The sequence below is a fragment of the Micromys minutus genome, assembly GCF_963924665.1.
Source record: "Micromys minutus genome assembly, chromosome: 16".
Lineage (NCBI taxonomy): Eukaryota > Metazoa > Chordata > Mammalia > Rodentia > Muridae > Micromys > Micromys minutus.
In genome coordinates this window covers 43169723-43241811 of record NC_137985.1, presented here as the reverse complement: position 1 = coordinate 43241811, position 72089 = coordinate 43169723, and the positions used below count along the sequence as shown (strand labels likewise).

The following is a 72089-nucleotide window of genomic DNA, read 5'->3' as shown; positions in this document are numbered from 1 at the left end:
TTGCTATTTGCCAGCGTCCGGGTTCAGCTCCTGAGTTACTTCTACAAACTGGAACTCTAGACCTTCTAAACTGGATTTTCCCATTTTGTCCCTTGTCTCAGCCTCAGGCAACTGGTTTTCTATTTTCTGTTTCTGGAAGTCTGTCTGCTTGATTTGTGCAGAATTTTATGGTATTCTTTTTTCCTTAGTGACCGGCGTACTCCACACAGCACACAGCAACTGTGAGAACCTCATCCCTTTCAAAGACAGAATACTTTTCCATTTTGTACATCCACCCACGCTTTGTTCTTCTACTTCTCTATCCACTCACACTTGGTCGCTTCCACCTTTAGGCTATTACAGATAATTCTGTTAGTATTAGTGTGTAAATATCCATTATCCATTCAGATATGCTTTCATGTCTTGGTGTATATACCCTGAAGTATTACACAGCATGGAATTTAAAAATTCTTACTTTGATTTGTTGTTGGTGGTGGTGGTAGTGTTCTGTGATACCTCTGTTTGGAAGATTTACACACCAGCTATCAAGTTTGATTTGTCCTTAGTTTCACAGATAAACGTGCTGATATGTCTCTTCAAAAAGTAGAGACAGATCTCTTTTCTTAAGCCTAGCACGCAGCCAACCTGGCCTGTAGCACTGGCATGACCCAACAGGATCTGCTCAATTCTCCTAAGACCCTTCCAGGGACAAGGAAACTCTTCCATGGCCTTGTTTTTAGAGAAACCCTTTCTGTTAGCTACCTGGAGGAGCGCTGTGAGAACCTACCCTCCTTTACTCTGCCAATGAGAAAGCGAGAGACTCTAATTTCTAATACCATGCACTTCCGTTAATCAGGTCTGCAAGTGGTCTTTGAATGCTCCGAGGCCTGCCAGACATGGGCCAGGCAACAGGAGTCCAATTGCCCAGGGGTCCTGGTCCCCTGGGCCTAAAAAGGCTGAAGTGGCAGAGATTAGGACTAAGATAAACAAGTTTGGGGGAAGTACCTTTCACACTGTAGAACTTTTAGAAGAACCCAGAACAAAACAACTTGACTTGTTCCTTGGCCCACGATGCAAACATAAGCATTGCGAGTTTGGTAAATACACCCTTGGCTTTATAAGCATCTGGATTGCCAGCCTCTTGGTCTGCCGTGACTTTCTTTTGATGACAGTAGTGCTTGAGATAGTACAACAGCAATACATTCCTGAGCCACGTGTTTCATTAATGAATACTTAGCATTGCAAGGGTTTGTTTTCTTCTTTCTTTCTCTTGTGAGAGGGAAACAAAACAAAACACGATATGAAAACACTGCTGTTGATCTGTCTCTGAGGATTAGCATCTGGACTGCACAGAGAATACGGTTGCTGCCACCTAAAGGAAGTACACCGAAGGTAACAGAATTGCTTTAAAAAATAATTTTAAAATTTATTCTTTGCTCATCTCATACAGTTTGACCACACTCACCCCTCCCTCCTTCCCCTAACTCCTCTCACTCCTGTCAGATTCTTTTTTTTTTTTTTAAACAATCTGCTAATGTTCCCTGTCTAGGCATGGGGTATGGGACCAACCACAGAGCATGGTCAACTACCAGAGGCCACACCCCTAAGGGCATCTGACTCTTCAAGGCAGCCATGGGCTATCAGGGGCTCCTCATCCAGGGTTGGGGGCTTGTGTGCCCTTCCCCCATCTGTGCTGAAATGTTGGCTGGTTTGATGAGCAGGCAGCCACATCTGCCCTGAGTTCAGAGTGCCAAGGTCATGATCAGAAGACATTGTTTTGGTTTGAATTTTTTTTTTTCTTTTACCAAGGTTCTTTAAAAAAATAAATAAAAATAAAACTTCCTTTAAATTTTTTTATTTTAATGATCAGCTAGTATACTCACTGACATAGACTTTTAACTGACAAAATAGCATACGGTGACATACCAGGCCGTGCCTGTCCCGCCTTCCCCTTCACAACCTCCTTCTCAAGGCCAGTCTCTAGGAGCAGGTTCTTGGGTGTTTTTCCAGAATGTGACCAGCTACCAACTTCCACAGCCACAGACTGACTGCTCCTGCAGCCAAGCTTTCTCCATGATGGACTATGTCCCCTGAAACCAGGAGCAAACACCGGACTTTCCTCCCTTAAGTCGCTGCTGTCAGAGGAAAGCAGCCAACGAATTGAGTCTGTTGTCTGGGTTGTTTTCATCATCTGGGCGAACACCATGCCAGCATATTGGGATCATTTATTTAGAGAGTGTTTACATCATACGCTGTTTCACCAAGATGTGATGAACCAGCCGTTTTGGTTACTGCTGTCTGTGTGTTTGTGTTCAGGTAGTCTCACTCTGTAGACCAGGCTCACTTCAAACCTGTGATTCTCCCATCTTGGCCTCTTCTCGTGCTGGAAATACAAAGGAGTAGCACCATGCCTCACTCAGATATTCATGTTATCTCCATTTCCAACTTCTTCTCCAGTGATAAATATGATGACTTCCCTTGTACATGTTCTTTACACACTGGCTATGACTCTAGAATGGAAATTATTGAGACTTTTTATTTCTTCTCCGACTCCAGCTCTCCCTTACTTCTGTTCCTCCAGTTTTCCAGAACACTTACAAAATGTTCAGCCTAAAAACAGTGTTTGGGAGCTGGAGAGATGGCTCAGTCACTAAGAGTACTTGCTGCTATTCCAGAGGACCAGAGTGCAGTTCCCAGCACCCACATCAGGTGTCTCACAACTGTCTGTAATTCTAGCATCAGGGGTACTCACCCCTCTGGCCTGTAGAGACTCCTGCACACACACACACACACACACACACACACACACACACACACGATTAAAAATAATAAAAATAAGTCCTAAGAAAATCTAATGGTGTCTGTGTTGCAATCATAATCTTCTTTATACAGTCGGCTTAGTCTGACATTGGTAATTGTTAATCTAGGATAAAGAGAGATGGAGATGGGAGTCAGGGGCTCATAGCCGCAGCTAGACAGGCAGGATAAAGTTTACGTTTAAAACGCTGAGCTATTACAGAGCCTGATGAACATCAGGTGCTCTTACCACAGGGGATGAAGCATTTGAGATGCTAATTTTTGGAGATTTAATGGTTCCTCGTGGTGTTTTTGAGTCATAAGGTTACTTAAATTTGTTGTTTTTGTTTTTGTTGCCTATGTGCCTTGTGTGTGTGCCATGTGCGCTCAGGTGCCCATGAAGGCTGGAAGAGGGCACTGGATTCTCTAAAACTCGATAAATGGGGTTTTAAGCCTTACAGTTTGTGTGCTGGTAACTAAATGTGGAACTTCTGAAGAGCAGTAAGTGCTCTTAGGTGCTGAGCCATCTCTCCAGTCCCATATAACATCATCATGTACCCTACAAATTCCTGCAACTATAGCACCAATTTACAATGACAGTACAAACCTCGAAAAATTAAAATGAATGATGACTATTTCCTTCTCCACCTAATAGTTTGTTAGTTTTTATATATTATTTTACAATCACTTCTTTCCCCATGATATTCAGCATTTGGCAAACTCTTCATCATAGTTTTCCCTCAAATTTGGCAACATATGAAATAGATATCAATCCTACTTTTCGCCCTAAACATCTTCACTACACATTTCTACTGTCTTCTGGGGATGCTGCTTGCTAGATACAACAGGTATTTCAGCTGCAAAATACATTTCTCCCAGAATTTTGAGAATGTGTCATTCTGTACTGGTATTGAAGAGTTTGGTGCCAATGAGATTGCTTACACTCAAGCAGCATACGATCTGGTTCTTGTTGTTTGCTTGTCTTTCTGGAACTTTCCAGGATCTTCCGAGACCTGAACTCGTAGGATGGCATGCTGTAGAGCATGCAGCAGACAATGGTGTCAGAACTTTGTGAAGTACATCTCCCCTCCCCAGTACAGAGCAGCTGCACAACAGCCTCTGTTCTGTGTGGTGCTTCTTAGCTCTTGCTCAGGAGGAAGCGTGTGGCTAGTTCTTCCCAATAGAAAGAACACGTGTAGAACTGACGTGTGCGGCAGGAGTTCAAGCGGTAGGACTGTGCCCGGAGGGAAGCCCCACAGATGCCCCCAGCTCTGGACACAGCAGTGACGCAGGGGTGACAAGGCTGTGTCTGCACACTCACCCTGTCTTCTCTTTCAACCCCATGCCTCATTACTCACCTACTTGGTGGCTATATTTGGCCTGTGGTGACAACTGACCCATGTCTTCACATCCTCTGGTTGCTGTTATCTCTGCTAAATTGCTTCTCATCCATTAATTTTCCATCTTCTACATATTTATCAACATCCCTTTCTGTCATTCTCTCTGTATTTGTGAATCTGCCATCTTTTCACTGTTGCTAGGAGGAGCGTGGGTGACTGGGGGAGCACGTTCATTGTCCTGAGCTGCTGTGACACATAAGTACAGAAGCAGTGGCTTAAGGCAAATTAGACCTGGAAAGATGGGTCAATGGTTACGAAGACTGAGATGGTTTGAGAGCAAACACGTGGATACTTGGTCCCCAGCCAATGGAACTGTTTGAAAAGCACACGGAGCTGTAGTCTTGGAGGAGGTATGTCACCACTGGTGGGATTTGAGGTTTCAAACACACACACCCTTCCCAGTGACTTCTTAATCTGGTTCCTGCTTGTGGATCAGATGTAAGGTTCAGCTACAGTTCCATCACCAAGCCTGCCTGCCTGCTGCCGTACTCCCTGCCATGATGATCGTGGACTCACCCTCAGAAGCTGTAAGCAGCCATTGGATGGTCTCTTCTGCCAGTTAAGCAAAAGCTAAAACTTGGCGTTCCAGGAAGAGGAGTCGTGAATGAGTGCAGAGAGACTCTTGGGGTCTTTTCCTGATAGAAGAGAAAAACTTTATTTTACGCTTTGGTCTACTTAAAGGACAGAGCAGAGTTACTGGGTCACTGGGATTGTCAGGCCTCATTTAGAGCTTTAGATGTCATAGGTCTCAAAGATACCTCATGAACTCTCTTCTCCCGACAGGACAGCTACAGGCATTTCCCTTTGGCTATCAGATTGCCCTCAGGTATTCTATAAAGAAAGGAAGGCCCAGGGGAGGCTCAACTGAGTCACAGGTTCTTGAATTCAAGCTTGCCCTTAAAAGGAGATCTTTTACAGGACATTTGTCTAGCAACATTTTCCCATATGTTACCTTTGGTTGTGGTGTTGTCGGCTCTGACCAAGACCCATGCACTCATGTCTGGAGGCTCACAGACACTGTTACTCTAGCTACAGGGGATCTGATGCCCTCTTCTGAGTTCCAGGGGCACCTGCATTCAGCCAAACACCTCCCACACACGGACACAGAAGTATACACCGATTTAAAAATAAAATCTCTCTCTCTCTCTCTCTCTCTCTCAAGTAACAGAAACTTGTTCTTGTATCCTTCTGAAAGTAGAAGTGAGAAATCAGTTTTATTTGTCCAAAAATCAAGGTGTTGACAGGGCCTCATGCCCTCTGAGTCAGCAACCACATGCCTGACAAGAAGCAATTTGTTAGGGCTTATTTTAACTCATGGTTTCACATTCTATCATGTCACAGAAGGCACAGTGGCAGGAGCACCTCAAGATGGTGACATCAGGATTTAGGAGCTGTGTGCTCCCTAGACCAGCAGCCAGAAGGAGCACTACAGTGTGGCTGTTAGCCTCCAGGCCTACTCTTTAGAGTCTCTTTACTTTGCATTTGTCTTTTTGTTTTTCTTTCCTTTAGAAATAGATGTTTTTATTGTTTTCCCCCCTTTGCTCCACACAGGGACCTTCACATTATCTGGCAGTGCAGGAGTCCCTGTGGGGCACTTTCAGAGGCCAAGGCCCTAGCACAGCTAATCGGGCTTGTTCAGGGACACAGGGAGAACTGAGACCTTCAAAAACCAGAGGAATGAGGGGGGCTGCAAGTGCGGGGGTGGGGGGGTGAGGGGGCAGCCCTGGGAGTGGGGAGTGGGAGGGCAGGTCTCTTTCTTGTCAGTTCTTTTTGAGGCAGCTGTGGGGGAAGAGCATCGGTGGAAGGCAAGACTTGGTCTTATGAGAGAATGGGGTAAGACTTTGTCTTATGAGATATTTAGGGATGCTGTATAATAAAAGGTTCACTATCTAAATCTAAGGTACTATGCGACCTTAGCTGACTTGCCTTCTGTGTTTCTCTGAGGCCAGAAACTGCAGTCTCTGGCACTTAGCATCTCTTCCTAGAACAGCAAAGGATGAAGTAAATAGCCTTTGTATTATTGCAGCAGGAATTGCTGGGCTCTAACTTTCAGCCTGCTAGAAGAAAAGGGAACACTTAGAAAAGTGATTATAATATTTATTACTAAGTTGTAAAAAGTTTTCTATGAAAGCTATCTAAGGAAAAAAGCAGAAAGATCTTAAGGTGTTTGTGTGTGGGAGAGTTCCTCTAAGTGGGAATAGGGAAAAAAATTCTAGTAAGGGAAAAATTCTTTCTAAGGGGAAAAAATTCTTCTTCTGTGCAAAAAAAAAAAAAAAAAAAAAAAAAAAAAAAAAAAAAAAAAAAATTTAAAAAATAGAAAAAAAAAAATCTCTTCTCCTTGTCCTCAGTACCTATACATCCTTTAGAGTACATGATCACATGTTACAAAGTTCATCACAAGTTCACACAAAAAGTCAAATCATAAATTGAAATAGAAGTTTACAGCAGAGAACGTTTACATACATATATACATTAGGAGTAATATTATCTCGCTAAACCTCCATCTCCTGTCTCAGCTCTACAGGTTCACTGAAGGTTTAAAATCATAACTAAGTTATTAGTGAAGTTTTGTATAGATAAACCCAGTCAATACGTTATCCTCTGTCCTGGCACCTATAATAAGTTATAAGTTCCTTTTTTATGACCTTTGGTTAATTGTTTTACAACTTCTTGGAATGTGTTATGAGTAGGAGAAAGTCTGGTTACTATCTGAGAGCAATTAACTGGTGACACTTGGGAGACTGGCAGAGTTCTCACTCCAGTTTTGACCATCAGAAATGACTTAATAGCAGTTCCACTATAAAAAAGTTTAATGACCACTGATATAATTTTAGGAATTCTTATAGAATCATCATTAAGACTTAAGAAGTCATCTATTTGTCTATATAGCATCACTACAGGACAGGACATCTTCGTGGATCTATAGAGATCTACTCCAAAGGAGTGTGTCATTGCTTAATGATGGTTACGTATGTTTAGTAACAACAGGAAAAGCATACTAATAACGAATCTTTCTTAAAATGAATTTCCTTACTGCCCTGTTTCATAAGGGCGAATCTGTAACAGATTATATAGTAATCCGAGGCGGCCATCTCAGGACGATCACTGCTGGTTATTAGCTTGTCCCATTATGGTTCCTCACATGCAGGTGTTGGGGGGGTCACATCAGGTTTGCCTCAGTTTCCACACTGGGCACAGCAGGGTGAAGTCTGAGGGTCTTGGGAAAGCAAACTTAATCCTTCAGAATGCCTGCAGTATTTTAAAGCCCGGTGCACCCAATACCTTTGAGGGCAAACAAAACATAAAACTCCTTGTTTTCTTTCATTGAAATTGCCAGCAATTTCTACGGGTTCACAAACCACAAACTGACATGAAAGTGATGAAGAAACCGGAAACTCTCTTTGGAGCCAGCCTCTCCCATGGCCCACGGGAAAAGCACAGCCTCCCTATCCCACCAAGGACACCCATGTTCCCTGCCTGGTGGGTCAATCCTGGGAAGTAAGCAAGGCATGATGGGTGAGGAGGGAGGTATCATCCCAGCCCTCAGGAAGCTGAAGCAGGAGAATTGCAGTGAGTTCCAGGCCAGAGAGAGATACAAAGAGAGGACCAGTTTCAAAACACAGAACAACACAATGAAAACTCCAAAACCCACACAGGGATACTAATGCAATTCGGGGAGCTGGCACCCCTGGGTGCTCAGTATCTGGCTTCCTCCTTGGAGTAGGCCAGGTACCCAGGGGCCTCGCCTTGGCCATCACCCTCTGTGGGAGCCCAGTCAGCTGCAGAGCTCTGTGGGCAAAACCTGGGGTGGTATATCTGCAGCCCCGCTACGAAGACCTGGCCGCTCTGGTTAGCGCCCTGCGTGTAGCCCATCTGCACTTGTCGGTGCCAAGCTTAGTGTCATAAATGTGCCTCTGGGTCCCCGGAGCCATCATTCCCACATGGCTGGCACACTTACTGGTGCCCATCTGGAGGCTGATGGCGCAATGGTCCATGGGAGGCAGGATGTGGTTCTCGGGGTCATAGAGATGTCTCTTGGAACCACCGGCTGTCGTGCCAGACTGGCTGGCATATTTGTTGGTGCCCATCTGCAGTCTGATGACACACTAGCCGGATTTCATGGTGGCGTCGTCCAAGTTCTTCTCCTGTTTCTCTGAATATTTGACCTCGATGTCCACACCACGCTGCAGCCAGCCCCTTGGTCTTGGCCTTTCCCACCAGCCCAAGTAGAGACACTTGCACTTGTGTCATATTCCCGCTCTCAAACAGGTCACTGGCTCCAAACAGATCCGCGGGGTTCGTGCCATAGCTGACCATGGCCTTGATGAATTTGGAGAGGTTTCTAGCTGGTGCTGGTTCTGCAGAGAGTGGCGGATTTGGGGGACGGAACCCGGCTTCAGCTTGTTCATGAGTGTGCATAGGATAATCCCATCTTTCAGACCCTTCTGGAAGTCAGGGCCAATGAAGAGGCCTTTGAGTCCCTCTATCCAGCTTCGGAGTTCAGCTTCCTTTTGGGGGTCATGTTTGCACAGGAGCTGGTTCTTGACCTCGGCTGAGAGCTGGTAGGACAGGCCCTTGTTGCATGGAAGGAGGCGCTGGACCCCAACGTGGGACACGTGGACCAGAGGGCTAGCTTCGTCTTATTAAAGGCTTTAGAACCTCTCCAAATGCTGCTAGGAAGTGGGATACATTTTACAGCTAACCAACAGCACCACTTGAGGCTTCAGGAGACAGCCCTGACTGTGCCTTCCAGTTTCCAGTAGTTGTCGTTCCTTGGTTTGTGACTACATCGCTCCAATTTCACCCCCATAGTTACATTGCTTCCTCTTCCAGATGAATTCCAGAAGAGGTTTTGCACTTCAGATACACCCAAATAATCTACAATCTCTAAATCTCGAAGCCCTCAAATTCATCTATAAAGGCTAGCAAGTTAGACAGCGCTCACAGGTTCTGTAGACTGAGAGGTACACAAATCTTTGGGCACTGGTTCACAGCTTACCACAAAAGATGAAAGCACATTTTACTGTTTTTTCTTTTATGAGACAGGATCTCTCCATGTAGCATATTAAGTGGACTTCAGGTCCAAGTTTGTTTCTAGTATCATTTGAATTCTTTTCTCTGTCTTTATACCTTTGGTTTTTTTTTTTTTTTTTTTTTTTTCTTTCTCATTTATAACTCTCATCCAGCTGGGTTTTATTTTAAAATTAAACTTCTTTTTTTTTTTTAAATCCCAAGCTCTGATTATTAAGTATTTCATTTTCTCCATCAAAATAAAGAGACTATCTAAAAAGCAAATCAACATCAAAACCACTGCATTTATTTTCCTATAACAAATACAAAAAAAATTAAAGTAAGGGTTTTTGTTGCTGTTGTTCTGTTTGTTTTTGTTTTTAATCAATACCACTTTAAGAAATTGCCCTTGCTCACTTTGTTTCTGCTTGAGGAATGGGAAGTCCCTTCCGCACGTCCTTCTCATCTGGTGGCAGCTCCCTGACAGCAGGCTGGCATCTTATGGGCACTTAGCATAACTCCTACCGACACACAACAGGGAAGGCTGTGTGGGTGAGGAATGGGCGCCCTTCCATCCGTTCGCCCTCCCCAGCCTTCCAGCAGCAGGCTCGCCAGGGCCTGGCAGTGCAGTTCATGTGTGGGTTGTTAAGACAAAGCCAGCCCAGACCCCAAGTTACACTCCCAGGGCTCAAAGTCCTGGCTGCTCTTCAAACAGATCCAGAAAGATGCAGATGGGTCGCCCTTTCCCCTGTTCTGGCACCCAAAACAAATAGCCAATTGCCTTCATGGGCGTTTGTTTGTGTGAAGGCTGTGAATAGGGAGTGTTCCCTTTCAGCCTTTCCCTCGCTCTGTGCGGGTTAATTTAGAGTACGCCGGGTGTCTGTTTTGTTTCGATGTCTGTAATTTATTTCTGTTTGGTACCTTCTGTTCATGAGTCATTTCGGTAGTGCTACTGAGAAACACAGAAGGTTTCTGAAAACTTGGGGTGTTGAGCTGGACAGTTCTTGTAAAAAATGTATCTATTTGGTGTGTGTCCCCACGTGTGCTGTAGGCACAGGACACGGCTCAGGAGTTGGTTCTCTCCTTCTGCTGTGTGTCCCTGCTGAGCTCAGGTCTTGGTAGGAAGCTCCACAGCCCACTGAGACATCTGGCCAGTTCTTGTGACGGACCCTTGATTTTTTTGCTAGTTTTGTCTTCCTCCCTTTGCCCTTCTTCTCTTCTCTTTCCTTCCATTTCAATTTTCCCCCCTTAAGACAAAGTCTGTTGGGCGATGGTGGCACACACCATTAGTCCCAGCACTTGGGAGACAGAGGCAGGTGGATCTCTGAGTGTCAGGTTAGTCTGCTCTTTGTCCAGGTTGGCTTCAAACTCAGTGGCTTCAGGGATCTTTCCGCCTCTGCTTCTTGAGTTCCTGGAAATACAGTCAGACACTTCTATGACTAGCCTAGCTTTAGTCTGAACTGTGACTTTCATTTTATTGAAAGGATGACATAATTTGAATCACTGCTTGCCAAGTACAGGTACCTCTCAGTTTTACCCCTCCCTTCTTCCCTCCCTCCCTCCCTCCCTCCCTCCCCCTCTCTCTCCCTCCCTCCCTCTCTCCCTCCCTCCCCCTCTCTCTCCCTCCTTCCCTCTCTCCCTCCCTCCCCCTCTCTCTCCCTCCCTCCCTCTCTCCCTCCCTCCCTCCCCCCCCCCCTCTCAGTTTGTCTGTCTATATATTGTTCATCTTTATTTAACAGGGTTCTACATAGGTCACTACGTCGTCCAGGCTGGCTTGATCTGGTAGCAGCCCTCCTCCCTCAGCATCCCAAGTACTGGCACAACAGGCGCCACATACACTTCTTTTACACATCAGCTACCATTGGCCAGTTTTGTCCTGAAGTCCCCATATGATCGGTGACACACATGCACACTCACGGCCATCCTGTCATGGATCTTTCTTTCATGAGTGATCTAGTTTTTTTTTTTTTTTTTTTTTTTTGGACAGATTCTATTCTGTTACTTTCAACATTTTTTTATTTCTAGTACCTTCTTGAAGTAGAACTCTCCCATGTCTGGCACCAATTCTTTCCCTTTATTTGTTGTTTCTGCTCTGACCTTTTTTTGATTTGGAGTGTTCCAAAGAGAAACAAGGAAGAACCGAGTCAAGGCGAAGCCGTGGAAGTGAGAAGACAGAGGGAGGAGGGGGACAGGCAGAGACTGTGGAGACATTCTTCTTTTCCTTCTGTAAATCTGGACCCTAATACAGACAAGCACATTCTACTCAGGCCTCTAGTCAACGCTTGCCGTGGAGAAACAGCAGAGCAGTAATAAAGGATGAGGTTCGAGGTGCCTCTCCTAGACCTCTCCCCCCCCCCCCGCCCCCAGATCTCTTGTAAATGCCTTGGTATATCACACTGATGTCTGCTTTATAAAATGTTTGTGTCTGGAGGTTCTAAGAGTGACGGGGAGCATTCAAAATTACAGAGAGGAATCCAGACTTAGTTCGGTGACCTTGGACAAAACACAAAGCTCTTGAAGTTTCAGCTTTGCTGTAGACAGTGTTTGCCTCATTAGTAGTTATTGAGAAAATGTATAGAGAGGTCTTAGGGTAGTGGCTGACTTGTAAAATAACCCAGTCATCAGCAGGGTGGAGCCAAGTGAGCCGTGAGGTCAGGGGAGGCTTCCCCATAGCCAGACGATTGGACACCAGCTGCAGATGCCAAGAGCTGTTTAAAGCAGAGGAAACTGGGTCACTGGCATAGAAAGAGATTGAGTTCTACTTGCTGTTGGAGGCCAGCAGTGCAAGGTTCCACCCTGTCTACTTATAACCTGTGTCCTTCTATAGCCTTAGCCACTGAGAAGATTCTAGAGGGTACCTGTGACTTTCCAATTCTCTCTAGCTCCATAAGTTCAACTGTTAGTCATTCTTCTCACCCCCTTGAGTGGTCCTCAGCTTCTCTATACATTTCATGGTCCTTTCTAGTCATCTGGACAAACTGGAACCTTGTTTGACTCTCCAACCTACTTCATATCATCGTCCATAGAAGGATGACCTGCAGTTTCCTTGACCAGTGCTAACACATTGGTGTGTCGCCCCTTCCTATGAAACTCAATCCTCGATGTGATAGTATTAAGAAATGGGGCTTGGGGGGATGGGCAACCAAGTCCTGAGGGTTCTGCCTTCCTGAATAGGATTAATGCCTCTATAAAAGGAGACTGAAGTGAGCCTGCCTTCCCACTTTTGTGCTGTCATGTGAGAACTCACCAAGAGGCACTATCTAGGACTTGGGGTAGAGTTCACTGGTAGAATACTTCCATGGCATTCACAAGGCCTGATTATGATTTCTATCACTGAGAAAAGAGAGAGGAAAACACCGATGTTTGGATGATCTATGAAACATCCAATCTACCGGCACATTCACCATGGCATCTCTAAGCCCTGGGACTGTAAGCAACACATTATTTGTAAATTATCCAGCCTTAGATACTGTGTTATAGTAGCCCAGATAGACTAAGACATCTACTCTCAACTTAAACTTATGGAGGTCCTTAGGCTGCTGAGCAATATTATCAAGTTCCCAAGGTCTTTATCATCTTCAATCTGTTTCCTCTGGGCTGCTGAAAAGAGGAGATGGGAGCTACCTTGGAACTTCAGTGTTTCCTCACCCAGCTGCCTATGCACTAGAAGCATCATAACCGGCCTTCTTTCTGTTGTTCTGTGAGTCAGGATCTCACTATGTAGCCTAGGCAGTCCTGAACCCAAGATTGTCCTGCTTCTTCAGTCCTACCTTCCAAGCACTGGACTGTAACGTCCACTCATCTCTCTCTAGAAAAGCATCTCTGTGCAGACAAGTCCAGAAGACCTGTTGGAAAAGTGACGGGGCAGATGATGCTTGGCTGCAATGGTAACTTATAGTAAAGAGGTGGGGGGGCACAGCCGTAAGTAGTTTTTACTCTTTCCTTGGCAAGTCATCTACCTCTGAGATGTTTCTGACAGTGAGATACATGGCATGTTTTAAAGTGGTCAAAAGGCATACCTGTGGAACATAATCCAGCACATTTAATCGTTCAGTTTTTAAGTATCTCAATGATCAAAGTATGCAGAACTATCCTCCCACATGTCAGTGGTCAGCTGCAGCTAGTTGGGGGATTACACACATCCTCCTCAATAACTTTTCTTTCCTTCCCACCTATGTGTCCTAAAGCTATAAGCCAAACACTTTTTGTGCATGCTTTGAGGTCAGAGCTCAACCTCAGGGAGTCTCTGTCTGTGTGTCCTGTGAATTGAACTCAGGACATCCAAGCTTGGTAGTACATGCCGTTACCCGCTGAGCCATCCTGTCAGGCAATGGGTTTAATTTTAATATAACTGTTAATCCTTTACTTCTAATCCAGAGAGTGTCCCAATTACACCTTTAACCGCCTCACTTCCTAAGGTTCAAAGTTTTGTGCTTTTGCAAAAGCATGTCTTTGAGCTCCAGGCTTAACTGGGTTTGTTATTCTTTGTGCCTGGAGTCCCTGTACTCTGCTGTTTGCTCGTTCGTTAACTTCTGGCTCTCTCCCTCCCCTTGCTCCACCCGAGTCAGGAGGCTGCTGCAGGTGCCCTTCTGGGCTGGCCTTGGAATCTCCAAGTTTGCAAACTACCAATGACTGTTTTCTGTTTCCTCGGGCTCCACCTAGCGGGCTGAAATGGCCAGCTCTGCCCTCACTTGGATCTGTTTACAATCTTCTGGCTGCTTGGGAGATTCCCTCCCAAGATACCGAGGCTGGCAAATCCAAGGTCAGGATAGCCACAGATGTGGTGTGATGTGAGGACCATCTGTCTCACAGATGACACTTTCTTGCGGTGTGTCATGTGGTGGAAGGACTTGTAGAGGTTTCAACCTGGGCATCTCTATCCCTAAGAGGTGAATGACCCTTTCACAAGGGTCACATAAGACCATTGGGAAATGCAGATATTTATATTATGATTCATAAAAGTGGGAAAATTACAGCTATGGAGCAGCAATGAAAATAATTTCATGGCTAGAAAGGTTAACTAGAGGATCTCCGGAGGGTCTTCACTGGACACTAATCCAATTCACAGACATCTGACCACTTAACTCAATAGTAATTGTATTCCAAAGACTCCCTCCTATCTTTGACTTGGGATTAGGTAGGATTTCAACATATTAATGGGGATGGAGATGATGTGATGAAATATAGTGTGTAGCACGTAGACTTAATGCTTCCTCTTTCAAACTGTCTGCTCATTCTTAGACAGAATTGCAAGACCTTACCATTGGACCACATGGACGCATGACTTCATTACCTGGGGTAGGAGGAGCCATCAAAAGATGCACCTTACTTCCCCGTCACCACCACTCAATTGCTTGTTCTTCTTAACATTATCATTATTACTTGGGGACACAACTGCTGTGGCACATGTAGCTGCCAGAGGACAACTCTGTGGGGTTGGTACTTTCCTGTGGGTTCTGGTGATCAGCCCAGCTTTTAGATGTTAAGGGCAAGTGCCACAGTCCCTTGGCCCCGATTGCTGTTTTTAGCATACAGACTTTATCTTTCTAAAAAATCCTTCTAGGTAAATACATCATTCATACAACAGGTACAGTGACACGATGCTGACTTAGACTTTGGGAGTGCAAAATTAGAATCGCTAACTTCTGAAGGTAGGAAGGGTTGCCATGGGAACAAGGCCAACATGTGTGAGAAGGCTAAGTGCCTTCTCATGGAGTGTGGGGAGCATAGAACGTGGAGCCAGGAGATGAGGACGGCAGGGGAGCAGGTGGTGGAGGCCCTGAAAGCACCTGACTCTACATCTGTCCTTAATGAGATGGGACATCATTGACTATATCGGGCAAGAATGATGTGATATGCCTTAGTAAGTTTTACTTCCTGGCAGCTGTTTGTTAAGAAACTAAAAAGAGGAGACATTGCAGAAGCAGGGAGATAAAATAAACGCCTGCTGTACCAGACAAGCAAGTGTGAATTGTGACTTTGACCAGGGTGGCAACGGACAGAGGGGTAGACAGAGGGCAGAACTGGCAAGATCTACTGATGTGTTAGGATGACCTACAAATGTTGTGTTTACAGCCTTATGAAAAACTGTGTCCCGTGTTTTCAATTATTAATCTCTGGGCCAGCAACTCCAGACTGGCAGCATATGTAAATGTTTGCGGTTTCTTCATCTGCCCAAAAAGAAAGGCAAGTTGAAGTGGATGGTCACGAAGCCCCCCAGTGCCAACTGGATGAGTAAGGAGTGTGGCTTTTGGCAAAATGAGAGCCGGTGACTGGATCTAGGGCAGAAGGACAAGATGGGGACAGACACCGAGAGACAGAAGCATGGACAAGAATGGAACAGGAAGAAGAGCAATGAAAGCCATGTGGAGGGACACAGGGGCAGAGAAGTCAGGTTAAGTCAGAAGCTAGCAGAGAGATTGCCCCCAGCAAAACGGCTGACAGCCTTAATATAGATGTCTCTATGTCGGTTATTAAACCACAAGCAGGAACCCGAAAGCCCTGCACTGCTGATGAGTTCATTACATGGGGTGTAGAAGATAGAATTCCTGGGCTGGAGAGATGGCTCAGAGCACTGGTTGCTCTCTTCCAGAGGTCCTGAGTTCAGTTCCCAACAACCACATGGTGGCTCACAACCATCTGTAATAGGATCCCATTTCCTCTTCTGGTGTGTCTGAAGACAGTGACAGTGTGCTCACATACGTAAAATAAATAAAATCTTGATAGTATTCCTACTGTGACCACTAAATTTGGCCTAAGAACAGCTGGAGCACTGGGGTAATGTTTGGCTCAGTGGCAGGGCGTGTGCATGTGGGAGACCCTGAGCTCTCTAGCAAAAACAATGTTTCAACAAGAAAGAAAGAAAGAAAGGAAGGAAGGAAGAACAAAAAACAAGCACCAAAATAGAAAAACAGCAAAATAAAAATAAGCAAACAAAACCAAGTTTGGATCTCCAACACACACATAAAAAGCTGAACACAGTGTAATTCCAGCACTCAGGAGCAGATATACTAGGGGTTGCTGAAAAGCCAATCAAGGCTAACCAGCAAGCCCCAGATTCAGTGGGAGACCCTGTTTCAGAAACTGAGGTTCAAAGGCACTTAGCAATTGATAAATGTACCTGACCTTGACCTTTGGGCTCCACACACGTTTGTACACTTACATGTACAAACAGATACACACATTGGAATCACTATACCACAGACAAACACAGACGTGTGTGTGTGTGTGTGTGTGTGTGTGTGTGTTTAGACTACTGGCCTTTCCTGGAGAGAAAAATGTGTGCTTTAGCAACATACAGATCTGTAGATGTATTTTCATCCAGCAGCTGGCCTGAGATACCTTTAAGAAAAACAGGGAGAAATAGAAGTTCGAGGATTCATGCATGGTGTACCCTCACACTCACTAGAGCTGGGGAGTGAAGGAAACCCAGGAGACAGAATAAGCAGTGACCAAGATGAGAGCAGAACTGAGTGACATCATTCACACCGTGGGAGGAAGTGGGACATTTGCTGGTGGCATGACAAGTGGAACTGGTGAAGGAAGGGAGACAAAAACTGAAAACTGACCATAACACTTAGCTGGGTGGAAGTTATTTCTGACTGCAACTGTTAGAAATCCACGATGTGATAGCATGAAAGTCGAAATGACCCGAGGAGGGACTGTGGGGAGCGGAGAGGAGGACAGAGTATTCAGAACCCTTCTGGTTTTCATTTACTTTGTTTTGTTCTTACAGAAAGACAGATGACCAAACATCATCCTCAGGGTTATGTGGCATCAAAGCAATGCGAATTTTTGATGTGAAGACCAAGGTCTACGTAGGGTTCAGGGATCTTGAACCCCATGAATCACACAGAAATGTGCCGAGACATACCTTTGATTTTGACCCTAAAAACATTGTAACTATCCAAACATCCAATGCTTTGCAGAAAAGGCCTATGGCCAGCAGTGGCAGTTAGTGAGAAACTATGCCACACAGTACTCCAGAAGAGCCTTTCTGTTGTTGGCTATAATATTTGGGATGGTGGCATATGGCCTGCTCTGCTCTTGAATATATGGTTGGGAGTGCAAGGTGTGTGGACACCATCAATGGACCCTACAGTTTAAAGATTCAGAGTCTGTCTTTGCATAACAAATCTTACCTGGCATTTTTATAGACCCTCAAAAGGTGACATCGCAACAACGTTCTTCCCACTAGTCGTCAGAGTTTTGTAAAAAGCCCTTGTTGTGTGTGAATGAGTCATGCAAGGTTCCAGGTTCCTACTCTACTCTGCCTATTACTAGGTATGTCTTTATGACTGAGCTTGGATGTCTGTTTCTGTGACATCACAAATGGCCACCGCTTTTTCTGATGACTGGTATATGTTTGTTCTTTTGATTTGATTATCATCTTCCCAAATGACTTTATTACTCTAGTTGAAATTTTGTGTTTACTAATGGACCATTTAGTACTCAAAAAATTTTAAAAAATTTTTTTTAGTTTTTTCTAACTTCTTGTGAGCATAGTTATTTACTCTACAGTCTTATTTACACACACACACACACACACAGAGAGAGAGAGAGACAGAGAGAGAGACACAGAGAGAGAGAGACACAGAGAGAGAGAGACACAGAGAGAGAGAGACACATACAGAGACAGAGACACACACACACACACACACACACACACACACACAGAGAGAGAGAGAGAGAGAGAGAGAGAGAGAGAGAGAGAGAGAGAGAACATAACATAGCAACCACTGCCTTTTGTTTTGTAGGAATGTACTCTGGCAGTCAGTACACACCTAACACATTCTGCTGTGCCGCATGACTGTGAACCAAACCAAAAGAGTTGGAAGCAGCTGTAGTGTGTGCTTGTTCATGTATGTACAGACTTGTCATGTGGGTGCTGGTATCCAAACTCTAATTTCCAAAATTAAGCAGCAAGTACTCCACCTGCTGAGTGGCTCTTCAGCCCCCCCACTTTTAGCCCTGGTAAGAGTTTATTTAACAATTATTCTTTTATGCTTTGTGCTCTGATGTTCTGTGTAGGAAATCTTTTCCCACTTCCTGGTAACAAGATAAGGTTTTTAATGTTTTATCCTAAGACTTGCATATTTTAGCTTTTGTATTAGGTATTTGATATTTTTGATCCAACATTATATAATTATATAATATAGAATAATTAATATTCCCCACCCTGAAAAGATAGGCAGTTATTCTAGCTTCGTTTGTAGGAAAGATATTAATTTTTTATTAAAGAAAGTTCGGATTGTTTTATCAAGTCACCTGACTATACACTCTTAAGTGTTCTTGACTTTTTCTTTTTTCTTCCTTCCATGAATTTATCTTTTTTTTTTTTTTTAAATTAGAGTCAATGTTATACCCTGATTTCATTAGTTTTTACTTACTGTTCTTCTCTGTCCCCAGATCTCATATTACAGTTAGTCAACATTTGTCACTAAGGTGCCTCTCAGCTTTGACAGCTCTTCTATTTGATTTTGAAAACTTATGGTCATGTGCAGAATGTTTCTCAGTCAAGTTTCTTTGGTGGTGTTCTCAGGATTGGTGCTGAGGTTTAGATACGGTTTTTACTATGCTTCCTGAGGTCATCAATGTGGTACTGTTGGAGATGGTAGAACCTCCGAAGATGACTAGGTCATAGGAATGCCAGTCAAAGCAAGGGACCAATCCTAGTCTCCCAGGGTGTGTTAATTCCCAAAAGGAAGTAGTTATGAAATGAGAAGGATTTAACCCCTCAACTCCTTCACCCCACTTCTCACCTTACCATGTGACCTGCTCTGCCTTGGTGACACCATCTACCATAGAGCCCTCAGCAGAGCTGAAATGGATGACATCACCTGATCTTCAGCTTGTGGTCTTCTTATACCACTCTATAGATACTCAGCTGTAGTCACTGTGTGTTCCAGATAGTTTTATGTCAACTTGACATAAGCTAAAGTTATTAGAGAGAAAGGAACCTCAATTAGGGAAATGTTTTCATAAGATTGGTTAGCAGGCAACCCTATAGGTCATTTTCTTAATTAGTGATTGATATGGGAGGGCCCAGATCCATAGTGAATGGTGCCATTCCTGGACTGGTGGTTTATAAGAAAGCAGATTGAACAGGCCAAGAGGAGCAAGCCAATAAGCAGCACCCCTCTATCATCAGCTCCTGCCCCCACGTTCCAGCCCTGCTTGAGTTCCTGTCCTGACTTCCTTCATGACAACTACAATGTGAAAATGTGAATGAAATAAGTCTTTTCCTCCCCAGGTTGCTTTAGCCACAGTGTTTCATCACAGCAGAAGTAGCCCTAACTAAGATTCCAAGGCAGCAGAACATGACTATCCTGTAGCTTCTGCACCTGGCTCTGTTTTGTTTTGTTTCTGTTACAGATTACCTAAAGTTTGAGGTGTCTGCCTTTGCAATAGCACATGCCTGGCAAATTCTACTAAGTCACTGGAAGCAAAGCATAGGAGTTGAAAGCAACTCTCTTGTGATTTTGTGGTTTAGGGTCAGAGGAAGACAATCCAAGGGCTGAGGGTTTCCTCTATCCTTTCTTTCCCGTATTGACTGTTCGTTCTCTGAAGCTGATGTGGCAAGAGCCTCATCTGGAACTTCTTGCTTTTCCCATTGGCTCCCCAACTTTAGGACCTTGCTCTTTGACTTAATAAATAATTTGTCTGGCTGCCAGCCACTGCTTTGGAGCTTTCTGATTACTTAATTTCACTGTTTCCTTTGCAGTTACATTGCAGGACAGTATGTATTATAACCTTTAGTTTCTAATCATTACACTGTGAACTCAAAACAATTCTTGAGAGCACATACCAGCCTCCCAGCTGTGTATTCAGAATAGACAATTTTTTTTACATTAATAGTGATCTGTATGTGATTTTTTAGTTTCCAATAAATTGTCCTTGCAAACTTGGAAAATGGGAAGCAGAACATTTCTCAGCCCACAAAAAAAAAAAAAAAAAAAAAAAAAAAAAAAAAAAAAAATTCAATAAGTTTTCTCTTATCAATTGCTTTCATACTTGAGGGTCTTGCCAGTATGAAAGGAAAGTCTAGCATACGTTTTCAAAGTCCCGTCTCACCAGGTATGGAGACTCTACTGCCAACTCAGCTGCATTTGGGATCGACCATGTGCAGGTATTTCTGAAGAGTTTTAAGTGAGGAGAGAAGACTCACCCTAAATGTGAGCGGCGTTAGTTCATGGGCTGCCTAAATAAAAGAAAGGAAGGAGAAGCCTCTAGAACAATCAGCATTCCTATGGTGGTTTGAATCGGAATACCTGCTCCCCCAACCCCCATAGGCTCAAATATTTGAAAACCTGGTTGAAGTGGAAACTTATGGTTTCTTTGGAAAGTCATTTGTGTTGAATGGAGTTTTACTGGGGCAAACACACGAAGGAGTGTTTTCCCGAAGCAGACAAAGGAGAAAAGATGTTTTGTTAAAGCAGACACCTGAAAGGATACATGATAAAGGATTCTTCACAGACACCGTGTGGCTGAGCTCCATATGGCAATGAGAGAAACGCACCCAAAACCTTCTGGTGGTGTCCTGGTGGCTTCTCGCCACTTCCTCAGATTCGGGCCAATTGGCAGGGTGAAGTCAGGCTCACATGAAGTTTTGCTAAGACAGATTCGATTACTGAGGCAAAACTTGTGGTGAGGCAAGCCCCATGGAGGACATGTGATGTTTGGAGGGAGTATAAATAGGACTCAGCAGACAGTGGAAGACTGTTGCATAAAATCACAACCAATCAACATGAAGAGTTGTGGAGCCCAGTCCTGAGAGAGATATCTACAAAACACTCCCACACCTAAGGCTTAAAGAATATTGTGAAAGATAGGTGGAAGGATTGTAAGAACCAAAGGCACAAAGAATTTGCTGTGAGAATGTGTCTCCTACTAAGGTTAGAAGTTACACCTATTAAGGCTCATCAGCATGACTATGTAACGTGAGTTGAACAAAGACAGCAACAATAGACATAGTTCAGGTGATGGGAGGAAGCCCTTGAGACTTCATCTCTACATAAAAACTACAGCCAACTAAGGAATTCTGAGAATGGGACAATTGGACTTTTTCAGGGAAGAGCACGCCAACTGTTTATCTAATTCCAAATAGTCCTGGCAGTGTGTGTGTGTGTGTGTGTGTGTGTCTGTATGTATGTGTTCACACTGAGCAGGTTATACCTAGGAAAGTATATGTATAAACATATACATATGTGCATGTAACAACACTACAAAAAGAGGCCATGACTTTGAAAGAGGAAGAAGGTGGCATATGGGAGGGTTTGGAGGGAGGAAAGGGAGAAATATAAGGTTATGTTATAGTATCAAAATCAAAGGTAAAAGAAACATTGGGGATGAATAATTATGGGGCACAAGACAGGATTGTGGGTAGGGATATCATTAACATTAAGACACTTATTTAAGTGCAAGTTGCATCTTTTACTTTTAAAATAAATTTATTGTATATGAATATACTGTAGCTATCTTCAGACACACCAGAGAGGGCATTGGATCCCATTACACAGGAGCCACCCTGTGGTTCTTGAAAATTGAACTCAGGACCTCTGAAAGAGCAGTCGATGCTCTTAACCACTGATCCATCTCAGCCCACAAGTTGCATCTTTAATGTATAAAATTCGCTCATCCATATTATCAGCTATTTGAGTTTTAAATCATCTTGGGGTGGAGGGTAGTTTTCATAATGAAAATTTGGCAACAGAGAATTTGCCTAGCATGCATGCACAGAATGCAGTTTGACCTCTAGACAGACAGACAAACAGACACACACACACACACACACAGAGAAGGAGGGAGAGAGAGAGAGAGAGAGAGAGAGAGAGAGAGAGAGAGAGAGAGAGTCAAATGCTTTTGTGCTTAGGTAAGGTAATGCTGCTTTCTGACCGTATGTATGTATGTATGTATGTACGTATGTACGTATGTATTCATCTTATATCCTCATCACATCTTTATTTGAAAGCTGCCAGGAGAAGACTGGCTTCCAGAAAGCTAGGATGAGGGTCTTAAAGCCTGTACCCACAGTGACATACCTACTGCAATAAGGCCACACCTACTGCAATAAGGCCACACCTCCAAATAGTGCCATTCTCTGGTCTAAGCACATCGAAACCATTTCATTCCAGTCTCCAGCTACTATAGGCTTATTCAAACACTTGAGTCTATAGTGGCCATACCTAGCCATAGCATAATAAAAAGGACATTTAGTCCAACTTTCATAGTCTATAGCAATCTCAAAATGTTAAAAGTGCGAAGCTCAAAGTCTCTTCTAAGATTCATCCAATCACTTAACTATAATCCCCAAAGCAAGACTCTAAACTCTGACTCTCCATGTCTGATGTCAAAGCAGTCTTCAGGTCTCCACTCCCTTTTCGTCTTTGTTGACTGCAACAAACTTCTTCCTTCTAGGCTGGTTCCACTCCCTATTAGCAGCTTTCCTCAGCAAATGTCCCATGGCTTTGGCATCTCTAACATCTTGTGGTCTTCAAGGTACCTTCAATGTTATAGCTTCTTGTTTCAATGTCTAGGATCCACACATCACATCACCTTCTGGGCTCCTCCAAAGAACTAGTGTCAGATCTCCAGCTCTGCCTTCTGAAGAACTATAGGCCCTGTCTAAAGCCACTCCACTGCTGCTGCTGTTCTTGGTGATCTTCACATGGTACTGGCATCTCCAACACTCTAGGGTCTTCTGCTGCAACTAGGCTTCACCAATAATAGCTTCTCACAGACTCTCTTCATGGTGCCAAGCCTCAACTTCTTTGCATGACCCCTTCAGTTCTGGGCTGTTAACTACAACTGAGTCTGCACCTTCACCAAAGGCCTTCCCCGGACTCTCACAGTGCCAAGCCTCAGCTGCTCTTCATGCCTTTAAAACCAGTACCACCTAGGTGATTCTTGCACATTACAAAGTTCAGCTGCAGCATGAGGTCCAACCTTGGCTAACTCTGGAACACAGCTTCTTTGTGATCTCAGAAAAACACTTCCCAGAAGACTTCACCTCAGTGATGATGGTTTCTTCATAATCACTGCTACTTTCTTAGGTCTTGCTAACCAGCACCAATTGTCCTAGTAGTTCCTTCTATTCTTAACTCTACAGCCAGAGCCACAAGGCCGAAACTGTCAAGTTCTACTGCTTGCTGGGGCTGGAACATGGTCCCTTTTGTGGAGAACGGGTGTAGCAGCAGTCCAAACATGGTGCTTGGGACTCCGGCCTAGTCTTGTGACTAGCACCTGACTTCCTCCTGTCCCCGAGATTAGCCACTCCCCCTGTGCGAGCTGCGCAGGTGCACTCCTGACAGGAGATCAGGCCAGATGACGCGGACCTATGAACTGCAGCCACGCAACATGGACTGAGGAGGTGGAGTTGAGAGAGGATAAAGGGACTGTGCTTGGGGGCGGAGGGAGGACAAAAAGAGAAACAGAAAGAGAGAGAAGGGGGACAGAAAGATTTTCACTGGCATGCTGTAAGGTTCCTGAATAAACCGCTTTGAGAAGAACGCTGTGTCGTCGCTCCTTTTCTGTTGGTCAGAGACGGTAGCGACACCCCTTGTTTTATTAAATTATCACCAGCTTTCTGTTTTCCATCTTCTTCACTGCCTAAACTTGGCTGTTCTAGAACTTGCTCTGTAGACTGACTTTGAACTCAGAGATCTGCATCCCTGTCTCCTAAACACTGGGATTAAAGGTGTGTGCACCATGCCTGGATTTAATCTTTTCTTTACCTGCTCTGTCCTAGACTGACCTTGAACTCAGAGATCTACTTGTCTTTGCCTCCTGGGATTAAAGGCTATACTACCAAGCCTGGACCTAAACTTAGCTGGGTAGAATCTTGTCTCAAGATCACCACTTTCTTAATTCAATTTAATATCCTTGAACTCAGGATTCAGCTCCATTTCACTTCCTGATGCCCCTTTAATACTCAAACCATATATTTTATATTTTTCTTTTCTAACCTTGCTATGCTTGTTCAGAAAGCTCTTTATGACACTTAACCAGAGAACAAAGTCTCTGCTGGGCTTTTTTTTTTTTTTTTTTTTTTTTTTTTTGAGACTTTCTTTGTCAATACAATTAATATAAATCTCTTTACGTTAACCTTGGGTTGACTCCTCAAATAAGGGCAAAAAGCATTCTTCATCAAGATACCACAAAAATACTCTATATCACATTCTGAGATTCTTCTCCACTGAAACCACATGGGCCAGGTCTATACAATGCAAATCACTCTCAACAACAAAGTTTTCTATATTCCTATTAGGTTGGCCCATCAAGCCCTACTTAAAGAATTCCTCTGCTTCCCAAATCCAACAGCCCCCAATCCACATTCTTCTGAAAGTCAGGCCTTCCACAGCAATACCCCAGTCCCCGGTACCAACTTGTCTTTGCTGTGAACAGACACCACTACCAAAGCAACTCCTATAAGGGCAACATTTAATTGGGGTGGCTCACAGGTTCAGTCCATCATCATCCAGGTGGGAGCATGGCAGCATCCAGACAGGCATGGTTCAGGCAGAGCTGAGCGTTCTACATCTCTATTTGAAGGCTGCTAGGAAAAGACTAGGAACCTAGGATGAGGGTCTAAAAGCCCACAGCCACAGTGACACACCTATTCCAACAAGGCCACACCTCAAAATAGTGCCACTCTCTGGGCTAACCATATATAAACCATCACATCACACCACCCATCAAGTCAAACCATGACTAAGCATGTACAAACCATCACATCACGCCACTCATCAAGTCACAGCATGACTAAGCACATTTTCTCCCACTGAGACCCAACCAGGCAATCCAGCTAGGAGGAGATCCAATGGCAGAATCGGAGACAGCCCCAGCTCCATTTGTCAAGGAACCCATATCAAGACCAATCTGCACATCTGCTATAAAACATGCTAGGTCCAGCCACTGTTTGCTCCTTGGTTGGTGGTTCATTCTTTGAGAGCCTCCTTGGGTCTAGATTACTTGGCTCTGTAGATCTTCTTGTGGTGCCTTTGATCCCTCTGCCTCACTCAGTCTGTCTCCCACTTTCCCACAAGACTCCCACCCTGCCTAATTTTTGGCTAATGGTCTCTGCATCTGTTTCCATCCTGCTGGATGAAGCCTCTCAGGAGGCAGTTTGCTAGGTTCCTCTTTACAACCATAACAGAGCATCATTAATAGTGTCAGGGGTTGTCTCTCTCACGTGGGATGGGTCTCGAGTTGGGCCAGTCATTGGTTGTGTGTTTTCTCAGTTTGCTTCAACTTTATCCCTGTGCATCTTGTAGGCAGGACAAATTTTGGAACAAAGGTTTTGTGGGTGGGTTGATGTCCCCCTCCCTCCACTGGAAGTCCTGCCTGGCTACAGGAGGTGGCCACTTCAATCTCTATATCCCCAGCTACTAGGAGTCTCACCCCCAGAGACTCCTGGGAGCCTCCCCTGCCCCAGGCCTCTAGGTAGTCCTAGAGATGCCTCTACCCATTTCTGTTCTCTTCCCAACCCTCTTCAGCCCCCTACCCATAGCTGATCCCCATCTCCCACCCTGTTCCCTCTTTCCACCTCCAATGACTATTTTATTTCCCCTTCTGAGTGAGATTCTCGAGTCCTCTCCTGTACCCTTATTACTTAGTTTCTTTGGATCCCTGCCTTATCCCTAAATTTCACGGTCCATGTAGAATTTTAAGTGTTTACTATTGAATATAAAGTTAAAAGCTATCATTCTTTGACTAATGTCCTAGACTTGGGACCAAGGATATCTGCTACTACCGTGGGCCTTAGGTTTCTCATCTAGAACATCAGAGAACAGGAAATGGAATGCCTTTCCTTTTGCTAACTAGCATTTTCCCAGGATACAGGGTTGCTCACAGTTCCTAGCACAGTTCCTAACAATGGCGTTGTTAAGTGTATTCTGTGTTCAGAACACCGTGCCAAGTACTGGAGACATGAAGGCAAATGAGATGGAGTTGGGAGGATTCTGTCTAAAGAGGCCACACGCATTGTGTGTAACAGAACTAAAAGTGCCATGGATCCCAGAACAAAGGAACCACAGAACTGTTACAACTTTGTATACTCTATACCACACAGTTTATAATAAGCATCATCCCATTTGAAACATGTGCCATGACAATAAAGAAGGTATTGTAGGTATTGAGTGCAAGAGGATGTAATCCATTCGGAGGAATGGGATTGACGTGATGGAAAAGATGGGGTGAAGTGCTGGGGTTACATAACATGTTCCTTCCAAAACCCATGTTGGAGTTTAATTGCCAACAGAAGACTTGTTAAAGGGTGGGTGGGGGGCTGCCAGGAAGAGATGGAGACTTTGCCCGACAGATGGGATTGATAACTCTACAGAAAAGGCTAATAGGGGCTGGAGAGATCACTCAGTGGTTAAGAGCACTGGCTGTTCTAGAGGTCCTGAGTTCAATCCCCAGCCACCACATGGTGACTCGCAACTTTCTGATGCCCTCTTCTGGTCTGTCTGAAGACAGCTACAGTGTGCTCAAATATACATAAAGTAAATAAATCTTTAAAAAAGGCTAATAGAACTAGGTAGGCCTTTTGGCTTTGACACTTTCTTTGATGGGAGGACACAGCCACAAAGTGTCACCTCAGATGCAGAGGTTAAGTTCCCACTGCACAGAAACCTGCGGCATCTTAAATTTGGACTACCCAGTCTCCAAAGTGTGAGACCTGAAGAGGGCATTGGATCCCTTAGAATTAATAATATAAGAGGCCATTGTTAACTCTCCAACATGGGTGCTAGGAACCAAATTCAGGTCCGCTGTAAGAGTAGCATGCATTCTTAGCTATCTGAGTTATCTCTCCAAATTACAGTTTTTTTCTTAATACACAAACCATAGTACTGATGAGATTTCATGCAATGCTTTTATATACGGATATATGGACACACATAAGTAATGTTTAAGTCAGGCCTGGTGTGCTCTTCCATTGGGAGGTGGCTGTAGATAACAATTTCCCACTCTACATTTCGAAAGGTTGGATGGATCTTTATAGTTCTCATCATACAAATGATAAGTGTTTGAGGAGATAAGCTTAGGATGATTTATTTTTTAAAAACTATTTTTAATAGGGTGTTTTGTCTGCATGTATGTCCGCACACCAGAAGAGGGCACTGGATTCCATGAGACTACACTTATTGACGGTTGAAAGCCATTATGTAGGTGCTGGGAATTAAACTTGAGACCTTTGGAAGAACAGCCAGTGCTGTTAACTACCATCTCTCCAGCTTCCAGTTTAGACTTATTTAATTCAGTCAGTTCTTTATAATCCACTCACTTCGCGTTGTTTTGTTATAATAACAAGAATGTTAAGATACTGGTGGATTTGACATGTGTGGAAAATGGAGGGGTGGCACCGTAGACAAAGTGACACATGGGTAACAGCAAGTCTGCAATGAGTCCATGTTGCTTTATCCGTGTCCACAACCAGCATGTTTCCCACTTCTGGAATTTTGCTGAATGTCCGTATCTTCAGTCCTTAGCATGACCTCACCTACCTTTCAAAGTCTAGGGAACAATTCCCATCCTTGATCTCTAGGAAGATGCTTCATGAATTCTAATGCTGATAGCGAGTTATCCGGGAACATCGGCATATTCTTGAATGCCTAACTGAAGCCTTGATATATCGGACTACTAAGATAAAACTGCTCAGCTCCCTTCTGTACGCCCTAAAAAGCAGAATACTGTCTGTACTGGCTGGTTTTGTGTCAACTTGACACAAGCTGGAGTTATCACAGAGAAAGGAGCCTCAGTTGAGAAAATGCCTCCATGAGATCCAGCTGTAAGGCATTTTCTCAACTAGTGATCAAGGAGGGAGGGCCCTGCCCATTGTGGGTGGTGCCATCCCTGGGCTGGTAGACCTGGGTTCTATAAGAAAGCAGGCTGAGCAAGCCAGGGGAAGTAAGCCAGTAAGTGACATCCCTCCATGGCCTCTGCATCAGCTCCTGCTTCCTGACCTGCTTGAGTTCCAGTCCTGACTTCCTTTGGTGATGAACAGCGATATGGAAGTGTAAGCTGAATGAACCCTTTCCTCCCTAGCTTGCTTCGTGGTCATGATGCTTGTGCAGGAATAGAAACCCTGACTGAGACACTGTCTCAAGGAGCGCTTGTTCTTCTGCAGGAGGACCGAGAAGGGATGTGAAGGAATGCATGCATTGCCCAGCTCTCCTACGGTTCATTCATCTCATGAACACTTTGGATTTAGGACTGAAAAACCACAAAAGCCTTCTTCAGGATTTCTTGACCCCTTTCTAACCTGAGTTTTAAAAATTATTTTAGCCCAAAGACTAAGGTAATTATGTCTATACCCTGCAGGTTCAATATTCATATACTCTCTCGAGAGACTTTATACAGGCATACACTATTTTAAATATTCATTTAAAAACATATTTTATTTTCTTTAGCTGTGAATGTGTATTCATGGGGTCAGAATGAGGCAGGTCTGGGTCTGCATGAGCTATCTGACTATGAGCGCTGAAAACTGAATTCTGGAAGAACAGCAATTGTCTTTAACACTTGGGCCAGTTTGCACCTCTTAATTTTTAAATATTGTTATTTAAAAATACCTGTGTGTAGGTATGTGTATGCCACATGTCAGAGGGTGCATGTGGAAGCCCGAGGGCAGAGGATTACTGTGAAACTTTGAGTTTCAGCTGGGAAACAAAATGAGATCCTTTACAAATGCAAGAAGTGCTCTAATTGGTGAGCCATGTCCCCGGCCTCTAGAGGAATACCAGCCTCCTCCCAAATGTCTGGGTTTGCCTAAACATATATATGTAGGTTGATGTCAAGGTGATACAGAACTTTTTATTTAATATTTACAGCTACATATATGCACGTATGTGTACCGTACATGTGCCTGTGGCAGAGGAGGCCAGGAGAAAGTTTCAGATCCCCTGGAACTGGAGTTACAGAGAACTGTGAACTCTGTGGTTTCTGAGAACTGAACCCAGCTTCTCCGAACAGAATTCTTTACTTCCTAGCTATGTCTCCAACCCCAGTTTGAATAATTAAGTAATCTTACTGTCTTCAGTTTGTTTGCAACATGTGTTTCTGCCCTTCAGCACCTTATCAGGAATGCTGAAGATGATGTATTTATTGCTCATGGTTTGTGACGCAGTTCCTTGCACTAATCCCCCTAACCTCCACAGTGTCCCTGAGTGTGAGCTTATCTGTGAGTCATGGAAACTCGCATCCTCCAGGAGTAATTTATCCAAGTTCTCTGATCAACAGAGGGCTTGGGTTTGGAGGTTGGATATCTGACCTCAAAAACTCTTTCAAAAACTTACCAGCAATGACAACGTGCGGTTTAAAATAAGGTCTTCTACGTTTTGAAGTCCGTTGAAAGAATTATTCATTAAAAAAAAGTTTCCTGTTAAGTTTCAGGGTTTTAAATACTCAAGTTCGTCAGCTCAGGATGACCGTTATTACCTCCTTTCTTCGGCAGCCCTAAATAACAAATTATTAGGAGATGGCTTACATTTTTACTTATGCCTCTCTTCATAAAAAAAAATGCCTATTGACATTTTTAAACTTTGTATATACTCTGCTGTCCTGTGTAGGAAAAACCTAGGGTCCCCTTTGCTGTGACGTGTACTCTATAAAGTGTTGGAAACGGCAATAATTTGCAAAAGGCAAAATTAACCTGGTGGCTTTCTGGTCAGTCCTTGATAAGTAACTGCTCCAGAGCACAGAGCTGACTGTAGAAAAAGTTCAAGGTGAACTCTTAACCAGATCCCTGGAACCGAGCTCGGCCCCGCCCCGCGGAGGCGTGGCAGCGGCGGGGCGGGGCGCAGCGGCGGGTTATAGGACTCGCTGGGCGCTCGCCGGACTGTGGCCCTCTCGCAGCGGGACACGCGGGACCTACGGGACCCTCAGGACCCTCAGCACTGCGCAGGACCCCGCGAGACCCGGAACCTTCCGACAGGGTTATGGCGGCCGTTTCGGGCGCCCGACTCCTGCGCGCCGCCTGCGCCTCCGTCGCCTTCCGTGGCCTGGACCGCCGTCGGTTGCTGGTCTGTGGGACCCGAGCGGGAACTGCCATCCCTCCGTGGACCCCGAGTCCCTGCACGCGTGCAGAGGCCGGACCAGGCCGGCCGCTGAGCGTGTCTGCGCCCGCGCGGAGCAGGTGAGGTGCAGCGGCGGGTGGTGAGTCCCGTCGTCCCCGCGGCCTGCGTTTCCGCCCGTGGCTCCCTTCCGCCTCGCCTCCGGGTTGCTGGCCGGCGCCAGAGAGCTGCTCTTCCCGTGACGCTAGAGTTCCCGGTCTGGCCCGGGCGGTGTCGGGCGCTGGCTGGCTTCGGGACTTCCCCGGTGGGGTTGTTCTGGTCAACCTCGCGGTTGCGGTTGCTTTGTGCCGGTCCTTTGTGCTGACTTCAGCTAGAAAGGGTTAGGAGCGTCTGCCTAGTGGGAGTGATACGGTAGGGTTTACATTCGCACTGGTTTCACTTCACTCCCTGTTGACCTAGGATAACAGCATAGCCCTTAGAGGAGGATTTAAGGGATAAATGACTCCGTGCAGGTAACGTTGGTCGTGCACCTTATTGAAAGTGAGGGCTCAGTAGGCAGCTGCCTCTTAGCTACAGTTCTGGGGGTCATAGTGTAGAGAATTCCGTGGTAAATGTTGAGAGCTGAAAGATCCCCACCACCTTCACCACAGGTGGAAGATTGATGTTGGTTATATTTGTTCTCAAAGGCACGGTCCCTTTAGGTTTAACTAAAGGGAAGATTTACCTACAGGTTTCTGAGTGTAGGGACAAGGTGAGAATGATATAATGTCAGTGTCAATACAAAACGTATCTGTTGCTTCGGAGGGAAGAGATGATGTTTCTTCAAAGTGAAACATGCGTGGTTTTGGTCTGAAAACACAGATTAAAAGTTTCCCCGAGTTGCACGTTACTCAATGGAAGAATATAGCTCAGCTTTTGTAGTCACAGCCCCAAAGAAAGTCACAGATCAACGTACTTGGCAAATATATTGATGGGGCGCCAAGTGGGTCATAGGGTTTTAAAGCTAACTTATGTATATAGCGTTTGGATTGGAAGCCGAGGGTCTGTTAGAATAACACGGCCCAAACTTCTTTACCTGGTCAACACGAAGCTCAGCAATAGTGTCTGATACATGGCCATTAAGGGCCTTAACCCAAGGTGACTTTGGCTGTCTCTAGATCAGTGGCACTCATCTCTTCACGACCACAAATGTTTGTGACTGGTGTCTGCAGAATATTCAACACAGAAACGGCTTCTCCAGAAAACTTCTGTTTGACTCCAGAGCAGAGTATAGCGGGAGATGAGAATGTGTGCACAGATACTTTGCATGAAGTGAGAGGGAAATTGTGAGGAATATTCAGTCCTATTTCTCCTGACCTCTCCAACTCTTCAACTATGGATGTCTTGATTTCTGTAGTGGATGCTTTCTGGATTTAAGCTGTGACACATATTGAACACAATGGGTGTGCCTACTATTTAGGTGACAGTCTGTCTTCTTGTGTTGCTGTTGATGGAAGCAGGGCCCTCTGGCCGCTCTTTACTTCTGACTCAAGAGCCACAGGCTGCTCCTCTTCCCTTGCTAGTGCCCCAGGCTATGTAGTCAAGGGGTAACGGCTGTTCTTTACTGCAGTGATTCTCATCCTGAGGGTGGAGACACCTTTGTGGGGTAAAATAATCCTTTCACAGAGTTGGCCTAAGGCCATCAGAAAACACAGATATTTACAATTTATAACAGTAGCAAAACTGCAGTTATGAAGTAGCAATGAAAATAATTTTATGGTTGGGGGGGCACAATAACACAGTATTGAAAGGATCACAGCATTAGGAAAGTTGAGAAACACAGTTTTTCTCTATTAAGCCTGGGGTGACCTACGGGGCCTTGTTAATGCGTCTGCCAGGGTTGAGCAGTGGCTGTTTAATTAGTGAGTGAGGTTTAGGAGAATTCCATGTATTGCACTCCTCGAAATCTTACCTAGTTCTTAGAAAGGGCTCTGTGTACATGGCAGGGGGTGGGGTGGGAAGGTCTGTACAATTGATCGGTCATTGAGAGTGGACAGAAGTTAACTCTAGTTAAATACATGTGTTCAGTGTTTGAAGGGATAAAGTATTTCCATAAACTTCCTCTGTTTTAACTGCTTCTCTCGATTTTTTAGAAACAGTTTATCCAGGGCTGGAGAGATGGCTCAGCGGTTAAGAGCACTGACTGCTCTTCCAGAGGTCCCGAGTTCAATTCACAGCAACCATATGGTGGCTCACAGCCATCTGTAATGGGATCTGATGCCCTCTTCTGGTGTGTCTGAAGAGAGCAAAGTGTATTCATATGCATTAAATAAATAATATATGTTTTTTAAAAAGTTTATTCCGAGGATGTAGCTCAGTAGTAGAGTACTTTCGTAGCATGTGTGAAGCCCTGCTTGATCTCTGACTGCACATACATTGGGCGTGGTGACACATACTTGTAATTCCAGCACTTGGGAGGATCAAAAGTATAAGGCCATCCTTGGCTATTGGAGTATTGGAACTTAGCCTGGGATAAGGAGGATTCTGTAAAACTAATAAACAAAATACCTTGATGCTTTAATCAATAGAGTCACTACTCTGTTTTACCTGCATAGAGGAGTGGTTTCCCTGTAACAGTGCTGTTAGAAGCAAGACTGGAAGCTGGTCTTTCTGGCTCTTAGGTTCTCTGCTCTTTCACTTGAAGAATTAGCTTTCTAGTCTTATTTGTGCTTTCTTCCTTGTCCTTAGCAAATCAGTTGCTAATCTTAGCATTTGTTAACTGGGGTTGCATACCTTTAGTACAGTGTCAATCTTCCTGATGCTGCAGCCTTTTAATTTAGTTCTTCATATTGTGGTGACCCCAACCATAAAATTATTTTTGTTGTTACTTCATAAGTTGCTACTATTATGAATCATAATATAAATATCTAATGTACAAGATATCTGTCACATGATCACTGTGAAAGGGTTGTTTCCACCCCGAAAGTGAAATCACTGCTTTAGTACATAGCAGTTGTTGTAAATGTTATTAATTAACTCTATTAGTTCTTAATATGACCTATCCAGCTCCCTAATAATCAAGACTGAGTCCCATGGATTTATTTAACCAGTTTAGCAGAATTACTGTACGATTATCCCCAATCTATTTTTCTATATTCTAGACTAGCTAATTTCTAGCTGTGCTCCCCAGATTACTTGCCGTTTGAGTCTTCCTCGGGCTCCTGTTTTGCTCCATCAGCCTGACCTCAGGATACACCTTCTCCTGGCCACATGCTCTCCATCTCCTCTCATGCTGGCCTCTTGTCTTTCTCCTCTTCTCCCATTCTCTTCCCCTCTTGTCCCGAGCACCCTGTCTACCCTTATTCTCCCCAGTAATTGGCTGTAGCCCCTTTTATTTAACCAGACAGAGAAGATTGGCAAACACAGTTTATACAACATCATTTGGTGTACATGAGAATGTGCTCATTGGCCTGCGACCAGATCTTGGGGACCAGGATTTAGCATTTGACTACATACCCCCAACAAGTGGTAGTTCAGGTTCCTAGCAGCAAAAATAACTTGGGCTTTAAATAAAAGTTGCAGGTCCGTGTTTGAGCTCTACCATGCTTTAGACATTTTATACATTGTCAAACTGTAAGATAAATGTCTTTACAAGACGCTGATGTAAAAGTGATTTGAAATTCTTTTGCTGTGAGTTTAGCTCTTGTGTGTTCTAGAACAGCAATTCTTAGGCCCCTGGCTTTTCATAATTCCATAAACATCCTATTTACTGTAGCTTAGTTTCCAGGCATCTGTCCAAGTCTTAGCATTCGATTCACATTGCATATGAGACAGTCCCAGCTGGTTTTTCAAGTTTTAAAAGCTAAACAATTATGCATATGTGTGCTTGCACACACACACACACTCTCACATACATATACACAAACACATACACACACTACATGGTCTAGCTGGCTCAAATCTTTGCCTCTTAAATCCTTTTTGAATTTGTGATTTTAGAGAACCTCAGCCTCGAGGGCTTTTACCCTGAAAAAGAAAATAGCTGTCGGGTAGTTTATCATCACATATCCTCAGGTGTGAGGACACTTGTTTTACAGAGGCTGGGCTGCAACTAAGGCAAAGAAGAGCATTCCCCTGACTCTGACTGGAGCCATGCAAGAGAGCTCCTTTCCTGTGCTCTGAGGTTCTGGCAAGTAAAGGCACTTGTTTGTTTTTAAAGGCCTCTCCCACGACCAATTAAAGGAAGTTTGTGGCATAGACCCTTTTTTGAAGGCATAGACACACATTTTAATATTTTAATTTAAAAAATATTAGAATTTAAAATTCATGCATTGTGCAGAATGATGAAAATTTTCACTGATATTTTAAGATGCATTTCTATCGGGCCTTTCAAGTCAGCAGGAATACTTCTGTCCAGGGCCACACTAACACAGCATTATCTGACGTGGGAGGAGCGTTCATCTGACCTCTTTGTGAAATGTAAGGATTGGATTTGTGCTTCTGAAAGATATTTGTAACCGTGGAATTACTTATTTCTGGGTTTTAATACTAGTGAAGTTGGCTTTTATTGAGATGGGGGTAATGGGACAGGAGGTAGGGGGTGGGTATTGCCATCTATTTATTGGTAGTGACAAAATTACAGTTACTTATTGTAAGTCTACATCTTCTAAGTGTTGGTAATGGAGGGGAAAGCTTCAGGTACTAGTGTAAGGTTCGCTTCCCACATTTTTATGCTGTTTGGTAGAAAGGAAAGCAATTTAGGCTTAACTAGATGATAGGTAACAGCAAAAACACACACAGAGGTGTGCATTCTTCAAGGGTTCTGTTCTGTTGAATTTTGAATACACCATGTGGACTAAAAATGAAATGTTCAAAGACTCAAAAAAGAGTAAAACAGCCACCTCTTGGGGTCAAATTCTCACTGAGCAGACACTTGCACAGTAGTGAACCTGTGGCTAATGGAATGACTTGCTTTTTGTAAAGCTGACCACAAACACCTTGAACTTGTCTCTTAGGGCCATGGTCACAGACACATTGTTTTTCTAAGAGCTTATGGAAGCAAAATAGGTTCCCTGAACTGAGGTGTAGTGTGGTGGTCAAGTATGTGCTCAGCATGTGTGAGGGTCTGGGGTTAATCTCTGGCACAGAAACCAACTAGAATCACTGTTGCTATCATAAGAAAACCCAGCAGACTTCTGGGTGGTAATGATTGTTGAGTGTTTCCACACACCTGTGACCTGTGGGAAGACAGACTCTACATCCCCACAAGGTTACTGGGTCAGGAAGGTAGTTTTCATGTGCTTTCTGGTGCTAGAGCTTGTCCTAGGTGGGTAGATGGATAGATCCTCAGTCTGTGCCATCTTCTTCTATATGAATGTATGTTCATTAATTTGGCCTTGCAGGTTAAGTAGTGATTTAATTTTTCTTTCATTTGACACTGTTGTGTGAGTGTATTGATGATGATGTGCGTGTGGGTGCCCTTGGCACTGGAGCTCAGGTGACCACAGTGTATTGATGATGTGTGTATTGATGATGATGATGATGATGATGATGATGATGATGATGATGATGTGTGTGTGTGTGTGTGTGTGCGCGCGCGCGCGCGCGTGTGTGTGTGCGCGAGCCCATGGCACTGGAGCTTAGATGACCACAGTGTATATTGATAATGTGTGTATTGATAATGTGTGTGGGCGCCCATGGCACTGAAGCTCAGATGACCACGTCTTGGAGTTGGTTCCAGGGATCCAACTTAGGTGGTCAGGTTTTTGTGACAAGAGCCTTTATCCAGTGAACGATCTCCCTAGCCCATAAGTTATAATTTGAAATTACTAAAAATACTGAAATGCTGCTTCCTTTCCCAGCTCAGAAGATAAGATAACAGTTCACTTCAAGAACCGAGATGGTGAAACGCTAACAACCAAGGGGAAAGTTGGTGACTCTCTGCTCGATGTTGTGATTGAAAATAACCTAGATATCGATGGATTTGGTAAGTGCTCCTCAAACTTCCCAGGTAACCTTCCGAATACGTTACAGGTTTTGTTTTTGTTTTTTGATTTTAAACTATGACGTTCTAAGGAAATATTATGATTTAGGACATGCTATTTTATTTTATTTTTGGTAGATTATTAGAGTAGAGGCTGGAGAGATGGCTCGGTGATTCAAACCACACACTGCTTTTTCTGAGTTCTGTTCCCAGCACTTAGTTCAGTTGGCTTATTGCCTCTGACTCTGGCTCCCGGGATCCTACACCCTCTTCTGTCTTTTCAACACTTGCACACATATGGCACACACCCAAACCAGAGACGTACTCACATATACACTTAAAAAAAAAAAAAAAGGAACTCAAATAGCCACTTGGCTCAGGTCTGTTGTGGCCCATGGCCTATTTGCTGTAAGCCTGAGCAGATAAGCGTCAGGTCATAAATACTATAGCGCAGCAGTATTGAGTCATTATAATTTAATTTTAAGTGCTATCGTACCTTCTCAGAATGGGTAGTGGATTCTAAGAAAAGTTGTGTGTAGAGGTTTTTGTTTCTCTGTACTTCTACCATATTATCAAGTCCCATGTACAAAGCTGGTGTTCCCACCCCTCCATGCTACACTTCGGGCAAGCACTGGCTCTGTCTAAATGGTTCTTTTCTGAGGGTTCTTTGGCTCATTGCCATCTTTTTCATCTGGGAATTACAGATTTTTGGGCTCAGAAAGTCTAGCCAGAGATGTTTTACTTTATTTACTATTTTGTTGGTGCATGCACACACATGTACATATTTTATGTGTGGGCTTGCTTGTATCATATATGTGAAGGTCAGAGGACAACTTGGTGGACTCAGTTCTTTCCTTTTTTTCTACCATGTGGGTCCTGAGGACTAAACTCAGCCTTTACCAGATGAGCTGGTCTGTCAGCCTAGCAGTGTGTAACGAGCCACTTCATGATTTGCATGGTGCATGCTAGATTTAAAAAGCACCATCTAGAGCAAGGCTCCTTACAGCTTCCCATCTGTAATTCCTTTTTGTTCAAGACACTTTATACAGCCTTGGGTGTACAGTTTATAGTTACACAAACCAGACAGTTACTGGTACTATATTATAAGGTTATTTTAAATCAAGTGGATGCTTGTTTTTTTTTTTATATAAAGAACTAAATCTTTTTATTTTATTTATTTTTTTATTTGGAGGAGGGTTTAAGATGGGGTTTGTCTACATAGCTCTGGTTGTCCTGCTGGTTTTGAACTCATAGAGCCAATTGCCCATACCTCTCAAGCCTTACTATGTTACTTCAGGGCATGGTTTACTTCCCACTGTAAGAACTATTGCTAGTTCTTTCCTTCTCCATTTCTCATTACGTATTAAGTCTGCCTCCATGTTAATGCATGTTATAGTTTTTCTTGTTAGAAGTAGCATCCCTATCCTTAGTGAATTCTAAAAGGCTGGGTCATAGGCATGTGCCACCAAGCCTAGCTACACTGCACTTTTAATTAAGCTTTGCTGAAGCTTTCACTTTGGGTGCTACTGTGCTGAACAGTAATTGAGACTGAACTCTGAACTCTGGGATCAGACAGATTCTCAAACCAACATTGTCTATGCTACTGGAACTTTGTGCCCATTTTCCCCCTCTGGAGAATACGCATAGTAACAGTTCTGCCCTCACTGTGTTGTTCAGGATACAGCAGTGAAGGGCTTGTCATGTACTAAGTTTGGCAAGAGCAGTAGTGTCTGTTCTTACCCGACAGATCTGCAGCATCCTTGGAAAGCAGCAGCCCTGTAATTTCTAGTGTTGGTGAAAACTGTCTCTGTGTGACTATGGAAGGCAGCCTGGGTCTGAAGTGCTCAGAGATGCCCCTTCCCAGAATATGATCACTGTTTTCCTTGCTTGCTCAGTCTAGGGAGTTCTTTGATCCTTCTTGCAGGTTGCTGGTGGAGCATTGTCTATAGAGCATTCACATAAAATGAGCAGCTTTATTGGTTTGTGATACCAGCTGGGGTGAGTGAACAGGAGCCAGCTACACAATGAGTGGAACGCGTGCAGCGTGAGATACTCATAGTAGGCTTTGAGCAGCTCTGGGATCCAGAAGACCCAGAGACTCTACTTCTCTCCCACATCTGGCTGACAGTGAGGTCTCTTACAAGCAGGAGTGAGACTAAGACACACATTGCTTGGTTATTGAAGGATTCACCTAGCAACCTGAGCCTCTTGGCACCAGACATGTAAGCCCCTGGCCAGTCATTTACCTGGCCAGATTCACATACTGAGGAATACAAGCTTTAGAGGATTTGTCTAGAACAATGACTGGAAATAGCAGCAATGACCACCAGTGAGCAGCAAACCCAACAAGGCTGGGAGCAGGGTGAGTTCCTATCCCTCACATTTTCACATTGTGGTATATGTAGTGTTCACAGAAAAAGACATTCAAGATACATAAAGAGCAATATAAGGACCTTATTTGGAAAAACAAACAAAAAGCTGCCAATTTAAATTGTAAATAAGGAGACCCATGAGTTAGATTTATTAGACACCCTTTTTGTTTGGTTTTTGAACAAAGTTTCTCTCTGTAGCCCTGTCTGTCCTGGAACTAGCCAAAAGATGTTAGGCCAGGTTAAAAACTGTATGACAGTGTTCTTTGGCATGCTGTAGACCTACATCTATATGTAGAGTCTGTTAGCACACTTTGAGAACATGCAAAAGCAACTGTGTTTTCAGCCCTAAATGTTCTCAAGTTAATGGAAGCTATAACCAGGCAGGGCTATTTTTGTCATTTTCTCTGTAGACTCAGTTTCACTTTTAGGAAGAGACTCTTGTTCTGGATGTCTCTAACAGAAAAGGTTAGCAAAACCAACTGTCTGTCAACAGAGAACTGATGTATAGTCATAGACTATAAGGCTGTGCAGTTGTATAAGACAATTCTGGAAGAGTTAAGAATTAAACTCCAGAACAGAGTTGTTTTGTTACAAAAGTCCTTCTACTCTATTTGTTATTTTTCTATTTCTGTGATAAAACGTCTGACCTATGGTATCCTTGCTGGTCTTGAAATTATGCATCTGAGGCTGGCCTTGAACTCCTAATCTTCCTTTTTCATCTCTGAGTGCATGAGCCACCATGCCTGACTTCTGTCAGGCTGGAGAGTAAGCCTAAAGCACCATGTATGCTAAGCAAGCACTCTGTATTCCAGCTCGAGCATATTAGCTTCAAACAAGCATCTTAGAGAAGCTAATCAATTAAATTAAAAAAGAAGAACAACATCTTTTGCAAAGGTTTTACTGTGAAATATTTATTTTATAAAGTGTTGATGTAAAATTAAATTCATACTATGAGTCAAAGTTAAAACAATGCTTCCCCTGTTAGTGTGGATGACTAGGGCTTTCTGCCTAGCTTGTTTGCTCTCTGTCACTCAGTCTGTGACTTTGGGTTAGGGCCCTAACTTCTTATCTTGTCCTGTCTCCAATAGAATGGAGCTAATACTAGTTAGTATTAACTCCACACAGTTGCTACAAAGATCAAATGAGTCAACCCAAGTGTATCAGGATCTTTTCTGTTGTGATAAAACTCCCTTGACCAAAAGTGACTCACAGAAGAGGGAGTTTATCTTGGTTTGCATAAGGTTCCATATAGAAAGTCCATAGCAATGAGGGAGAACCGGCAGCAGGTGGTCTTGGTAGGAAGCTAACAGATCACAATCTTCAACCATACATTTGAAGGAGAGAGCAGAGGGGGAACTGGAAGTGGTGGGATTACAGACCGAAAGCCTGAGTCAGCTTCTTCAGCAAGGCTGTGCCTCCTAAAGGTTTCCACGAACAGCAACACCCACTGAGCTCCTCACGTGGTGGCTGACCACGTCCATAGTTTCTGCAGCATCTACCCATGTAATCTTATCCATCTGTGACCATAAGTCCTCCTACTTTCTGATAGAGATCAACTGTGTATCTTTGATTCAGTGCTCTCCTCTGAGCTCCCTACTTTACTGGTTTTTTATTGTTTGTTTTTTTTTTTTTTTTTTTTTTGAAACCTGAAAGGTGTTTAAAACTCAATTACATGATTTTTAAAACATGTACTTATCTCCTCCACAACAGGTTTATAATATTTGTGTGTGAGTATAGCCCACACTTGCTATAATATGTATGTGGGGGGCTGGAGACAGGTTATAGGAGTTAGTTCTTTTCCACCATGTACATTGTGAGCATAAATCTCAAGTCATCAATGAAGCTTGGCAACAGTTGTCCTTATCTGCTGAGCCATGTTGCTGGTAAAAATCATGTTCTTAAAACAGCCTTCGCCCTTCCCCTAAAGCAGTCTTTCCTCCAGCATTTCCTGTATTCATAATGAACACTGTCCGGCTACTGCAGGCTGAAAACTGAGCAGGATTTTTCCTGGTACACCCAACCCATCAGCACCTCCTCTCAAGCCTCCAGAATCTCCTTTTGGCTCCACTTGGCTCTGCAAAGCCACTGGACCTGTCAACCTGCTTCCAATCTGAGCCTTGAAGCTGGGTGATCATCTGACATCAGCTGCATCAGTTCTCTGAGTAAAACCATAAAGGACGTGCCATTGCATTTAAGATTAAACTAAACCCGTATTCCTCATTGGTCTGAAAGGCTACCCGGTGCTATGCGTTCCTCTGCTCTTCCCCTCCCCCACTTCTCATTGTTATTCCTAGTGTAAACCTTGAACTCACACCAAATCACCACCTTCAAGACTTCCTGTGCACTTTTCCCTCTGCCAAGGTACCATCTTCTCTCTCTCATCCCACAAATGCCGACTTACTATTCTGTATTTATCAAGTATCTGTGTATTAGCCTCACACCATAGGTTTGCCACATTTCCATAATGCATGTATTCACTCCTGTGTCCTCTTCAGTTGGACTCTGGAAGGCCACACAGTCACTCTCAATACATAACTTACTGAGTATGAGGGAATGAGGAAGTAAGTAAATCAAAGTGGACAGTTGTAAACTTGGGAAGCAATACAATACATAAATATTCTTTCTACCAACTTGTCTGTTGATAGATCAGCTTTTCAGTATCGCGTGTTTCAGTATCCCGCCACTTGGGGGCAGTTACACATCTGTGATTAACTTGACCTAGCCTATCATTTCAAACTTTTTTCTTTTGTAGTTTTCAAATGCCTGTTTTATGACTATTCAAGATAAGAGATCCTAGTGTTTATAGTAATCAGTATTTCTGTCAGCTGTTATGCTTACTAATGTATTTTTGATATGCTAGATCATTCTTTTTTTTTTGGTAGTTAAAAAATCATTGTTTAATCTTTACCCACCAAGAAAACTGACCATTTCCATGTTACTTTTTTTTTTCTATTCCAAAGCATTTTATTGTTCTTTTAAAAAGGGAGTGTTCAGGGCTTACAGCCACAACCTCCAACTCCAGTCCCAGACAGGCAGTGCCAGAACTCCAGGAGCATCTGTCTTGACAGCCTCTGCTTCTTAGTTCTTTCCTTAGTCCCAAAGCCCGGCTGTAGCTTCTACTTCCTAACAACACTCAAAGCAACAGTGACTGTACCTGTGTACACAACCATCTGTGCCCCAATAATTCAAAGGTTACATGATTGTGCACATTTAAAATACATAGAAAAATAATAATTAGGATTTATACAAATAAGATTTTTACAAAACATCACTCACTACAAGAAATACATAGTCTATCCAAGCACGAAAATGTGGACATATGCATGTGGCAGAGGTGAGAAAGGGTATTTATTTCAAAGGCCTGGTAGGGAGAAGGGGTAAGTAAACAAACTGGTCACATGTGAAGTTTGAATTCACAGGCAGAAGCCTCCTCCGATCCCTTCCCAGCTTCGGTACTGCTCATGAGGGGAGGCTCACACTGCTGTTCCTCTCTCCAGGTTCTGCTTGATCTCAGCCGTGTACTTCCCGTAGAACCTCTCTGCTTTCTTGTTGAACTTGGCATTCCTCTCATTAATGTAGTTGATGTCAGCATCATCATTGTATGGACGCCTCCGACTGTATTTGTCTCGCTTTTCAATTTGCTTCTCCAGATCTAAAACCATCCTGTCAATTTCCTCTGAAGAAGGCACATTCGTCCCATGGAGAAGACTGTTGGATGTCGGGAAAAAATCTCCATGCTTTTCTCTCTGTCGCTCATAGCTTTCCATGTCGGGTTTGATCTGCTTGGTCAGCCGGTGATACTGGCGTAACCGGGCAGCAGCATAATCTGAAAACCCCAAGTCAGGATTCTTCTTCTTCTTCCTCCTTTCCCACCTCTCAGCATCCTCCGCACTGATCTCCAGAAGCTTCACCTTCTCATAGTCTTCCCCTCGAGCTGCACACACCTTTTTCTTTTCTTCTTCCTGGAGCTCCCACTCCAAGCGTGCTTTCTTGGCTTCCCAGTTTGCAGGCAACTTAAGTCTTTTGTCTTCTTCCACAACTTCCTGGTGATTTAACTTACGAGCTTCGTTCCGCTTAAGATGCAGCTCACGGAACTTGCGCAGTCTCTGCTCTCGCTTCTGAGCCGCCAGCTCCTCGGCCGTCAAGGGCCTGGCTTCCGCGCCATCCTCGGGTACCTGCGTGAAGACGGTGGTACTCACCACAACTTCAGCCACAGCCGCCATTACAGCCTTCTCCCTACTTCCGTCAACAACACTCTCCATGTTACTTTCTGATCATTGTAAATAGTAAGATTTTAATGCATACTATCAAGACTTAAAAAAATCAAGTATTGACAGTGTATTAGTCAGAGTTCTCTAGAGTCACAGAACTTATGAATAGTCTCTATATAGTGAGGTATTTATTGGTGACTTACACTCTGTAGTCCAATCCCTTAAAATGACTGCCAGCAGTTGTGAAGTCCAAGGATCTAGCAGATGCTCAGTCCCACAGGGCAAGCAGGCAGAGCCCCACAAGGCAGGCAGGCAGAGAGAGAGAGCTAGATCATTCTTTAAACAGTCTTTATTCATAATTCATATTTTCAATATGTAACTCCCAGCATAGCTGTATTCTAGGTTTTGGTTAAGAAAGGGGTTAGGTATGGGTGGGTGGCCAGCTTCATCTTATCAGCATCATAAGTGGACAAAATGACCTTAATACAAGATTTTCATACAACAAACATCCTATTAGCAGCACTCAAGTTCTATAAGTGGAAAGTGGAAATTTCATATTTCTATACAGTGTACCTTTATCATCTACATCCAACAGTGCTGCTTTGTGAGATTTCCAAATGAAGTCTGAGGCTATTTCTCAGCAGATTCTGCCTTCATTTGACTGGATGACATGATTTTGTTAGTTCTTTTTGTGGAGTACCTGGGTCATAATAAGAACTGAGTAAATGACTGTTACATTAATGTTGAAAATTGAGTTTATAAGGGACTGGCAAGATGGCTCAGCAAGTAAAGGCACTTGTAACCAATCTGGTAATCAGAGTTTGGTCATTGAGACCCCCACATCATAGGAGGAGAGAACTAACTCACAAGTTGTCCTCTGACTTCCACATTCACTCTGTAATATGCATGTTTACGTGTGCATATACATACACAACACACAGATATAGAATAAATGTAATCTAAATGTGGAACACAAATAGTCACAGTATTTGAATCTGTGGTGCTTCTTAAAACATCTTTTTTGGTTAAGCCTAATTATTTAGAGGAGAGAGAAAAGAGTAATTAATTTTATTTAGGTGTAGAGTAGATGTTTTCTCTTGTATAATGCAAGTCCTTATCAGTTGTTTTGAGCTCTCCAGACATATACATCATCGCTCTATGTGTTTCAGAACACATCTTTACGTGTCTGTGTGCCTCAGTTATGAATGTGTATACATTTTAACATTAGAACTGTATGGCCTTCATTGTCTCCTCACATAGTCTTTTCAAAACCGTTGTGAGGTACTCTTGACTTCGACAGTGTGTGAGGATGGGAGGGCCTGTCTGTGACTCAGGAGTATTCAGTATTCCAGCCCTTTTTAGCATTGTAGCTGCTAAACTCGGACACATTTTGCAGTAGCCAGGTGTGCACTGCTGCCATGATGGTATGTTCACCTTCTGCTGCTTTTACAGGTGCGTGTGAGGGAACTCTGGCTTGCTCCACCTGTCACCTTATCTTTGAGGATCATATATATGAGAAGTTAGATGCCATTACTGATGAAGAGAATGACATGCTTGACCTGGCTTTTGGACTAACAAACAGGTAAGTAGATTTTGTTGGTTTGTTGTTTGAAGGACAGGATTATAACTATTGGTCAGGGTAGCCTCACATGCAAGCATGCTTAGATTACAGACACGAGGCATAAAACATGACCTGTCAGGTAAGGTTTTAAAGCTGCTTCACTATTACCAACAACCTGGAAAAATCTGCATTAATACTCTCTTGGATCTAAGATCATACCCATGAGTAGAAGTGTCCTTGTGGGTACAAAACAAGTTATAGTCTGAACGTCCTCTGGGGATATTTCTTGTTCACGGTCCACACTCAGCCTCCATGAAGCTTCCCTTTTACAAGTCAAAGAATTAATTGGTAGTAATAATTTCTAAATAATAATATATCTTTTTTAGTCTATTTATGCCAGGAATTAATATTTGTCACAATTTAAAAGGATGGAATTAAATGGAATGCTTTTTAATAGTTTTCTTGAAGGACAGATTTGATAATTGAACAAAATTATAGTGAAGATTTTTACCTGTTTGAGAGAATTGAGTTTTCAAAGAAACTTAATATATAGTAGTAATTATGTTAAGGTGATTAGTTCTTTTTCTAAGTGTATATTAAAGAAATTAATCAGAGGTTATTAATTAGTAGGTAGAGTCTTTCTTAAGCACTGAGAGCACCAGGATAGCAGGTGGCATTAGTGACACTATTTGTTAATTATCCTGTCTCACAGTCAGGAAGACCACTCCTTGGTTTACCGTCTCAAGGCATAATTAAGGAGACTTATTACTTACTGAGAGTGGGTTTTGTTTAACTGTATTTTGCTACCTTAATGAATAATTTTTTAAAAACTTTATTAGCTTACAAGAATTCATTTTTATATTGTAAGGATAAATTTTAATAAATCACAGTGATAATAGCTTATTAACTTTGGTTTCTTCCTTTTATAGTTCATCTCTCTTTTTTTTGTTCTGCTTAGTTTTCAGTGCTCAGGGCCTTGCCCACGCTAGACAAAGTGCCCTGTCAGTCACCCATGTTAGGATAATATTATTATGTACTGCGTAAAAATTGTTGTAGCGTGTAGTTCGTACTACCCCACTCTAAACTCCAGGAAGACCATACTACCAGCCACGCTCAGAGAGTATTGGATCCTTGGATAAACAACACAGACACACACATGGACCTCAGTTTCAACCTACCTTACTGGCCCAATTGCTAGGTGCTTCTGATCTCCCTCAGCGACTGTGCCCTTCCCAATACTCTTAGCTCAGCACCTCTTAAACTGCTCTCTGCTTAGTTGCATTTCTAATCTGAGATCTCACCTGGCTGGTCACCTTTTCTCCCTCCAAAGCATGGTAAAATCTTCCTTCCTTTCTCGGCATCTCTCCACCTCCTCCTACAGGGACCTGGAATTCCTGCCTCTTCAGCCCAGCAATTGAACCCTGGCATCTTTTTTGATCAGTCAAGAACCAATTGGGAAATAGGACCTTATCATCAGAACCACCCCTTACAGATTGTCTTTGTAATATTCAAATGCTGATTTCTGTGATGGCAGAGAGTTAAATGCAGACTGGACTTTGGTATCATTCACATAACTATATTATATTTTGTAAATGCTCCCTCTCTGATTGTCTTATTAAAAAGCTGATGGTTTATAACAAAGGCAGGAAGGTGGAGGTGGGACTTCAGGGAAGAAATAGGATCTCTGGGACAGAGACTCACCATCAAGGACAGAGTACGTCAGACATATGAAACCGAGGAGCAGTAATGAGCTATGTGGCAGACAGAATAGTATGAATGGGTTAATTGAATTATGAGCTAGTTGGGAACAACCCTAGCTTAAGGCCTAGGCATTCACTCATAAATAAATAATCTGTGTCATTATTCAGGAACGGGGGCAGACATAGAGAAAAACCAAATGGTTACAAATGGCACCCCTTGTTTGTGACAAATACTGTTTTTAACAAAATCTCAAATGTTTGATTTTACTAATGGGAGCCAATCAATGCTGGGCTGAAAGCTTGCTATGCAAGCGGCAGAGAAAGCACCCAGCTGCTCTTCTTCCACAGATAACCCAAAACGTAGCTCTTCCACACTGCCTAAAAACCCCTTCAAACTCAATGTCCCTTCCCTCAACTTCCTGTGTCTATCCATCATCCTGACTTCTACTTACACTTTATGGTTATTTCCTATGTTTACTCCCTGTCAACTGTTGCTTGCTCTGCCTCTTAACCTATGGCTGACTTTATTTAATCCTGTTTACAATAAACAAAAAGCTCTTGGATTAAAGGTGTATCCTAGTGCTGAGTCACACCACAACTAGAAACAGGTTTTTCCAGCAAATGACACGATCTTGGGGTTCCTGGTGTGGTCAGATACCCTTCTATACAGCTGTCTCCAGCCTTATGGAGGTGAGACTGAGGGGAGAGAGACTGAGAGCTCATTGTGCCGGCTGCCCGGCCAGAGCTCTGTCCTCAGTGTGCCTGCTCTCCATCACTGTACCTGCAGTGCTCTGCTGCGCCTCACCGGCAGGTTTCACTGTGCACATTCGTAGTTTCGTATGGGGTAGCCTTGTCTGACTCATATGAGCATTGCGTAAGGTCGTCTCCATCGCCTTTCTGTTCTCTTGCAGATAGAGCTCAGTGCACACTTGAGTATTGTCAAGACTGTTTCTAGTTCTACAAAGAACTGCTGATGAGAGATGGGCTGTTTTTCCTCCCATCATCAAAACTCCCTCTGGTTTACCTGGCTTTCTCATTCTAGGACCCCCTAGTGGTGCCTCACTATGTGTGTGTTACCCTGGCTACTTTTAAACTATGGTTCTCCGTATAAATTTTCTCTTTCTCAGAGAAGGCACTGGGGATTGAATTCAAGACTTTTAGACATGAGGCATGTGTCTGTCACTGAGCCACACCCTAACCCATTGCTTCTCTTGTCAGCAAAACTGAAGCTCCTTCCTCACTCAGCTCAGATGCTCCTTTGAGCCTGTGTCTGTTGCCATGGCCTTAAATGCTCTTCTCAAGTTATTTTGCCTCTTATAAATGTTCAGTCTTACCCATCCTTCAAAGCCTCACATGCTAATTATCAGTGAGTTGTCTCTCATCTGTCTGATTGAAAGTTCACTTCATACTGTTGACATTGACAGTGAGTCTTGTCAGCAGCCCTACAAGCAAACCTTGTTTTCTCCATCTTGATGATCAGACTAGGAAATGATAGAAAGTTGCCTTTAAAAATTCTGCTAGTGCTGATTTTGAACCATTGGCCTGTTTGGCTCTGAAGCTTGTTCTTTCCTATAAATACCTCTCCTGTGCCCAACATGTAACTAATGTTAATAAGAAAATAATGAACTAAGTTTTCCATGTATACCCACTAATCTACAGTAGTATTCCCATTGAGATTTAGTAGAATAATCACTGGCATTTAGTAGTATACCCACTGACATTTAGTAGTAGAAAATTTTACCATTATGCATTGAATAAATATTTGATGAATCTATTAATGAAGCCAGTGCCTTCATAACATGCATTGTCAGAGACTGGTTAGAAGATTAACCTTTTTTCCAGTATTAGGAATTGAGCCCAGGGTCTTGCACATGCTAGGCAAGTACTTCACACCAAGTACTTCACATGAAGCTATATCCCGCCCTGTATTTACTTTCTTATTTTGAGACTGGATTGAATTTCAATCCAGGCTAGAATTTAACTTACTCCTTAGCTCAGGCTGGCCCTCAATCTGCAGTCTTCTTGTCTCAGCCTCCTAAGTAACTGAGATGACAGGCTTGTGCTGCCAACCTACCTTAACACATCACTTTTTTGTATTTCTAAGAGAAAAGTGCTGTTGATTAAAATATGCACTGTATTATCTTTTCACTTACTATATTGTGTGCATTTGAAAAGTTATTTACACATAACCATATATATGTACTATTTGTTGGAAACAAACCATCCAAGGGAAGCATGATTTACAGCAATCTGTGAAAGAAAGAAGGAAATGGAGTGATGGTCTTTCTTCCCATAATAGATTACAGATGTGCATCTGCCATATTCCTCTGTTGCTGGTAATTTAGGTTTTACAGTCCTTTTGGAGTTACTTTGAAAGGGTTAGAAAATGTAACACCTTTGGAGTCAATATACTCGCACAGTTGGGACACTCGTATGCGGTGCAGCTATGAGACAGCTGCCTCCTTACATTGGGGCAGTGACTTTAAGATGCCATTAGCTTTGAGATAGACCTTGATGTCAGAGATGTTAAAATAAGGGGGAAATGCATTCTTGCCTTTTATTCCAATTTGATCCTTGTCTTAAAGGCTTTTGTAGTTACTGTTTGAGGCAGGATCTCATATCCTAACTCAGCCTCTTTTTACTTGCTGTGTAGCTGAGGATGGCCCTGGACTCCGGATCTGCCTTTAGTATATGATTTTGTTTGTCTGGGAGTTGAAGACTTGTTTCCTTAGCTTGCTAAGTCAGTTTTTATGTGTGCCTTCACACCTTCAGGTTGTTTTTCTGCCTGTCAGTGATCCCACAAAATAGAAGTTTTGGTGACACACTATAGCTTCACGAAGCTTTGGCCTAGCAGGTTGTGTGATGCTGACCTGCTGCTGCCCTGTAGAGGGTATGACATCAGCTAGATGGCGTGGGCGGTGCTGCCCTCTGTGGCCTAACAAAAACTTAAAAGATTAGCAATTTCTTCAGGCAAAAAAGTCTAGAAATATCTTCAGCAACTGCAGGCTGGTGATACGTATCCAGCACTAAACGGAGTCCTCTTCATTTCCTTGCAGGTCGCGGTTGGGCTGCCAAATTTGTCTGACCAAGGCTATGGACAATATGACTGTTCGTGTGCCTGAAGCAGTGGCAGATGTCCGACAGTCTGTTGACATGAGCAAGAATTCCTAACCTACAATAAAAAAATATTTTCATTAAATTTTTACCTATTTTTATAATTATTTCTTAGTATAACTAAGTGATTATATGACAGAAAATATATCTCAGTGTGAATAGCTGTGCTGTCTTAATTCGGTTTTGCAGCACTGAAAATTTTCAGTTTTTATTTTGATTTAATTATTAAAATATCAGTCTACTATTAGAAGACAGCTGATACAATAAACTCTTTATGTATTTTACCATGAGTGTGTTTTGTGATTTAAGCAAAACATTACTGTGTAATCTGGTGTCTGCTTTTTTTTTTTTTTTTTCTTTTTTTTTGTTTTGGTGTTTACAAGAAAAGTTTTAAAGTATTGGGCCTGGAGAGTTAGATCAGCAGTTGAGAGCACTGCTGCTCTTCTGGAGGACCCAGTTCGATTTTAACACCTATATGGTGCCTCATGATAGTCTATAATTCCACTTCTGGCCCCTGCATAGTGTGGTATATAGCCACAAGAAGAACATTCATACACAGAAATAAAAATAAAATTTCAAGAAATTTAAACATTTACCCCCCTTGTCTCATGTGGAGGGTAGAGCTCCACCTTGACCAGGACATGTCCAGAGAGTCTGCACTGGGACCCACATCTTCTGACTGATGCTCTGACTGAAACTGGAGAAACTATGAGAAACATTAACTGAGGCTGGCAAAACAAGAGGCAGTGTGCATGGCGGGGAGGGGTGTACACAGCCACAGAACTGTGCTCCAGAGGGTATCATGTGACCTTCAGTACAGATACAAGGCTGTCCAAAGCTGGCAGTGGCTGACATGGCCTACTGGGACCACTGCAGCTGGTCCTTTACTTCATGGTAATGCATTTTTATATCATTAGCACTAAAAACTTCTGTTCTATTGTCCATCGGGTACAAGGACATATTCAGAAACTTCACTTAGAGGTAAAAGGAGACAGAGTTAACCCTGTTCAGGGAAAATCTTGACCCATTTCTGGAATTCTTTAGTTGCTTTTCTCTCCTTAAAGTTTGCCTGTGCTACATTGTCCCAAGTCCCATGCTACCTGTCCCTCTCTGAACCCTACACTTGTAGGTGTCCTTTTGTATAAGTCCTTTCTCTCATTCCTTACTTTGTCTTGTATTCTTTCTTTAACGATGATAAGAACCTGGAAATGCTGGGAAGATGCCCCTGTCTGCTCTGCTTTGGAGAACTGATTCCCTGGTGTTCACCCAGAGATAGCATTATGTATGTGTGGCAATATCTATATATACACATGTATGTGGACAAGATACTTAATTGTGGAGTGGAACACAGTTTCAAAGACAGTAAAACCTGAATGTTTCACATTTCACTTCAGTAAGAAGCGTGAGCACAGACGGAATGGAATGACCTGGCAGAATTGCTGCTGAACCTGTGGAGCTGTGGGAAGGGGGGGGGGATTGGATACCTTGTCTCTACTCCAAGAGGAATGGCATTTCTTTGTAATCGTTTGGAAACAATATGTAAAGTGTTGCCTGTAACAGAATGACAACCCAGTGAGTTACTTCTGTGTCTCCTCTATCACACTGTGTAATCGGGCCACACTGCATAGCCAGAAGGCACTAGCTGGTTTCTCCTTATATACATCCCAACAGTGTGCCACAGGCCCAGTAACTAGAGTGTGTTTTCAGCTCATAGATAGTGGTTGTGTATGGAAGATGTTTGACTCCTTAACCTGAACCAAAAATAAGTTCTTCAGTATTCACAAAGGGGTTACACAGTGTATTTTGGAATCAAGATGTGCTACCAAGGCCATAGATTTGGTAATTCAAATTGTAATTAAAATACCAGCTGATTTTGGAGAAAAACAGGTGGGGAGAAAAAAAAAACACAAGCACAGCTTACTTTGAGTACCCCTTCAGCAGCTTGTTCCTTTGTATAAATATGGGTCAGGTGTAAAATGGTTTGCATATGCTTGGCCCAGGGAGTGGCACGAGTAGAGGGTGTGGCCTTGTAGGATGAAGTGTGTCACTCTGGGGGTGGGCTTGGAGACACTCCTCCTAGCTGCCTGAGGATGTTTAGTCTGTTCCTGGCTTTGGATGAAGATGTGGAACTCTCAGCTCCTCCTGCACCGCGACTGCCTGGATGCTGCCATGCTCCCACCTTGATGGTACTGGACTGAACCTCTGAACCTGTAAACCAGCCCCAGTTAAATGTAGTTCTTTATAAAACTTGCATTGGTCATGGTGTCTGTTCACAGCAATAAAACCCTAACAAGACATAGCATCATGCTGTACACCATAAATTTACAGATGAATAGAAAGGCCATCTTGTGTCTCTTCCCCATGAGGCTCAGGGAATGAACAAGGGAAAAGGGGACAGAAAGACTGTAAGAGCCCAAGGTTATAGGCATTGGTAGCAAAATAGTGCTGTTACACATGTGAACCCACAGAGGTTGTGACTTGTTGCACAAGACCGGTACAAGATCAAGCCAGACAAAATAGCACACATGGGGAGGGAGTTTACAAAGGCTCACCTTTAGCTGAGGAGTTATTGGCAATTGGTGGCTACTGAGGAGGGAGAATCAGTTTTCTTCAGAGACTGCATAGTTCTGAGATGCTACCACACTTTGGTAGCTAGTCCTACATCCAAGCACACACAGCCACACCAAATGGGTTTTGGCTTTTACAAGACACTTTTAAAAATTATTTTATGTATATGGGTATTTGCTTGCATGTAAGCCTGTGCACCATATGCAGACCGTGTCCATAGAAGCCAGAAGAGGGAGTTGGATGCCCTGCAGTGAACCAGTCAGGGCCCTCTACAAGTGCAGCTAGTGCTTCTAACCACTGAGCTATCTCTCTCACTCCTGGCTCAGTGGATTTTGAAAAAAGAGTTCGTGAAGTTGGGAAGAGGGAACTTATTGGAGGAAAGAAATGGGGAGTGGGTTTGATGAAAACAGACACATGTATGAAATTCTCAAAGAACAGGAAAAAGGGATGATTGGGGGAGCTACACTGATGAGTTTGCCAAATGATTTTTTTAAATTACTGTGTAAATAGAGACTAGAAAGATCTTGAAGCAGCTCGTGTTTGTTGCTTAATGACCAGAATCCTTTTTGTATGGAACATGCTGTACTATGAAAGTTCTTCAAAGCAATTTATTAATTAGCATTAGTATTCTTGTCCTACTCAGATCACCCAGAGCATTCAAAACTGATGCACATTGTGGAATAAATTATTTCAAATTTATAAAAGTTCAACAGTGTGTACTTGTATGAAGCCTAGTCTTATAAGATGGATATTAAATAGTTGGTTTGCATGAGGGTGAGTTTTTTAGTTTGAGGAAAGAAACTTTCCAAATCTGAAACATGTGCATTGCATGTTACTGTATTTGTTTCCCTGTTGTGATAAAAAAAATTCCAAGAAACCATAATGTCAACCTATCTTTGACATTATCTTCATTTCCTCGGATGGCTCCTGTGGGTCAGGAATTCCATACAGACAGCAAGGAGTGGAACCATGTGTCTGCTACCACGTGTCTGGGCTGGACGCTCAGGGATAGGAAGTTGAGGTGCTGTGTCCTAGCTTCCCTCACCATTGCTGTAATAAAGCATTGTCCAAAAGCAACTTGGGAAACGGTTTATTTTATCTTAAACTTCACTCTCCATCATGCATCATGGAGGGAAGCATAGGCAGGAATCTGGAGGCAGGAATTGAAGCTGAGACCGCAGAGGGACTGTACTGATTTGTTCAGCTACCTATGCAGCCCAGACCCACCTGCCTTGTGAACGAACTCTTTACAGCTGGGCTAGGCTTTCAGTATCAATTAGCAGTTATGAAAATCTGATCCCCATCCCTACAGGCCAATCTGATGAAAGAAATTCTTCAATTGGGGGGTCCCTTGCACAACTGACTCAACAAAAATTAACCAGCCATGAAAGAGTCATCGGTGGATGGCTGGGTGTCTGGTAGGGTCAGCCAGGGCTTTTGGCAGTGTGGACTGGCTGGAACACTCATAGTGTGGCCTGGCTTCCTTACAAAGTAGTGGCTGCTTTCTAGGGCCAGACACACCACAAGTGGCACACGCTCCGGGCAGAGATAGTGGACTTTGAAGCAAACAGCATCCTCAGATTTTTAAGAGATATTATTTGTCCATTTTGCATTATATTTTGAAATATCTTGGGTTGACTCTATTATGATGTTCTTTATAACTCATACCAGTTTTAATCTTGACTACTGATTGAAAGGGAGTAACTATGTCTCTCTTTCGGTGACATGTAAAGCAAGGTTTCTTTTTTTAGTAATTTTGCATCTTCAGACAAGTGCCTTCCTTTAGTGGAGTACTCTATAATTGTTGGCTGTGTGTTAATATTTAATGTTATATTTAAATTTCACAGATAAATCTACAACCTGCAATTACATTAGTGATTTAGAAGTACTCTATTATTCTATTTTAGTTTTTATTTCTAAGAAAATGATTGCAGGAATTTCTGAAACCTTTTGCCAAGGTTGACTGTGAACGCAGTCATTTTTGTTTTAAAGGGTGACCTTCCTGTTTTCTTGGTGGCTATGTTAAGTATCACATGATGGCCAACTTGACCAAAATAGTGCTGTCCCCACTTCACTTGAAACATTTTCTAAGGGAAACACTGAAGTGGAAACTTAAGGGCTCTTTGGAAATTCAGTTGGTTGGATGGTGTTTTGCTTGGACACACATGTGAAGGAATGTTTCATTAACGTGGACACAGATGTAAAGGCTAAGGCAGACTCGTGAAGGAACGTTTCCCTGAAGCAAACACAGGAGAGGATGTTCTGCTAAAGCAAACACACGAAAAGACACGTGACGAAGGATTTTTTTCTAACAACACGCATGTATTGGTCTGCCTTACATGCATGTATTGGTCAGCTTTATATTTCATAGTTGAGCTGCATTTGATGGGACTCCAGAGAGAGAATCACAACAAAAAACTTCTGGTGGTGTGCTGCAGTTTGTTGTTGTATCCAAAGACCTGTGCTGAGGCAAAGCCTGTGCTGAGGCAAGGCCTGTGGAGAACACCCGATGTTTGCAGGGTATAAATAGGACTCCACAGAGCGACTTAGACAGAGCCTGGCTCGCTGGTACAGCTGGCTGCTCAAGGCTGTGGGTCTTGCATCTTTGCGGATCTTTGCTTCCCTGTGAGAGGCATAGCTAAGAATTTTCTCCTGGTGTTCCCGCTGGTCCCTCCTGCTGACTCACACTGAGGCTGAGGCCTGGTTGTCTCTGCTAGGTCATGTCACTGCTATTGCTAACCAGACTATACCGGACTGGACTGCTGGTGTATCCGTGAAGTGTTTGTGAGTGGATTGAGCTGCTGTCACCTGCTAACCTGTGAACTGAACTGCCGGTTTCCAGACAACACAGATGGGAGTTGCTCCAAAGATCCTTTTTAAACAGGTCCACTTCCCCTGTATCCTTTCTTTTCTACTACCTCTGGGGGGAGGTGGATTACAAGGAAAGTTAATGCATTTGAGAACTATTATTAAAAATAGGATTAGAAAAAAAATTAAAGTTATAAGACATAGCCTGTATTTCCCCATCCCTTTCTTCTTTCCTATTCTTCTTTTTAATGATTCTTCAGCTGCCTGGAACTCTGTGACAAACCACATTTTGGAGCAGAGTTTTGACACATGGCTTTTTTTTTTTTTTTCTCTGTTTATGGGACAACTTACTGTGTTTTAAAACCCAGAGATAGTGTGTTGTATGCTCCCTCCTGAAGTGTGTGAAATTAAGTGTAGACCACAGCAAGACATAAGGACTGGGTTTCCTGTTAGAGAAATGTTGATGACTAGAAACATGATTCTGGCAAGGAAGCATCAGGGATCCTTTCATGTGTGTGCACACCACATGTCACACGATCCTTATCAGATCTCCCGTTTGTGATGGTCAAGAAACTGAAAAATTAGATAACTGCCTGGCGGGAGGAATGCACGGCCATTAGGAGACAAACACGTGGGTGCGGCTGTACTGAACCGGGAGAGCTTTAATCTGCCAGAAGATGGACTTCTGCATCAGAGCGGACAGCAGCAGAATGTCCCGTCGGCTTCTCGGTGGCTTTTCCATTCTCAGCTCATTTGCTTACCTTAAAAAGAAGCGTCTGCCATCTAATGCTCTTTGTCGACTATTTCGGAGGTTTGTCTTTCAGTGTTCAAAGTTAGTCCTTTCTATGATGGTCTGGGGGCTTTGTTTGTTTTTTGTTATTCAGAGGTAGGGTCTCCCCGGCTGGCCCAGAACTCACCACATGGATGAGGCTGCCTTGAACTTGCAATGGATCTTGAGCCTCCAGTTCCCCAGTGCTGTGATCGTAGGCAGATGCCACACTGCTTGGCTGCTCCTGTTTGGAGAGAGCCATTGAGATGCTCGATTCTGTTGTCATGAGTGTGATAATGATGTTCTCTTGGGAATGGTTCCTTGTACACGGTTAAGTCCTAGCTCCTTCCTTCCCTTTCCTATATGCCTTTACTCTTTTGGACTCCCGAACTTGGATATCAACCCCTAGAACTGGAGCCTAATAAGCATCTGATGACTGTAAATTACCCACTCTGAGGAACTGTTCCAGGAGATCGTGTTTTGGCAGCAGTGTGGAGCACTCACCTGTGTGCCACTAGGCAGCCTAAGGAGCACTCACTGCGTCCACCTTGTGGCATATGGAGTGGAGATGTGGCTTATTGATTACTTCAGCATTTTCCCTGACCAACTAACACTTGTTCCTTTGGCGAATGAGCACTGGTGTTGTGTTCACTTTGGTGGCTGCAGTATCTGTCATAGTGTCCCGCGCAACCGTCTCGCCTGCAAGAACGACGCGGCACACGAAATAGAATCCTTCTGCGGTAAACTTTATTATCCTCGAGAACCAGCACTTGTTACACGTGACGAAAAAGACGAAGAAGACCAAGAAGTCCAAGAAGACGAACAGGACGAACAAGACGAACGAGATCCACGAGACGAACGAGATCAACGAGAGCGCGGAACTAATTAGCCCGTCCCCTTATAAAGGGATCAGTCCTTGCCTTGGACGCGGAGCCCCCTGATTGGTTGAAACTCATCAGGCCCTATGACGCCATGGGAGAGGCAGAGCTCAAGAAGTGGAAAGTTACCCAGCACGTGCGCACATGGCTTGTTTACTGCTAACTCCAGCCGGATGTCGGCGCCATCTTGTAATGGAGAATGTGCAGGCGGCGCCCCACAGTCATAGCTTCTAGTGACAGTACCTGTGCAATAAGTGTCTGAGTTAACCAGACTCTAAAAGGAATGTGCTTCTGATCATTGGACTCTGTGGCAGTCACCTGTTGTAGATGGGACATAAGCTAAATTTAGGCTAATATATGGAGCCCTGCAGCCTAACTTAATAGGAGTCAGGATACATAATAAAGTTGTCTTGAGAGATTAGCTAATGTATACAACTCAACTCGTTTTCATCTCTTCATGTGCATGTGTATGTGTGTGTATGAGTGTTCATGTGAGTACACACTGCGTGTGAGTGGTGTGTGCACATGCCTGTGTTTGTGTGTGGTGGGGGCTGAGGTTGTCAGGAATCTTCTTTGATTCCACTTCTACTTATTCTTTGATGCAGGGGCTCTGTCAAACCCAGAGCTCACCAATATGGCTGTCTTTCTCAGCAGCTTGTTTCGGGGTTCCTGACCTTTTTCTTTCAAGGTTAGTATTACGGGCAGGCTGCCATGTCCACTTGATGTTTACATGAGGACCAGGGGTCTAGACTTCAACAGGGAAACTGCTATCTCTGTTTTTTATGAATAATTCTTGATGTGTGTCTCTCTGTTGTTTTTTTGGGGGGGTTTTGATCTTACAGATCAGAGTTCCCAGACTGATAATTGTTTCACAGACTCTGGTCTCCCTGAGTCAGGTGATAAAGTCATGACTCTGACTCCAGATGAGGGCTCCTCCATCTCTTGAAAGTGTCTGACATCCTGCGTTTTGTTTTCTTTTTATTTAAAATAGATTCTGTCCTCCTACAGTCTATGCTGATTATAGTGTGCCCTCCCTCTATTCCTCCTAATTCCTCCCCACTTCCCTTCCCCCACGGATCCACTCCCTCTGTGTCTCTCTTTAGAAATACAGATTTCCAAGAGATTACAACAGATTACAACAAAACAAAAATGTAAAATACTGCAAAAGCCATCACCTCAAAGTTGGACACGGAAACCCAGCAGGCAGGAAAGAGTCGGTCTACTTGTTCTTACAGTCAGGAGTCCCATAAAATATTAACCTAATCATTACAATATGTACTCAAAGAACTTAGCGTAGACTCACGGGAGCCTGTGCTTGCTGGTTCGGTCTCTGTGAGCTCATCGGCACCTTGCTTGGTTGAATCAGAAGACCTTGTTCACTTGGTGTCCTCCATCCTCTATGGCTCTCATAGTCTTTCGACCTCCTTTTCTAAGAGATTCTCTGAGGGCTGAGAGGATGGATTTGATGGAGGCTTGCAATTTAGATTTTCTCTCCATATAACTTCCAGCTCTGGGTCTCTGCATCTGTTCCCATCTGCTGCCGGAGGAAGCTTCTCTGATGGTGATTGGACCTGGCATTGATTTGTGAATCACATGTATGATGGTATTAGGAATCATTTTGTTATTATTTTATTTCTGAGGTCTCTGGGCTATCTAGTCTCTGGTTCTTAGTTACCCGAGTAGTGTCAGATATGGGTTGCATCTCGAGTCAGACATTGGTAGCACAGACTCCCATTAAGCTCTGTGCTACCCTTGCCCCAGCATATTTCACAGGCAGGCAGATTGCAAGTCAAAGGTTTGGGGCTGTGTTAGTGTCCACGTTTCTCTTTTGGAAGCCTGCAGAGTATCTTCCCATACCAAAGAGACTAGAACGTAGGTGTGAAGGCTTCATGTAGGCACCACTCACCTTCACCCTATTCAATGTTGTGTGGATGTTGTCATGGCAATGGGGCCCCTCTGTCAGTTTGTGGAGAGCAAACCTTTGTCTTAGCATCAGCTGATTGGGGTTTCCATAGGATACCTTTGACCAATAACTCAGTTAAATACAACCTTGTCCCACCACTGGAAGCCTTGCCTGTTGACAAGAGATGGTCAGCTGAGACTTTGTATCTCCTAATACTAGAAATCCTCAATGGGATCACCTTCATAGATTCTAGAGTTTCCATTTTATTAGGTTTCCATATCACTCCTCAAGTACAGCCAAATTCAGCCATCTCTCCTCGCACCAACTCCCTCCATCCCATCCCCCAACCCTATTATCTGATCCCTTCCTTTCCCATCTCTACCTGCCCTGTAAATCTTCTCGGGCAGATCCATGCCTCCCCCATAGATCTCTTCTCTTTACTTTTTCCAGTTTTCTGTGGAGCTTCCATATTAATTTCCATGGTGACTCTACAAGTTTGTACTCCCATCAGCAATGGAGAAGTGCTTTCTTTGCTCCACATCCTTGCCATCATGAGCCGTCATCTGTGTCATTGATTGATCGTAGACATTCTGACAAGTGTAAGGTAGAATTTCAAAGCAGTTTGATTTGCATTTCCCTGATGGCTTAAAAAAAAAAACTTTCTTTAAGTGTTTCTTGGTCATTTGGGTTTCCTCTATTGCGAATTCTCTGTTAGATATGTACCACATGTTTTAATTGGTTTTTTTGATATTTAGTTTCTTGAGTTTTTCATATATTTTGTGTATTAATCCTCTGTGTGGATTAATGTGGATGTAGAGTTTATGAAAATCTTTCCCCCTTCTATAGGGTGCTGCTTCCTGTGACTGACAAAAGCTTTTAGTTTCATTAGGTCCCATTTATTAATTGTCGATTTTAGTGCCCGAGCTATTGGTGCTCTCTGTCAAGGTATTCAAAACTATTCCTTACTTTCTCTTCTACAAGTTCAGTGTGTTGATTTTATGTTGAGGACTTTGGTCCACTTGTATGGATCAACATTTTATGCAGAGTGATAAATATGGATCTATTTGTATTCTTCTACATCAGACATCTGGTTTGACCAGCACCAGTTGAAGATACTGTCTTTTTGCCAGTGGGTATTTCTGACTTCTTTATAAAAAAATCAGTTTCATACATACTTGGATTCATGTCTGTGTCTTCAATTTGATTCCATTGATCAATGTGTCTGCTTTTATAGCATCACCATGTAGTTTTTATGACTATAGCTCTGTAGTAAAACTTGAAACCAGGGAGAGTGACACATCCAGTAGTTCTTTCATTATTCAGGATTGTTTAATTATCCTGAGTTTTTGTTATTTTTTTTTTCCCATATGAATCTTAAAATTGTCCTTTCAATTTCTGTGAAGAATTGTGTTGCAATTTTGATGGGGATTGCACTGAATCTGCGGATTGCTTTTGGTAGGGTGAACATTTTTACTATGTTAATCTTCTGGATCCATGAGTATGGGAGATCTTTCTATCTTCTGATACCTTCTTTAATTTCTTTTTTCAAAGACTTGAAGTGTATGCCGTCTCTTCAGAGTTTGCATACAGGATTACCTGATGATCATGAAGTCTTTGATGGGGGCTGGCAAGCTGTCCCATGATCCTGTTAGCTAGTGCTTATTCTTTTTCATGGAAATCAAGCAATGTTCACTCATTTTTACCTGTAACTGCTTCCACACTACAATACCACAACATAGATAGAAGCAGCGGAGACCATGCAGCCTAGGAACTGGAAGGTGTTTGCTCTGTAGAAAAAGCTGCTGACCTCTGAGAAGATCAACCATTATTGTGTACCCAAATTCTAAAGCTGCCCACTAACTTGAGAAAGGTGAATATGTTGCAGATGTTTTCTGTCCACAGAAGAGGTAACTCCTAGAATCGAGTTTCGTTGTGGTTACGTGGTTTTGTGTCTTCTGAGGTATTCTGCCAGTGTTCTTTTGCTCACTGACTCCGTGTGTCTGTTTCTCATTTCTTTGGTGTGAAGTGTTGTGCTTCCTCTCATTAGAGAGTTAAATAGGCCTTTAAAACGTGCTCATGCTGCATTGTACACATCTTTTTCTTGTGGAAACGACTGTCCAAGGCCTGTCAGGGTCTCTTCACCAGGGTTCCATTGAGAGGTGGTTGTTTAGTCCTGCAGTACCTCAGGTTCTTTCTTAAGTGGGGGGGGATTTTTTCCCTCAGTACTTCAGCTAAATTACTTTCTCACCCAAGTAGTAATAGCCACTGGACTTTTGTAATTAAGTTTAATGATGGTATGTGTAAACACGTTTGACTGCCAAGCACTATGTCATTTGCAATTATTGGACAGTACTTTCTATTTTAATTGAATTTGTGAGAGAATGAACATCTCATATAACTGGGCTGGCCTCTCTCTTTCATCTCCCCAGTACTGGGGTTAAAGGTATGTATGTACCATGACAAGTAATGCTCCTTGACAAAATCTAAAGCTTAGGTATTGATCACATGATGCATGAACTGGATTGATGCTTTGACTTCTAAGAAGTCGATCGTAATCATTTTTAAAAGGCAAAGGGATTATAGCAATACTCATCTGATGAATATTATTGAAAATGGAGATGTGTAATCATATTTTACATTAAATGAATATTCTGACAGCTACATGTATTGAATCCTTAAGTCATTTGAGTTTATAATTTTCTAGAAAAGGGAGCACCTGATGAAATTCATGTTGCTGGGAAGTGGCTAGAATAAATTCATTGACTTTTCATGGAAAGAAAAGAAATGTTATGTGTAGGCTTAGGGTTTTCAAACCCTACTTTATTTAGGGTTATTAAATTTTTTAATCTCCCTTCTAGCCAACCAACCAGAGGTAGGGGAGAATAAGGCTATTAAGAAAGGGAGTTGTGGACTTGGTTAGAAGTAGTTCCTCAGGGCGATTCCACTCTTCCTTGTCAGGATACTGGCCATCCATAGCAAACACCAAACACGAATCAGCAGTGGTGGCATGATTCAGCAGAAACCACAAGGCTCCTCCAAATCACCAGTGGAAGTGGCCAGAATTGGCTGGAATACCACCAAGAAGTTCTTCGGCACATTTATGTCTATAAACTAAAGACCAGAGAAGCATTGCTTGGCATAGCAATGCAAGAACATTCTTTCTCTCTGTTGGTGAGGTTCTATTTATATTCTTCCTTCCTTCCTTCCTTCCTTCCTTCCTTCCTTCCTTCCTTTCTTCCTTTCTTTCTTTCTTTCCTTCTTTCTTCCTTTTTTAAAATTTCTTTTTTTTTAAATTTTATTTATTTACATTACACATGTTATCCCCCTTCCCAGTTTCCCCTCCACAAACCCCCTATCTCATTTCCCTCCCCACTGCTTCTATGAGGGTGCTCCTCCACCCATCTACCCACTCCAGCCTCACCGACCTAGCATTCCATTATGCTGGGACATTGAGCCTTCACACAACCAAGGGCCTCCCCTCACATTGATGCCAGAAAAAGCCATCCTCTGCTACATATACAGCTGGCTGGAGTCATGGGTTGCTTCATGTGTACTCTTTGGTTGGTAGCTTAGTCCCTGGGAGCTCTAGGGGGTCTGGTTGGTTGATATTGTTGTTCTTCCGATGGGGTTGCAAGCTTCTTCAGCTCCTTCAGTCCTCTCTCTAACTCTTCCATTGGGGACCTAGTTCTCAGTCCAGTTGTTGGCTGCGAGTATCCGCCTCTGTATTTGTCAGGCTCTGGAAGATCCTCTCAGAAGACATATCAAGCTCCTGTCAGAAAGCACTTCTTGGCATCCCCAATAGTGTCTGGGTTAGGTGGCTGCATATGGGCTGGATCCCCAGGTGGGGCAGTCTCTGGGTGGCCTTTTTAGTCTCTGCTCCATTCTTTTTCCATGTATTTCCTTTAGACAGGAGCAGTCAGTTCTGGGTTAAAAATTTTTGAGATCAGGGAGTGTTGGGTGGGGTGGCCTTATTCTTCAACCAGAAGCCATGCCTAAACTCTGGATATGGTCTCTACAGTTTCCTTCTCAACATTGCGTGCCCTCTCACCTGTCTGTTTTCAGCAAAACATCACATGACACAACTGAGTTGGTAGAGAAGCCAGACATTTGCACTTCAGGCGTGGTACCTGAGGAAAATGTAAGAAGAGAAAGCTCCTGTGACCAAAATGGAAATAGAACTTTCTGGATTTATAATGTAGTATTAGTTATTTCCAGCCACATTCTTCCTCTTCTTCTTCTTCTTGTTCTTCTTCACATTATAGAATAGGGGTTTATTAAAGGAATTAAGTATGTCCAAGAAAGCAAAAGTTTTGCTACCAGAGTATCAAAAGCCATAGCCAAGGAAAACTTTATGCTTTTACAAAATTGTTTATTTGTTTGTTTATTTTTATACTCCAGATTTTATTCCCACTCGGGTCCACCCTCTGACTGTTCCACATCCCATACCGCTTCCCTGTCCCTGCTGTCTCCACATAGATATCTTCATCCTACCCACTCCACCAGACCTCTAAACTCCCTGGGGCCTCCAGTCTCTTGAGGACTAGGTGCATCTTCTCTAACTGAACCCAAACCTATGATGTATATGTGTTGGGGGCCTCATATCAGCTGGTATATGCTGCCTGGTTGGTGGTCCAGTGTCTGAGAGATCTTGGGGATCCAGGTTACTTGAGACTGCTGGTTCTCCTACAGGGCCACCCTCCTCCTCAGCTTCTTCCAGCTTTTCCCTAATTCAACCACAGTGGTCAGCGTTTCTGTTCATTAGTTGGGTGCAAATATCTGCATCTGACTCTGTCAGCTGCTTGTTGTTTTTTTCGGAGGGTAGTCATGATAGGTCCTTTTATATGCAAGCTCCATACTCAGTAATAATGTCAGGCCCTGGGGCCTCCCTCTGAGCTGGATCCCACTTTGGACCTCCTTTTCCTCTGGCTCCTCTCCATTTCCATCCCTGCAGTTCTTTCAGACAGGAACAATTATGGGTCAGAATTTTGACTGTGGAATGGCAGCCCCATCCCTCACTTGATGCCCTGTCTTTCTGCTGGAGGTGGGCTCTACAAGTTCCCTCTCCTCACTGTAGGACATTTCATCTAGGGTTCCTCCCTTTGAGTCCTGAGGGTCTCTTACCTCCTTCTTTGGAATAATTCAAAACAAACTGCTATATGGATATCTGATTCAAAAGGAATAATAGGACTCTACATATTTTTAATTAATCTCAAAGATATTTTGTACAACTTTCTTAACAACCTAGTATACGTTGAAATACGATCATGGGATGTATGATGTCCAGTAGACAAGCCATTCTTTGAGCACCAGCTAATCCACATTGGTGGAGGTTTAAATAAGCCTAGAAGGATTTCCTCCCACCACAATTTCATTGTGGGAAAGACATCACGCTCTGGCTGCTCACAGAAGGCAGCCGTGTCCTTCACAGTCCACTGAAAGTGCCTAAAGATGCTCACATATGCAGTGATTTCAAGAGATGTGTTCTGCAGTCAGAATTACCAAACCAAAAGGTTCAGTTCCTGGGCTCTTTTAGAAGTCCAGTGGTTACTAATATTCAGGGTCTGAGTCAGTGCTTTCTAGGTTCTTGGTGTCTTTCCAAAGACTCAAAATAAAGGTTCATAGGGACTGCAAAGTAGGGAAGAAACTTTATTCAGAAGATTCAAAAGTGAAGTGGTAGTGTAGATCAGACAGAAGTATGCTGTCAAGACTGACTCCTCAAGGATCTACCAAGGTGCTGTGGACTTCCCTTTATGGGTTCAAGATAAGGCGGAACTGGTTTCAAGGGGGCCTGGTGCAGGTAGTTCTCTGTTTTGATGGACAGGTTTGAATTATAATCTTTTGCTCACTTCTGTGTCCTTTCCCTTGTTGCATTTGCTTTCGATCACATTCATGGCCATTTACACATTCATAAACAGGGGATTCTCCCTAACAGTTCACAGAGAGAGCAGTTGGCTTTCTTACACTCACACCCAAGGCTCGTTCAGGATAGACCAGCCCTCCTACCAGGATATAACTGGAGTCCAATTGCATAGAAACAGTCCACACTTGATGGTCATTTAGGGAAGAGAAACTTAGTCCTTTGTTTGGAGAAAAAAAAATATATGCGCAGCTTGATGCCAGTGGAAGTCCTAGATCGCTCAAGACTCCTGGGTCCATTATTAGAACAGGAGTGTATGGAGAGCCCAAAACAGGAGGAGTTCTAATGCTAAGCTATTCCCTATGCTAGCCTGACTCACAGTCTCTTATTCACTGATACATTTCTAATGCTTTGGACAACTGACCTATAGTAGATGGTCAGTAACTATTGGGAGAATTAGTTTAATTATTCTTTTATAAAGAAGTTCTATTTCCTCTACCCATCACTATGCTCCAAGGGTTGCTGGAGTCCAGGTATCATGAGGAAGAGGAAGAAATCTTGAATTAGAACTTCACATTGACACATAAAGTTCTAAGCCATCTGAGTCATCAAAACCAAAACAAAATGTGAAAAGCAGCATCAGCTTTTGCAGTCTGACATGAGTTGTTGCTCTTATCGGACAACAAGGATAACAGACTTCAAGTGTATTTTTTTTTAAATAAGTATATTTGTTGCTTTTTATATGTGTGAGTGCCTTGCCTGCATTATGTGAACATGAACCATGTACATGCCTGGTGTGTGAGGCAGCCCGAAGACGGTAGAACTGGGATGACATGAGGTGGGTCTACATGTGGTCACTAGAAGCCAAGTGCAGATTCTTTGCAAAAGCAACCAATATTTTAACTGCAGAGTCATCTCTACAGCCTCCCCCACACCTGCAGCTCCCCACTCAAGTGTTTTTAAATCTTCATTGATTTTTTTTATGATATATGTTTAATTTTCTGCCATTTAAATTGACATGACATTAATATAACACTTTGCTACTCGTGAGTGATGATGATGATTATAATGATTATGATGATTGGTGTTTGGCCTTAAATGTTTGTCTTTGCACCAGGTGCATGCCTGGTGACCTTGGAGCTAGAACAGGGTGTGTAATCCGTTGGAACTGGAGTCCTAGTTGGTTTCGAGCCTCCGTGTGGGTGCAGGGAATTGAACCTGGGTTCTCTGGAAAAATAACCAGCGTTCTTAACTGCTGGACCATCTCTCTAGCCTGGTTCTCATTGCTTTTTCCAGACAGTTGAATCCTGTAGGGGAACACTACTAGAATTTACAAAAGGAAAGGGGTGTGTTTATGGCATTACCATACTCAAGACTGCCATGTGCCTTATCTGGAAGCTGTTGCGTGTTCTTCATGCACGCCTTTAGATAGAGAAGTTCCTTATATAGTAGAGGGCAGAGAGAGTGGCCTCAGGAAATAGGTTTTCCTGGTGTTTTCTTCCCAGTTCTCAAGGGGCAAAAACTTTTTGTCCAATCCCCGTGTCTTAGCCAACTGACGGCTTCTTCCTTTTCTGTAGTAATCAAGCTGCGTGGCAGCTCTTGTCCAGCTCCAGTCAAATCCTGTATGTGAGGGGACATGGTCTTATCTTGATGTGGGCAATGTGCATGCCGCAAATATCCATCATCAAACTCAAGGCTCGTTGGGAGAACCGAGGTAGAAGGAGGAATCACAAGGCTTTGAATGACAAAACCAACTGTCGCTCCTCTCAGCTCTCCAACTATTACTTCATACCCCCAAGTCCCAATTTTGTGGATCAACCATAGCCTCCCAGGGCCAAACGATGTTTCGAGAGAGAGCAAAGGAAATTAATAATAATAATAATAATAATAATAATAATAATAATAATAATAATAATAATAATAATAAAAACCAGGAAATAAGCAAGGCAGCAGTCTTCACCTAATGCAACGGCACAGAAAACACTGAAAATAGTTTAAGTGGTTTCGAAATGTTTGTAGATATTAAAGAGCCAAACCATCTGGGGAAACATTCCATCGCTCGCTCATGCTCTCTCTCTCTCTGTCTCTCTCTGCCTCTCTCTCGCTCTCTCTGTCTCTGTCTGTCTGTCTGTCACTCTCTCTCTCTCTTGGCTGGGGCACTGATTTTGAACTGGATAAAACTCACCCCTGCCGGTTAGTATACTGTGCACTTAGCACCTCATTCAAAGTCCTAGGAAAGCTAAGTCTAGTGACTAGAAGGCTGGAAAAGCACGCTGATATTAACGTTTTGCTGTTAAACATTAGCCCTTGTGACTTGTGGGGGAAGTCTACCTGCCTACCCACACGGCCACATCTCCTCCAACTTCCTGTTGAGAGACAATTCTCCTTCATTTCCTTCCCAGGCCTCACCCTGTCACTTTTCATGTATTTCCCCCTTTCCTTTGTTTTTCCTTTTTTTAATAGCCGGGTTGCTGGGTCCTCAGGATCTGATTTCCTATGGCCGCTTTCCCAATCTAGTCCACATTTCCCCTCCTGTCTTCTTTTATATTGTTTATTATATTCTCTGCTCTTAGATGCCCAGCTTTTATTGGCATTGAGTAATCTACCAGGGGAAAATGTTTTGGCAGGACTCAATAGGTAATTTAGATAAACTGATAAACCCAGACTGGAAATGGGGGGAGAGTTCTTCCATGGTCATTCGAGGTCAGTTTCTGAAGATCATCTGAATGCCGAAAGGTCACAGAGTGGTCCACAAACGAGACCATTCTCTGCTCCGGAGGCAGAGTAGGCAGCAACAGGGAGAGGCAGCAGCCATGGCCTTACCCCAGCCCACTGTGTCAGAGAAGAAATGGAACCACTCTTCTCTGGTTCTTTTCTGCGAGGGGCTGGAACCCAATTTTTATGTGAAATCTCCAGATTTCTGGATGTTTACCAGAATTTGAAAATTGTTTTCATTTGTTTTGAGTGATTCAGATGATAATTCATGACTAGCCACAAGCAGTGTGCTTCCAACAAGAAACTTCTGGGCCCGGAAAGTCCCTAAGAAGTGGGTCAGTCAAGTCCTTGTGATTAGAACTGACGTCAAGTGCGGCTCTTTCTGTGAATTTGGTTTTCAGGCAACCTCAAAATAGACGCTCTTGCCTGGAGACTCTCTGGTCTCTGGGGGCTGGCAGCCCTTGGCTTACTTCAGTGGACCATCAGGTACAGAGCCTCTGGCCTCTCCAGGATAAGCATTTCATTCTAAGGTATCCTCTTGGTGATACGAGTTTCTGTTGGTTCTGTGTTCTCTCTTGTCAGCTTGAGGGAGGCTAGGTATATCATAAACAAGTAGGCAGGAAATGCTTCTTCATTGAAAATAATCTCGTCTTCCTTGAATTTTTTTTTTAGAATTTAGTTTTGATGTTTTCATGCTTTTTAGCTGTGTGTGTGTGTGTGTGTGTGTGTGTGTGTGTGTGTGTGTGTGTGTGTATGATGTGCATGAGTGTATTATATTTGCATGTGTGGGCACAAGTGAGTGTGTGAGTGTGCATTCATGTTCCTGTACATACTTGTAGAGGCCAGAAGTTAATGTCATGTGCTTTTTCTAATGACTTTTTACTTCACTAATGGAGAGGCAAGCTCTCTTTCTGAACCTAGAACCTGCTGATTTGGATAACCTAGCTAGCCAGCCTTCTTCGGGGATCCTCTTTTTCTGCTTCTTAAGCTGTGGGATAGCAGATGGGCCACCACATCCACCTAGCTTTTCACAGCAAGTGCTAGGGACTCAAGTCCAGTCTTCATGAGTTTACAGAAACTGTTTTATCCATTAAAATACCTCTTTTAAACTAAGCTCCCTCCCTTGTTTCGAGACAGGATCTTATTTATACCAAACAGACAGCAATCCTCCTGCATCAACTTCTTGAGTGCTAGGATTGCAGGCATGGACCACCATACCCAGCTCTTCTTTGCTATCCTTAGAAAGTCTGGAATACAGCCATCCTGCACTCAGATGAGCTTTGTGAATACAAATCGGATCAGCTGAGTTTTCAAAGGTACAATCCAAGTCCTTTGTATAACACATAAGATACTATCCTCCACAACCTATAGTTAGTAACAAAATCACTTGCAGCTACTATCTCTTGCTGCTTCATAAGCACCTCTGCTTGGAGCACTTTTCCACCCCTTCTTGGCCCAAGTCACTCTTGGTTGTCTAGTAGCATAGCTTGGCATCCCTGGATGATATGCCTTCTCTGAAGTCCCTGGATCTTTGGAGGACCTCCAAGATGTAGTTACCCCTTAGCTCTACTTGTTATAGCATATGAATTGGTTGCTGAGGTCTGTCTGCTGCAGGCCATGAACATATTCTGTGCACCATCTAGGAATCAGTCTATAAATGCTTGAACCAAACTACTGGGAAACAGAACGAAGGCTGTCTTGCCAGCCAAGCCTCAACAGCAATTTAAAAAGGAAGGTGGGGGAGGAAAGGAAACAAATGTTACTTGTCTGTCGGAACCAGAACCAGAAAAGGGGTGGGAGGAGTGGAGCCATAGCCCACCAAAGATACCTGGGATTTCGGACTTCGGAGGCCGGCACTGAGGGGCAGGTCTAACTTTATTGTTCAGGACACATATGCAACTTTTCAGCTAATTAGGGTGCGGTTACATAACCAAGGGCCAAACAGGGCATTACACTCCGCTATCCTGCTGAATCTGATTGGCTTGCCTGTGACTCTGTAGGGAAGGGGATTGGTCACCTAGGAGGATTCCTGTGAAGATGGAGAAGCAGCCATTACCCTAGGCTCAGGTTCTGTATTCTGTCTCACTGGTTTGCTGGGAGCCACTTTAGATCTCCTCCGTGGTTCAAGATTCCTCGAGCAGTCTCAGGAGCCCATGGCGCTTAGCTCTTCACCCCATTCTTCCTCCAGCAGATTCACACCCACACCCCCACTTGCTTTGGTCTTGGAGCCACCACTTATTCTGTTCTCACTGACCGATGGAATTTTACTTTTTTTTTTTTCTTACAAGTAGGAAGGTCAGACTTCCTATTCTAATAAGGTGTGTGACCTGGAGAGATGAGGCGAGGGAGAGGGGAAAGGAGAAATACACACAAGTATTTGTTCAACAGCTCTTGTACATCTAGGTGGGGCCTTGGCTAGGACAAGATCACGCTAATAAGTGGGTGTGTTTACAGCTTTTTCAAAGTGGAATCCTGAGAGTCAGAGGTGAAAACACATGGCCAGGGAGCTGGGTCAGTGATGAAGAAGATTATGCCCAAGTCTCAGGGACCCCAAAGACCACTGAGGAGTCAATTCTAGTGCAAACACGGAAGGGCCTTTATCACGTACAAGGTCTCTCACCATCCTAGTCGCAGTGGGTCAGAGTGAGAGCCCCAAGCCTAGGGGTGCAGGACTTTTATTGTGGTTACAGCAAGCTTGGGGAATTTCCACGCTGATCAGTAAGCTAATATTTTTAAAACTGCATTTCTGGAGCAATCTGCAGGAACCCAACCCGGGGACAAAAACCACCCTGACAAAGAGGATGACCAAGCTATCTGTTCTCTTCAGAATGTCTTCGGTTACCTTGACCCTGCTGTTGTAGCCTGAGCGGCTGTTGTTGGGTGTGGGGGGAAGGGGCTGGTGTTATGGGATGTTTGCTCAAGTTATACTTTGCGGTTTTCCTCCTGGGATTGGAGTTTAGCTCCTGGCTTCATACCCAATGGAATTTCTTCAAAAACGAGGTTGGTTGGGCTTTATAAGAGCACTTCTGGAGGATCTGAATTTGGGTCCTAAGCACCAGTGTCTGGCAGCTTACAACCACATGTAACTCCAGCTCCAAGGAATCTGATGCCGTATTCTGGCCTCAATGGACACACACACACACACACACACACACACACACACACACACACAGAGTAAAAAAATCACGGTGCTTTACACGGTGGTGAGTGCTATGAATGGATGAGGGTGTAGGGAGTCCATCCGGTCTTAACTAGGATGGACTGTGGAGCAGATGCTGCAGAAGAATATTCCAGAAGTGGCAGTGACCCTCCCTAGCAGCAGAATTAGGAGGGCTGCCTGGAGGTGGAAGAGTGGGGAGTCTGGAAAGGGACTTTCCAGGCGGTACAAGCTCTGAAGTCCTTACGTCCGCAGCTCCTGGATGCCCCGAGTGTTCCTATATCCAGAAGGGCTGCATCTTCACACGGATTACATCATAGAACCTGAGAAAGAGCCTTGTAAGGATGAGAACTTCTGAGTGTGTAGCAAGTGAGGGAGCTAGAGATGCTCCTAACTGCTCCAAGACCCAGCTCTTCCCTGCATAGAACCGGAATCCTCTACCCACAGCTGGTGAACATGGTGCCATAGGGAACACGAAAACCGGACCGGCTTAGCGAAGCGCTCGGGAACTCAGTAAACGACAACATCCAAAATGACGAACCGGTTCGTCGTACGCCAAGCTGGGCATATCCACAGCCTTCCGACTGTCTCTTCCTTTCTCCACTCTCCCCCCCTTCTCTAAGTTCAGTATTTGTCCCGAGCCTCGGGTCTGCCCTCTGAGGCGATAGCCAGGTGGAAAGGTTTCTGCGGTGTCTGTTGCCCACCCTCCTTAAGGAGAGCAGGGCCCTGCACACGACGGGGCTGCACTGATCGAGGAGTGATCCGAGAGACGTGGGGACTGAGGACCAGGCGCCAGGCCGGTGCCCTGTTCGGGTTTGATTGCACAGGACACTTGCTGAAGGGGGCAGTGCGCATGCCCAGGGTGAGATCTCAGAGTTCCTGAAAATAAATGCGGAATAGAAAATGTCAGTGCTTCCCAAGCGTCCTGGAGTGATTCTGTCTCTCGTATGTCATCCTTATTATCTTATAATTACCTTCTGACCTTTACTGACTCTGACAGTTGTGAGTCTTAAAAAAAAAAAAAAAAAGATTCGAGAATATTACCATTATGCAGTTGCCTAGAGACAGGGCCTAAAATACATCTGGCTTTAATAGAAGAGCTAAAATGAGTTTTCATTTTTTGGCATCATGTCTCTTCCCCCCCCCCTTCCCCATTTTTTTTTCTCTCTCTCAGTTTCAAACAGCAATTGCAACAGAATTCCTCACTAATCCTTTCTGAACTATCTGAAGCCAAGGTACCCAAGGAGGAGAGCAATTCCCCATCAGGGAAGCAATAGCAAGCCTATTGGTATCATCAAACGCAATCCCTAGCCTGCTCACCCAGCACGTACAGAATCAATACTATGCAGTCGTCCGTCACTAGGGCAGCTTTGGCTAGCACTCCTAAGAAGGCTTAGGAGGACATTCCATTTGTCTCTTTGTTAAGGCATGTTCTAGCACAGTTTGCCAAATGGCTACAGGCATGCTTTCCTGACCCATAAACATCCCTCTTTACCACTGCCACCCCTCTTCCCAGATGCACCCTCTCCTCTCCTTCCACCCTTTATCACCACAGTGTGCCTTCGTTGCTCCCCGGGCTACACCACAGATGGGAGCCCTTTATCACCTAATAAAAGGGAAGCAAGGAGAAACAGAGCGTGGTCTGGGATCTCAGCTGTTTGCCGGGAAGCTTCTGGGAGTAAAAGTTACATGCCATCTTACTGGGCCCGGGGTGGGGGGGAACATTGGGGTGGGAAGGTGTGTGGGGTGTCCAGAAGTCTGGAGGCCTGGTAGGGATATGCTGCAACGAGTGTTGTTGAGTGAGGAGGCTGGAAAAACACAAAAACAGGACACCCAGGTAAAACGAGTCTGGAATTAGTTCCCATTACGCCATACCCAGGCCAGACCACTTCCAAACTTGCCTAGTTGTAAGAGCCACATGAGGACTCACTGAGGATAACAGTTTAGAGGCTGGAGAGACGGCTCAGTGTTTAAGAGCCCTGGGTTCTCTTGTAGAGGACCCAGGTTCATTTCCTGGCTCTCACTCGGGGGCTCATAACCATCGGTAACTCCATTTCCAGGGTATCTGACACCTTCTTTGGGCCTCCATAGGCGCCAGGCATGCATGTAGTGTAAAGATACATATGCAGACAAAACACCCAGACACATTAGAAAAAAAACAAAACAAAGCAGAAGGAATGCTAATTCCAGATGATGGCTCAGCCAGGAAAGCACTTGTGTGCCGTTAGAAACAGCGATAACCTGACAAGCAGACACGGTAGTTCTGGGGAGACAGAAACAGAATGGCTGGGACTTACTAGTCAGCCAGGCTATCTAAA

The 72089-nt window shown here is 43.6% G+C and overlaps 2 protein-coding genes and 1 pseudogene across 3 annotated transcripts; 1 reads left to right on the top strand and 2 right to left on the bottom strand.

Moving 5' to 3' along the window:
• Positions 1–7871: 7871 nt before the first annotated feature.
• LOC308431236 (calponin-2-like) lies at positions 7872–10124 on the bottom strand (annotated as a pseudogene). The gene is made up of 2 exons: positions 10107–10124; positions 7872–8770 (listed from the first exon to the last, which is right to left on the bottom strand). The product of its transcript is annotated as a calponin-2-like (transcript).
• A 19853-nt stretch (positions 10125–29977) lies between these two features.
• On the top strand, positions 29978–49201 carry FDX1 (ferredoxin 1). The gene is made up of 4 exons (XM_080929892.1): positions 29978–30318; positions 36037–36161; positions 44194–44323; positions 49059–49201. The coding sequence occupies exons 1-4, from the start codon at positions 30122–30124 to the stop codon at positions 49171–49173; spliced, it is 567 nt and encodes a 188-aa protein (XP_080786018.1). The 5' UTR covers positions 29978–30121; the 3' UTR covers positions 49174–49201.
• On the bottom strand, positions 42004–42792 carry LOC308430836 (pre-mRNA-splicing factor SYF2-like; the record flags this gene model as incomplete). The annotated part of the gene is made up of 1 exon (XM_080930130.1): positions 42004–42792. One exon carries the CDS (start codon positions 42790–42792, stop codon positions 42004–42006), a length of 789 nt encoding a protein of 262 aa, XP_080786256.1.
• Positions 49202–72089: the final 22888 nt, after the last annotated feature.

Coding starts and splice junctions, on each gene's coding strand:
- FDX1 (XM_080929892.1), top strand. CDS start 30,122: ATGGCGGCCGTTTCGGGCGCCCGACTCCTGCGCGCCGCCTGCGCCTCC. Junction 36,162..44,193: donor CCTAGATATCGATGGATTTG/GTAAGTGCTCCT, acceptor CTGCTTTTACAG/GTGCGTGTGAGGGAACTCTG. Junction 44,324..49,058: donor GCTTTTGGACTAACAAACAG/GTAAGTAGATTT, acceptor ATTTCCTTGCAG/GTCGCGGTTGGGCTGCCAAA.